Source organism: Pyrus communis, chromosome 3, assembly GCF_041283825.1.
Source record: "Pyrus communis isolate YQ-2024b chromosome 3, ASM4128382v1, whole genome shotgun sequence".
In the NCBI taxonomy this organism is placed as follows: domain Eukaryota; kingdom Viridiplantae; phylum Streptophyta; class Magnoliopsida; order Rosales; family Rosaceae; genus Pyrus; species Pyrus communis.
The window spans coordinates 10,388,052-10,458,724 of record NC_142567.1 but is presented as its reverse complement, the minus strand read 5'-3'; the positions used below and the strand labels follow the sequence as shown (position 1 = coordinate 10,458,724).

Genomic DNA, 70,673 nt, shown 5'->3' with positions numbered 1-70,673 from the left:
ACTTTTCTTCCTTACAACCGGTTATACCTAAGAATTACTCCAAAGATACCGAAGGCCCTGCTCATCCTAAATTTTGCCTTTGTTGGGAAGTTTTTCATACAATTCTGCATTTATCAGCCAAAAAAAGGACCTATGAGGAACAGATTATAAATTTTACAATTTGAACTTACCACTGTTATACCGGTATATGCAGGGAGAATATAAGAACGCACTGGTTGGCCGTGAATTTGATCCTATTGTACCAAATGGCCCGAAGCTGAAAGGCGAGTATATCCTCACAAACATTGCCGGCTTTAAACTGGATCACTCAAAGTGGTGGGACTTGGCTGCTGTTGTAGCCCTTCTTGTGTCTTTTAGAATCATCTTCTTCATCATCCTTAAGTTCAAAGAGAGAGCTTCGCCTTACTTCCAAACATATTATGCCAAGCATACTCTAAAGCATCTCAAGAAGCGGCCTTCATTCAGGAAGGAGATACCATTCCCTTCCAAGAGGCACCAACCTCTCCATCCCCTGGCTTTTCAAGAGGGTCTCAACTCTCCACTGCACTAGAACCAGCAACAGAAACGCCATCCGCGGTTTTTCATTTAGTAGCACTTGCAGGATAGCAACACCTTGCCTCAACCTTGTAGCTCATTTTATATTCAGTCTGCAGAATTATTACTGATAAGAATTTTGCATGTGAGAGAGAGAGAGAGAGAGAGAGAGAGAGAGAGAGAGAGCAAAATAAGAGCAGTAGCAATTTTCTGAGCAGAATCTCAATAGAAGATATGTGTGGCACGAGCAAAAGCATAATAATTGTTTTAGTTTTAATAAAATTTACTCACGTGACTTAGGACTTACAAAATACAAAGTTCCATGGGACAGGTTCACCGTGACTGGGGCAATCCAGTCACTAATACGAGATCATGTGTAAGGTTGGGATGCCACGGTGCCAGTGAGCCCGTTTCAACTCTTTATTCTTTTGCATGGTGCAAAAATGGAAAACAGAGTTGGAGGCCGTGTAGTGTAAGATTGTAACAGTAGAGCGTGATGGGGCGTGGTAATAAAAAACATGGGGCTCGCGGATTACGCGCATCTTCCACAATTGTCTCAGCACATAGAACATGTGTGTACAAGAGGCTAAAGGCAAACTCCACACTCAGGCCAACAGAAAGCAGCTTGTTTCCTGTAACTCCAAAAAATCAGGTTGGGGCCTAAGAAAACACAGAAACCAGAGGCAGAACCTCGACATGTCTCGGCATGTAACCAAGTCAGCGTCAAAGAATGCATAGTAAGCAGATCCTCTCTAAAGCAGAAAGCTGAATCCTTGCACACAAAGGAGCAGTACTTACTACTACATATTTTCATCACTCTGCCACAGAACTTTGACGAAGATCAACGGTTTACCGAGTATGGAATAGATGAAGACTAGGCTCAACGAAGACAACTCAAAGGCAGGACCGGAAATTTGAAAGGGTACAAGGAGTAGAGATTAATAAAGTAGAGAGCTGAGCGATATGCACTCAGAATAATATCGCCTGCAAACAGCAACAATACTGTTGTTTGATGGAAAACTATAGAAGTGATGAAACCACGCTCGGGGAGCCTTTGCGAGTTGGACATTATAAACGTCGTTGTTGACTCATCTGAGGTAATAGAACTCAGGATGTAGAATCAATTAAACTAATTACAACCAAGCTAGTTTCCTGTTGATCAATCAATCGTACGCAAAAGCAGCACAAACGGGAAACAGAAACATCTACTTACCTTGTTATGTTTTCCTTCCTCCAAGTTCTTCTTTCGAAAACCAAGTCAAAAATTTGCGGATCAACCGTGTTCTTTTCCTAATCTATAATTACAAGCAATCAGTTCTAACTCTTGATTAAAGAATTCGCTGATTAGCGGACTCGGCCTCAAACTGCAGCGTGAGACCTGCTTTCTGAAAATAGAGTTGAAAACATCTTCATGAGCTTCAAGAAAATTTTGACAGTAATATGATGAGACAAGATGAAGACAAGATCAGATAAGATCTGGTACAAGACCGAAGCAAGACAATAATCGATACATGATATGAGCAAGACATGAACAGACGACAATATTTCAGGATTATCAAAGACAATAACCGGCAAATCGTCCCTTTTCCCTTTGTGTGATCAAAGTAGAGCTACAGTAGCAAAGGGTTTAGGTCTCACAAGCTTATTAGACCGAACTAGACATCCCTGAATATAAACCTTGAATTAAGCCAACTGGCTGTGGATCAAGATCAACTTACCAAGCTCTAAACAGCCTCAACATGGGTAAATACTTCTCGACTAGCCTTGGACCGTCTATCGCAAAACTTAGGATGTGCTTCTCATAAACTGTTGTTAAAAAAAGGACAACCTTCAGCCCAAATCTTAGATTGAGAGAAGAAAAGCGTGAATCTTTCAATCTGTCATGTGCCCCAGGAGTAGCTAAGCAGAATAAATATGACCCTAATGTTGCAATTCTCATACCAGATTATCCTCCATAAACAAGTATCCCCCTGTTCTATAGCAAATGTGCAATTTCTTCGACATCCAGATTAAAAAACAATCATAGAACTACACCCACGATAGGTTTTGGTGAGCGGTTACCGAAAATTTGTTGCTCCAACATGACACTTGACTAAGATTGCTCAGGAAAAACTGCTTCGAGACTATGGATAGTTCCCAAAAATGAAATCAAACTCAACAACTCTTCAAGGTCCTAATGATGGTACCCAAGGTCAATGTTGTCTGACAGTAGCAAATCTCCTACCAAGCCCAAATCTAGCCCACAGTCAGGAAACTAAAACATGACCCCATCTCTAACTCTAACCTAGACTACCTGAAGAATACGATGAAGCAACGAAAATCTCAACGTATTGAATCTACCTCTAATTTTAAAGCTCTTGAGTCTTCAAAGGAATCAGTACTATACAAAGATGCCTTCGTTATTGCACCTTCTCAAATCTCCGAAGTCTTGATGTCTTCATTTAAGCATAAACACAATGTCATGAAATCTGCAAACCTAATATTCAAAAACAAAATGTTAGGTGCGATTGCTATTTTACCCCAAATCTCCAAATTCCTTCCACAAACATATTTAACATCTTAAATGTTTCACAATAAAGACATAAAAAGGGCCACCCCAAGCCAACAAGGTTCCCTGCTTTGCGAGGGTCTAGGGGAACATCTATAGTACGCAGCCTTACCCTTGCTTTTGCAAAGAGGCTGTTTCCATGGTTACGCCAAAAAAAAAAAAAAAAAAAAAAAACATCATATATTTAAACCCCCTACAGTTTAAAAGAAAGAATAATATAGTACAGACGATAATAATAATAGTGGAATATGAAGAAGTGCCTAAACACTGCATAGATTGGTTAAGTTTGTTTTGCAAGAGCCTATATTGAGTGGTCAAAATATTAGCAATAGATGCACAAAACAAGCAATAACCCTCAAGTTATTCCCAAATCACTAATCCTCTAGACATAACCCTTAATGTACCGTTGGCACTGCCACTGGTTATGCCAAGAGAAAGCACTGCAATCCTCATGTTACAAAGTGAAAGCTGTTAATCAACAACCTGAGAATCCACAACATCATGAGCGACTAGAAAATACAGCAAGACTTTCATTCTAAAAGAAATATGACTAAGCAGAGGTATAACAAAGAATGTAATCCATTATTTTAGTTGCCTCTATAATACAGTTGATGTAAGCGCTCAGTGCTCAACGAACGAACCTCCTGTCATAAGAGGAAACATCCAATTAGATCTAAAATAGCAAAAAGATAACACAATATAAGCATGACAGATATTCCATCTCATGCTAACCGTAAAGATCAATGTCTCGTACTAATCAGTTACCAATTTCAGAACCGAAGTAGAGAATCAGAGATGGAGCTTTTGCTAGGAACTATGTTAGGTACTGCAAAAGCACAGTTAAAGTTGAAAGAGAATGAACTTTCTAAAGATATACCAAATGAATAAATAAAACCATAGACAAAGGTATAATTACTGAAACAGCTACGTTTGAGCCTGTGATAATTTGGAAAGAAGTGTACTACTAAACCAATGCAAAAGGATCTAGAATCTGAAACATGACAACAGTACAGAGATATTATCAAATACACAAGCACGAAGATCAGAGATATTTATCAAACACGGCAAACGGGAAATTGTCCGGATATGCAATATCATTATGTTTTCCATTAGAACTTGTCAGACAAAGGTCAAGAATACAATGCTTATCATTCAGTTTAAGTTGTAATTTTAGCAGCAACTAAAATTACAAAGGAAAGTTGAACTCATATGCTATCCATGAAGGTTTTCCATTCCTGCGTTTTGGCTTCGGAAGCCTTCAGAACACACAAACAGGGTTGAATGGTGCTGGGTTCTGGTTATTGTTTCTTCTCATCAGACACTCCATTTTCAACTCGGTTTTCAAACCCACGATAAGGAACTTCAACCATGGGCAGGGGCACTGGGCGTCCATCAAAGTCTTCTGGAAAGAATTCAAAATCAGGGCCGAAATTGAACTTGACAACACAATTTGGTTGATGTGGAAGAGTATACATTGAAGCAGCAGGATAGTAACGTCCACCATATAGATCCTTAAAAGCAACTCCTTGGCATACCCCATTTTTGAAAAACGATATCTCACTTCCTGCAAAGAAAATCAATAATCACTCCAATGGTTACCCTTCCAAGAAAACAAACGCAGGTTATAACTTAGCAGAACAGAAACATTTCTGTAGTTGAACAGAAGTTCTAAAAAAAAAAATGCTCATAAACCCCAGAAAAAATTATTAAAGTGGCAAGTTGGTGGAAGAGGCAGCATTTTGAACCTATTCCAAACCCAGTGAGTTAAAGACACCCCCAAAATAATATGTACAATTGCATGCTTGGATGCTAACTTTCTATTGCAATGGGTTGAATACCAAACATGCGAACTGGTATTGGAATTGGATGAGAACACCAAAACAATGTTTCCTTTTAATCTCAGGAAAAAAGAACAATTAGGTAACAAGTTGGCGAGAAGGAAGCATTTTCACCCATGGAAAAGCCAAAAATCAAATGTTTCACTTAGATCAAAAGCAATTAAATTATTTACGAGATACAAATTTTTTACTTTAGGTCATTTGGAAAAGAAAATACAGATATCGTCAGGTTTAAATAGTTGAAGGTTTCCACTGCCATGTCACACAAATACTCAATTTCCTGTTTCATTGAAGTAGAAATAGAATAAATCTTTCACTATGCTAATTAGATTGTAACAGGACATCACATCCCAAGAGTCAATGCCTGCATGGCTTGTATCTTATGAATTTCAAATAATTCTCATGCCGTGCAATCTACCAACGCCTATATACCGTCTGAGTCAAAATCGGCCTCTATGGGGGGTAGACTCATGCATTACAGTTCAACCAGTCACTGCAGAGGCAGTTCTTCAAATTAATCAGTCTGATTCCTCATTCCCAAAATATTCTGATTACCTAATTTTATACCAAGCTTTTGTGCTATGACTTGTTGAACAAAGTGAAATATTTATATAGAAGCGATAATTCCATCCCCTGGAAACCATTTCAACCACTTCATAACTAGTTTGGCTAAAATGCACTAAGATCACTTCTCCCATCTCTCTTGTTCTTCTGCACAAGCACATGGTACAATCATATGTCTCAAACTTCACTATAAATCTTTATAGTCTCTCTCGCAAGTAAAAGAACTCAGAATTATAGTACGTTCTCTTGGCTAATGTTGTTCCCTGAAGTTAGTTAGCGGAGACAATAGGTCACAAGTGCAGTATAATGCTACAAACAACATTGTGCAATAGAGATAAATAAAGACTATAAGTCACAAGTTCAGTTGTCTTGATCATCTTTTAGTCTGAATAGGTGTTATTCGGTCAGTCTTCAAGCAAGGGGTGTTTTGTCTTATGCTGAGTTAAGGTTTATCTTCAATAAACTACTAAAGATGCACATTTTATATCCTATCATACCAACATCTGTTTGGTTCAACTCATTCATGATTTTGGTTACAATCACAGGGAAAGAGTGCCATAGCAGTTGAGCTGTGCAAGCATATTCGAATTCACATTCATAATACTAAACAAGAATGCCTATGCAAGAAACACAATGCTCTGCAATAAATTTCACACAAAAGGCAACCACGACAACAAAATCACATAAACAAACAATTGAAAACATCAACACTGCAAAAAACGTCACCCACCAGGCACTACTTTTGGAGGATCCTCCTTCGCGTCAGGGGCACAAGCATACCGCTGACCCTTATACCAAACCAAATGGGGCGGCTTCGGGGCGTACGACCCCCCATCTGGCAAGTTTATATAAAACCCAATAACATCACCTTCCTTATACCCTTCCTCCCCATACTTCTCCCTCAAAGCCTTATGCACCTTACTCCCATCAATGTCCCTGTACCCGAAACTATTTCCATCATACCCGACGGGCGCCTGCAAGTCCCCTTTCTCAGTGGACCAGCCAAGCCTTGTGTGGCCACTCTCTCCCAAATTCACCACCTTTATTTCAAAATACCAAGCCCCCTCCGCCGCTCCTCTGGTGGCCCTAACCATTCTGTACCCTTTCGCGCTACCCGCACTCATTCGGTCCTCACTCACCTCCACTTTCTCCGCCTTGTACACCTTCGAGAGGCAGATTGTCATGTCCGGCGTGTCGTCGGTTTTGTCCGGGAACCGCGTCACCGGAGTGATGAAGACGGTGTCGTCCCTGGAGGCATTGTGGTTGTTGTTATTGGCCTTGCTCTTCTTTTTCCCCTTGCGGGTCGATTTAGTGACCCACACATTGTTGTTCTTCTTCTTCGATTTCTTCGAATTGGGGGCCGTTGGAGCGGCGGCGGCGCTTCCGTTGGAGATGGGCAGGGGCGGTGGGGTCTGATCTTGGTCCGGAGAGGGCGCGGCGGTTAGGGAAGAGAGCTGCTTTTGCTTCTTGGGAGGCGGGTCGTCATCGTCGTTGTCGATCTCTTGGGATTTGATAGACTCGGAAAGAGATTCGGAGGCTTCGGTTTCGGTTTTACTGCCGTTTTGCTGGTCGGTGGAAGGTGGGTTTAGGGTATCAGTGTCGGGGTCGTCGGTGGTGGGTTCGGGTGGTTCGATGGGCTCAGCAGTTGAGATTGCGGCGGCGGCGGCGGTTGTGGGTTTCGATTGTTCGTCTTCTTCGTCGTCTTCGTCTCTGTAGGTGCGAAGGTTGTCCATGTCTTGGGAAAAAAACAGAGAGAGAGAGAAAGAATTCGAAAATTTGAAATGGGGAGAGAGAGAAAGAGAAGTGGGTTCTGTTGATAACACTCAGGTTTCTGTCTGCATAAACCTGGGATTTAAGGTGGGACTGAAATCTTAAGGAGTGTCTGAAAATTTTGAAGAATATGTCGAACTATTGGATTGGATTGGGCTATGTTCTCTTTTATTTTTGGAGGCAATCGAAGTTTGAAGGCCCGGTTCCAGTCGACCCACAAAAGGGGACCTATCAACCAACTCAAAGCCACACCATTACAGGCGGTTTAATAACTATTTCGTTTTAAAAAATTTTATTTAGACTCAAAATTCTCTCAATACACCTTTGGCTTATATTCTATTTTTTTTAATTTCAATTTTGGCCCCAGATAGAAAATAGGTTAAGAAAGAAAAAGAAAAAAAAAAAAACAGCCTATTAGTAGAAAATTGTAACGACCAATCCCCAAATATTTCGGTTTTTATAATTTTATAGGTGAATTTATGAAAATTCTCTTCGAGGTAAAAACGTTGACTTTTTTTTACCGCCTTGCTGTGTCACGTTTCCTTGGTGTTTCCTTATAGTACTCGTCGCTACGAGCGCGTGGGCACAAACAAAATGTAATTTGGAATTATAACGAAGAAGTTGTAGGTGAGCGAAGTTGAGGGCAAATCTAGAAGGCTCCAGATTTGCTGGAGCAGGGAGATGGAGCCACGTATGTGGAAGTGATGGAAAGATTAGGAGAGAAATGACGGGGTGCTGCCCAATTTGGAAATAGGAGAAGAGTGTGAAACAATGGGAGAGGAGAGAAATGAGAGAAAGGAGGAAGGAGGGGAACCCGATCCTTTCCCTTCGACCTGATTTCCGTCTACGACCTAACCCAACACCTATTTGTTCTCTGACTCTTTTTTATGCGGTTTTTCCGGCTATTCACAGCCATTCACCACCTAGAAAATATTCCATGATCTCCCCTCTTCCATTTTCATCCAATAATCGATGAATTTTGGCCAAGGTTTTGTGGATCTTGCGTCGATAGCTTCGAGGACACCACAGTGGCGATCCGCCACTCCGACAAACTTCATCGTTGATGACCACCACCAAAAGACTTCTCTTGAGGCCAAGAATAAACCCCAAACCAGTTTGGAGACCGTGGAGTAGCAGAGCAGGCGAATCGAAGTACACCCCTTTCTAAGGTTTCTGACGGGTTAAGGGTGTTTTCAGACGTTTTTTCGATCGAATTGGACTTCGGCTCAGGTATAAAGTTCTTCCCCTCGATGAGCTCTATATTCTTGTAAAATTTGGTGAATTTTGGAGTTGGGTGGAATTTGTGGTTTCCGTTCGTCGGAAACCGCCACATGCAGCGGCTCGTGGCTTTTGCCAGTAGTTGTCCCGTGGCGGCTCGTGTGGTGGTGCGTAGGGGGAATCTGAGGTCTCTCCTTAGGTTTTTCGACGTGCCGAATCCGAATTCGTTGTCCGTTTTCCCAAATTCTGTCGTTTTGGTAAAGTTTTTCTAAATGGCCCCTATATGTATTTAGGTGCGTCGATTGGAAGTGACCCCGTCCTCGCTAGCATGAACGACTCCTCAGCAATGGAATACTGTGAGTGGACCCCTTCTAAACTTGCATCTCTTTATAAAATATTAGGCTTGCATTCACGAAAAGCATGATTTCATGAATTTAACATTTTATGCATTAATTATGATTTATCGAATTTATGTTTTACGAAAGATTATGAATTATTGAATTTTCATATATAAAATTCTATGGCTTTCGAATATGATTTATTTTGCGGATTTACGAATATGGTATATTTATGGATTCATGAGATGAGACTTTGAGCTTTTGAGCTCCGGATTGATATGAGTTTTGAGGTATGTTTTCGGTGCTTATCTAGTGAGTTATCATACAACACATATACACAACCGAGTATGTAGACATCTATGACCATAGGACACAATGATGATATTTATGACATACCCCCAGCTTAACTAGCCCGGGGCTAGTGTTGGTGTGATATGTTATATGTATATGTTTCTTCTCTGGCGTAACCCGAAGTCGTACAGCTTCACCTTCTGGTGATGGACCCCCCCCCCCCAAATTTCTTCTCTAGCATAACCCAAAGTCGTATAGCTTCACCTTCGGGTGATGGACCCACTACATATACATTTATATGTTATATCATTTTCTCCAGCGTAACCCAGAATCGTACAACTTCACCTTCGGGTGATGGACCATGGTTTCTTCACTGGCATAACCCAGTGTCGTACAGCTTCACCTTTGATGATGGTTATGCCTTTAGGCCGCTATGATACCCTTAGTGAGTATCGTATTGATGAGATTTACGGATTTGCCTTCAGACGGCGATAACACCCTTATTGAGCATTGTTTTACACATACATATTTTATGAACATTTTCATGGCATGCTAGAGTTTTCAGAAAACCTACTATGTAGTATTATATATATATATATATATATATATATATATATATGTGTGTGTGTGTGTGTGTGTTTTTTCAAAAGAGGGGGTTAATATGTTCATAAAGAAAATGGTTTTCTCGTTATTAGTATTATTATTATTATTATTATTATTATAAACTTTGGTCCACTCACTCTTTTGGTTTTGCGCCCCCTCAGGAGTTAGAATGGAGGCATGCAATCCCGGCGCCAGGACACTTCCGCCTAGGTATCTTCGAGTCTCCTCTATGTAGGACTCGTTCCTTGGTTCATACCTTTTTATAATAATTCTTTTGCATTATTTTTATATAGTTGTATACTCTGAACACATTCCTTCATTAGTATATTCCTTTCTAATCACATATTTTAATTTGCATGCATGTTTAAAATGGCTTCGTCACCCTCGGGTGTCGGCTAGCACGTGCCTATCCTGGTATTTAGGGATATCAGGATTGGGGCATGTCAAAAATACCTCCGATCAACTTCGTCTTCACCCCTCCATGGAAATATTCTCTTTGTCATGCCTCATACCTCCGAAAGGCTTTCAAGCCACTCTTCCATAAGCCTAGTTGCTCCAACTAATAACATTTTATACTTTGCTTATGCTATAAGTTTGTTGGCATTCTTATGGAATGATCTAAACTCATGGAGTGTGAACCTCAAATTGGTTTAATTTACAAAAAAAGTTGAATTTGTGAGAAAAAGGTAAAATGAAGAATTAGGGCTCTGTACACAGATTCATTGAACTAATTTTCAATGATTGAGATTAAACAAATTGACTGGATTGGATGATGTATCTGAATGAATTTAGTCAGCACACACTCATCCCATCTCCAAACTGCAGGTAATCAAGCAATCAAATTATGAGCAAATGTGAGCAAGATGGCAAAACCCCTTCAGAAGAGAAAATGATCTTTGTTTGAGGATGCATGTTCAAAATGGAACAAAAGTCATGATGAACAGAGTCTTATTGTTGAATGTAGACCTAGCATTTGTGTTGTATTTCCCTTGTTCGTATCGTTTTCGTGACATATCCGATATCTTAATAGGTAATGTTGTGTAACACCCGTTAACGTAAACGGGTAATATGACCGACCCCGAAATTGACCCGTTAATATTTACGAGTAGTATGACTAGACCTATTACCTGTTAAAAAAATTAAAAATCAATAAATAATCAAATAAAAAACAGAATACTAAATTAGTATTTACATATCACATTGTGAAAATTTGAAATAACCAGGAATGATTTTATAAAGAGTAATCTCAATTAAATAGAGAGACTATTCAGGAGAGAATCTAGGATAAGATACCTAATCCTCATAGGATTATGATTACGTTGCCTAATCATCAAGGTAACCTAATTTGACTTGAATTAGGTGTCCATCAATTGGGAGATAAGTAGTATCTTTAATGGCTTAAGCCTAGTTTGTCTTACTATAATTATCTGACTTTGCTTGGAATTCTGACTTCGTCTGCCTAGTCTGATCTAACTAAGGCTAGTCCAATCTGACTAGGAAGGCTGGCTAGTCAGATCTGACTAATATGCCTATAAGATTAATTTATTCTGATCCACAACATGTCTCTCAACTTGTTTGCCTGAGCATCACGTGCTATGGACATTTTGGTTTTTCTTGCCATCCAAGGTGCCACATGTGCTTTGGCACAATTGTTGTACTTATGTTACGAAGCCCTTTTAATGCAATCTTTAATTGTATAATTGCAACTTAGGAATTCTTATTTGGCATATTAGTAGAGACTTCCATATAAGTACTCTCTATTTGGTTACATTTAACGAACTCACTCTCTATTGAGTACCTATATACTTGTCTTTGTGTTTTTTGCACCAGTGGCTCTAGACTAGTCATTCTCTAAAGTGAGATGTCATATTATGTACTGATTTTTGGAATCAAATTTCTACACGCCCTTGTGTGAAGAACGATATCTGAAAACCTACAAAACAAACAAAAAATCACAAAACAACCTAGCACTAGTATGGTATCGGTCAAGAACTCTTGAATGGTCAAGTTAGTAAAGGATTTTATAACTCGAAATGTAGGCTAGAGGGAGATAGTAAAGGATGCTTATAGTATGAACCATATGGGTGTATTTATTTATACTAGTTCATATAGAGTCCTTGTTAGGATAGTAATCTTCATTAAACTGGGATTATCCTAGAGGAAATAAAGTTTTTCTTCTTATTAGGATTGTGATTACTTATAAAGCATGCCAATCCTGTGAGGCTGTGATTATATAAATTTTCAAGATATATGGATACATCATCATTGGAACTTAATTAAGTTTCTCTTTTGAGAAACAAGTGGGTCTTTCTTGATAGGACGAATCATGCCCATTGCCTAGGGGTCGATTATAATTTGCTCCGATAGTCCGTTACAGTAGATTCAATAGGGACCTTACAACCTATTATGAAGCTTATACGTTGCTCTGGTCATTTTGGCCACCTCGATCTAGTAGTCCAAAAATTCATAGTCCCACACTGATATTAGTAAATTGTCAAGGATAATTGGTAATCTTATGATCATGAACATTCATGATATGTGTATGAGAGAAAGGCATCAAAAATTTAACTTCTTAATATCTTGTTGATGCACAAAATCAAGTTGACCTTGGATAACTTAAATCTCACCGTAAATTTCGTAAACACAAAATAACACAAGAATGTAACGAGGTTCAACCCAAATTTCCTACCTCTTTTGATAAATACAAAATTCCTTCATTTTGAAGTGGAAAGTTGTGAGTTCTGACCCGAATTTCTCACCTCCTTTGATAAATACAAAACTCATCCATTTAAGTGGAAAGTTGTAAAGTTCTGACTTGTGTGAATAATGTGTAGTATATCAAATTACCATCACTGATATAGAATTAAGAAATAAATAATTAAGAAGAAAGAGAACTTGGCACTCCATCTTTTTGGGCAAAAAATTTCCACGTCTGATGCGCCCGCCAGATTGAGAAGTTGGACCAAATGTCTCCCATCGCCTGGGCTGTGCGGTGCTTTACTTTTACCACACCTGTGTCTTATTTGGGTGGTTGGTTGACTAATAAGCCGTGTGTTGGGGTGGGGGAAGATGCAAAACTTTTTATTTTCAACGCAACCATTGAGCCAAAGCGCTTTCGGCCACGCGTTAACTGTGGGTCCCACCCCCGAAGTCCCACGAGAGAGAGAGAGAGCGAGAGAGCGAGAGAGAGAGAGTAGTGGGTGGGTCTTCGGTCTGATTATTTCTTCTGGGTTATGTGATGTTTGGGTTTGTGGGTGAGAGGATGAGGGATGTGTTGGCCTTGCAATTACCAATTCAATCTCCAACAATCCCATTTGCCTGAAAATATTTAATAAAATAAAATAAAATTGGAAAGTCTGAATCTTTGCGTGTAAATACCAAACATGGATTAACAATTCAGATTCCTCACTTGAGGGCTCTTCCTCTTGGAGAAGAAGAAGAAGAAGAAGGAGAAGAAAAGGAGGGATCTTGTTCAACTCACCCATGGCTCCCAGCAAGAATTCTACTGTAATCACCTCTATGTCTCTCAATTATGCTGTAATTGATTAATTAATCAATCATTTTCTTTTTTGCATTTGAAGCTCCTTGTTGGATTTTTAATTTTAGTGCTGTTTTGGGTGCATGTTGCATTTCTAGCAGAAACTAATGTGAAAGAACTTTTTGATTTACAGATTTAATTTTTTCAATATATGAGAGGAAATACACACACACACATATAATTCTGAATTTTGTGATTGCACTCAATGGCTACTGTTGGACTGATTCTGCTGTGTATTGGTATTTTGGCTTAATAAGTACTTTCTTTTTCTTAACTTTTCTCCTTTGCAAAAATTGAATCAAACAATGTATCCGAATCCCACTGCAATCCAGGGGTGCTTATATACTATATAGGTTAGCTGAAATCTGAAGAAACTTGATTTGAGTGTGTTTTGTAATCAATGAGCAGATGAGGACATAAAATGAATGGAGATATGGAAATTCGATTGACCCTACCCCAAACGGCTCTAACAGTTCCCTTCTGTAAGAAGTCCCAAGTATAGCAATAACATGATTCCTCAGCGTTGATTTATGACTTTACGCTGAAATTAGGGCATATTTGTTGTGAAATGAATCTGTTGGAATTAAATTTTATTTTATTTTATAATATTTATCAACTGATGCGCTCTTGTTCTTGTTCATCTATGTTTTATTGAACTCTACTTACCTCTGCATCATACAATCAACAACCGTGCTAGCTCTATCATGTTAACAAGATATCTCGGCTCAGATGAAGTTGCGCTTCTTATCTGATATGCTTCCTGTGGACAGGGCGAACCAAGTGTTTCATGCTCACAACCAGAGAACGGTTTTCTCAATTCGATTTCTCCTTTAAGTTCAGAGAAAGCAGTCCAGGAACTTCTCCAGCAATCCCCTGTTCAAAGCACAGATGACCACCTCATAGAGTTCTCAGACGCTATGAGAAGTATGGTCATTTTCTTTTCTTGAATGGTATACAGTAGTCAATGAAACGATTATCATTAATATAAATTGATTATGTTGCATTCAACTTTCTCTAGCTGTTGCAAAGGCCCTGAGACGGGCTGCTGAAGGAAAGGCTTCTGCACAAGCTGAGGCAGCTGAATGGAAGCGTAAATACGAACTGGAGAGGGCTCGCAATCTACATTTGGAACATAAAGGTTTTTTAATAATTGCTCAACATATTTTAATTGTCATGCAGCTTTTGTTCTTTCACATAGATATACACATATTTGATCATGCAATTTCTGCTCATGTAAAACATAGTTTTCAAATATTTGCTGATATTATTTTAGCACAATTAGAAGCCTTAAAAAAGATACTTGGGTTCATCTGAAAAAGTGCTTAGTTTCCTTCAGTTTCTGTCAAAGCCATTTCTTCATTAATTTGGATTTTAGCTTCTTGTAGGCCTTTTCATTGCTTTTGAACTTCTGTATTCGTATCAACCTCTGCATCTAGTGTAGCTTTTGTTTCATTAACTGAGATCAGAATCTGAAGTCCTAAAAGAAATGGCTTTCGGAATTGCTTTGTCGTTTGCAACTGACAAACTGTCTGAAAGCTTTTTTTTTTTTTTTGATATCTCTTTGTGTTGATACAAGATAACAAAACGGGTGATGCGCTGTGGAGAAACAAGATTACACCTAGTAATTGAAAGTTTGAGAGAGAGGTCATAGAATAATTCTGCATGTTAATGGCAAGAGTGATGCAGATTTTATGTATCTTGGTCCCATAACGAATTAATGCTTTTTACACTTTCAAGAATCATTGTAGTTCATATTGAAAAACTATCGGCTAGGTATACTCCACCCTAACCATTAATAGCACTACTTTCCATTGCCCTACATTTAGGAGCAAAGTTTGAAAATTATTTGGCATTCCGGTTATCACTCTAACTTTATTTTGTTTAGATGAGATTTAATTTATTAATTTTGAATAAAAATGAGATGAATTTAAAACCTCTCGATTCTAAAGCATACAGGTTTGCATTCTTGTGTCATTTTCTAGGATATGTTGTTAACTAGTGAGTAGTGACACATTGACGTGATGTGGCCTTACTCTCATATATTGTAGAAAGTCTTTATCAAACACCAAAATTTTGCTTCGGTTCTTTATTTCATGTTTCTAAAGAATTGTCCTAGGACACAAATTAGACTGTTCAAAGAAAAGTACCAAAGATTCAATGCTAGTATTTGAAGCCCTTGGGGCTAGTTAAAATGGGATAGGATTAGGATAGATCAAGGTTTTATCCACTCTAATTTAACGAAAACAAAGCACCAGAATCTAAAACCAACTCTTCTAAGAAAGACGCCTTTGTGAAAAAGGTTACTGAAATATTTCTTAACAAAATATCATCAACGCAATGTGATGAGATAAAAGTATAGCACTTGTGTCTCTCTTATCCATAAGAATCAACAACCTGAACTTTTCTTTGAAAGTTCAAGGCCAAAGTTTCTTGTTGAAACAAACGACAAAAGGAGAAACGCTCCAAAACTAAAGTGTCTTTTCCACTCTTATGGCCCCTATCTTGTGGTCGCATGGAAGAAGACATCTTTAAATGTTAAAGGGGGTTTCATGATCTCAAAATATTGCAAATGAGTGTCGTAACCAATTTGTTGAGTGAACTGGTTTGGATAATTCGATATTTGATGGTTTTCATTTTTCCCAAACCAAGTTGCTTCTATGTCCCTCACTTCGTATACCATCAAGCCTGAAGCCTTAAGCTATAAGGGCACCTTAGATGTACACATGTGTACATACGTGCAAACTATATATATATATATATATAGTTGATGTTATATATTTGGAAATGAAACAGCATTTTGATTACTTGTAATTTAGTTCAATTAAATTCCTGCATATACATTCTACTTTTATATTTTCTCGAAACACAATTTATATGAGAGGAATGTTGAAATAATGAGTTGTGTATGTGAGGTGGAATGATGCACCGGAAATGGTATTCGAAGGGAACATGGTTAGCACCTGTTCAGATAGTAGAAACACTTGCATCTAAGGGCAAGCAAATGAGATTATAAAACCCTGTTTTGCCAGAAAAATACGCTAAAATATTTCTAAAGTGCCAAGGGTGCTCCACCACTGCATACACCTTATCCAATGGGGTCATATTAATTCATTTCTTCGCCCATCGTTTTTCTCTGCCTTTTGTAAATAGGAAGCTTTTGTGAAGCTTTTTGAAAAGATCTTGCCTTAGAGGGTCTTTTATATCATCATATATTTTCATTTTTCAATTTTCACAAACCTCTTGTCTTTTCTTCTCTAGCCTTCTGGACGGGTTCTCCATTTATTGTTTTTGCATATCCATTTACTAATTTATCCTAGAAATACTTTTTACTTCTCTCTGAATGCTTCTTGTGGTTGACGATCTTATAGCCCATAGTTTTGAGTTGACTTCTTCGTGATACCTCTGCAAACGGTTAAAACTTAGATCAATTGTTTGGTGTTGCTGGTCTTTCTAAATCATATTTGGACTCATTATCATCAGATTGTGGGTATTCCACTATCATCAGGCTACAACTTTTATGAAAAGCTACAAGGTTCGTGGATTCCAAGTTCTCTATGTAATGCAATGGGAATGATAGGATTTATGCTTCCATGTGTTTTCTTCTTGGAAATTTTCAAGCAACGGGGCAGGGAAGTTTCTGAAGGTACTTGCTTTGTCTTATACAAAATAAAGTCATTCCGGTGCTCCCACAAAAGAAAACTGCACATTTCTAAGAGAAGGGAATTTCCCTTTCTAGCTTTTTTGGGGTCAATATAAAAAATTAAATAAATAGAGATATATAAATACCTCTTTCCTTGAGAGACCAGGATAGGAGAACGTTGTTTAAGCTTTGAGGTCATTTGGTCTTGTACACCAATACAAATTACTAACTGCGAACTAAGGGGTGGTTGTTATTTTGAGTTGATGATGCTACAAGGATCAGGACTGGCTATGCACCAAAGTATAAGCAACTGTCCCAGAGTAATTTCTATTAAGCCTTTAGGGGTTGAAAAGACGACAATAAAGTTTTACTTGCGTAAACTTTTCTAACAGTATATTAATGTGATTCATTTTTCTTTGTTACAGCATAATGTGTATGAATGTTATAACACATTTTTTTTTAACAGCCTTCAAAACTACTACGTTTTTCCTTATGTTAAAAGTTTTCCCTTCCATAATAGGAGAGTCAAAATTGTAAGAGGCTTGGAGTTAGTGATGTTGGCTTATATATTGTGAATTCATTTGGGGTTTCGTTATGCTTAGACTCATGAATTTTTTGGTTAAAATTATGTAGTTCTTGGTAATTGATTTATTGCATTTTCTCCGAGATTACTAAGGTTTAGATGCCTAAGGTGGTGTTTGATGTGGAGATTTCCCCTGATTACTGCGCTTGTTTCTCAATTGCACCACTGTTGCGGTTATCATTCTACTTTTGTCCTTTTGTGCGTGGTACTTTGTGTTGTGAGCTCATTCGCATAATGCGATGTATACTTTGGTTCACCTTAAACTAGCATAGGTGATGTTGTCCTGAGTTTCTTTGTTTCACCTTATTCATTCCTTAATAGAAGGAATTTTCTGGCTTATGTTACAGAGCAATCAAGTAAAGAGGCTAACAGCATTGGAGAGAGGACAGAGAACTTGTCCAGCCAATCAAATGAGCAATCTGAACAGTGTTGTGGGATGAATGGGATATGCTCCCATGAAGTTCTTCGGGATGATGAAAGCTGCTCCGATTCCAAGGTGTTCCCCAATAAATTTACCAGAAAGGTACCCTTATTTATTTGTGCCCTTACCCTCCTGTCCAGCTAAGCTCTGGCGTGCTCTGTACACTGTGATTCATTGTAACTATTTAATTTCTAGTTAAAGTATCACTGCATTTGGATTTGGATGGAGTGAAAAGTTTTAGGTTGGAAAAAGATATTTCTGATCATCATTCTGCTTCCAACGTGAAGTATTTAAACCATATGGAACCACAGTAACAGGAAAGTACAAGAAAAGGAAAGTAATAATCCTAGTTTTTACTGGAAATTAAAGTTAAACAAAAGCTTTCCCAAACTATTTAGTCAAGTATACCGCTCTACTGTCTACCATGCCAACAGATAGTAACCCCATGACTTTTGTTTTTTATCATTTATTACCATTTGATTACGAACACAACTTAGCGTATAGATAATGAGCCTTAACAATTCTTGCAACTTAGCGTATGGTTAGAAGTTAAGATTTACAAATGTTCTTTAGCCTAATATCAAATTTTTTTTTTTTAGTAGGATGTTCTTGGTTATCATAAATTTTTTCGTACATATATTGTATTTACCCACTGCATGCAATTTTCTTTGGCTTTCATAATGCAGTGTTCATGTTAAACGTGTTGAAACATTATGACTGCAACAAATTTCACTGGTTATATCATGACATCCATATTTGCTGAGACAGGCATCATTTAAACTTTCATGGTGGTGCAATGGTGACGAGAGTGACCAGCACAAGCATGACATTGTCTCTTTTGAAAGGGGAAACATTACAACTGCAGAGCGTAGCAGTAAACAGGTATAACCTATTCTGTCTGTGCATGTTGCTTATTTTTTCCCACTGTTTTTGTGTCTTTTGAATTCAGTTTATTGGTGGCTCCCATCTATTGTCTATTTAAGATCTCGATTTCATTTCAGATTGCGTTGAAGTGGGAATCTCAGCCACAGACTGTGATTATATTGACGAAACCAAATTCAATTTCTGTTCGAATTCTGTGTGCAGAGATGGTCAGGTGTGGATCTTAAGATTTCCTTGGTGTGTCATCTCTGATACCAGATTTTATTTCCTGCATTAGCTGCTTTTCATATTATTGTAGGCTTAAGTTCTGTGACCTCAAGATATTATAGGGTTCAAGAAATGACGACTCGTCATTAAATCTTAAGTATGACAATGCTGCAATATTTTCATTATTACAACTACGAAAAAAAAAAAAAAAAAAAAAAAGAACAGATATGCTTGACATTATGGTAAGGTTGGTTGGGTAAAAGAATATTTTATATAAGAAGGATTGTCCCTGAAGAAACGTAGAGCAATATCAATTCATTACCAATGGCAAGAGATTTCTGCACTCCTTTTTGTTACCCTACCAATTGGATTGAATAAATCAAAGGAGAATCAAGGGCACAATTAAGAGGAGTGCAGGAGTGCAGGAGGTAAAGGGGGAGTGCTGATATCACTCGCCTTGCCAATGGTCTCTCATATGCTTATTTAAAATACCTTCCGTTCATGCACTGAAAAAAAAAAAAAAAAAAAAAAAAAAACGCCCTGACACAATTTCAAAGAAAAAAAAAGAAGTCATCCACATTCTTGTGAAGTCCCTCGTGCCAAAGTTCAATTAAGGACCTTATAGACGATGCCTTTTGTTTGCATTCTTGCATGCATATGTAACTTTATACTTGAATGTCCACATGTGTTTTTCCTTTCCTCAGTCTTGAATTTAATTTCCAGATGGTTGAGAGAGCAGAAAAAGTTAAATATTTATGTGGAACCACGCGTAAGAGCTGAACTTCTTACGGAGTCATCTTACTTCAACTTTGTCCGTACATGGAAGGATGGTGAGAACTACAGAAGATTGTTTCTTTTCGATTATACATTGGAAGAGACTTCTCTCCAATTGAGACTTGTTTTCATGATGCTCTTTACAAAAGATTTGTTTACAGAATTTTTCGCTACTTGCATATTCTTGTGTATGTACTTCTGTTGTTGTTTCTTTTTTCTAAATAAGAATTAAGTCTTCAAATTCTATTGATAGTAGAGGCGAGTACAGAACAAGGAAAGTTCCAGTAGACTATTCTAGGCTAGAAGAAGAACGTTAAACAAAACAATTGAAATCATTAGGAAGATACTACAAGATCATGGATGAAAGGCATTAGCATTACACCACATATCTTCCAAAAATCTAATCCTTTCATTATCACCCAACCAAACTGGCGTTTCATCAAGTGTTTGGGAAATAGCCTTCTAGGGATGCTTGGAAGTCATTCTACCAGCATCTATAGGATCCCGATTGTTATTGTTTTTGTGCAATTAATATATGCTCCATAATTACATAACCCACAAAGATCTTTTGTTAATCCACATCGCGTTGATTTTTTCATGTTGGACAGAGTTATGTGTATGCAACCGCACATGTGTCTGTTTTGTTTTTCAGTTGAGTAATGAACTTATGAAATGTCCAGCCACAAATAAAGTGGAGCGCTTGATGCATGCATACGTTCTTTCCTTTAATTCCCAGTTATGGTTGAAGTGATAACAAATTTGGCTTACATGTAATACTTTTGCATAATAATGATCTCAGGTGGTTGTTTGTAACTTGTAAATTAATAAATTTTTATTTATATAATATGTTGCTTGCTAATTGTGCTCGGGATTTGCTATTTACTGTTTAGAGTTTCATTTTTTGCTTGACAGAGAGCGAAATAATGCTGCTGCACACAAAAGTAGACCTTGTCGTAACTCTTGGTGGGGATGGAACTGTCCTCTGGGTATGTGCATATATTTCTAAGCTTTAACTTGATTACTTCAGAATGTTACAGTGCATTAAACTATTTGGGTTGAGGGAATTTAAAGTGATCCTATACTTCTACTAGGACATGTGTTGTACCACCTTTTGGTTCATTCTAGTGCTTGTGTGTTCACGTCAATAGCAAATATCTGAGTTCTGATTCATCTCTGTTATCCCTTGTTCCTAAGTGGTAACAATAAACATGACGCAATTGTGGAACGGAGGGGTTGGAATTAAACACGATCATATTACTTTTTTCGTTTATACAGTTCAGAAGAATTTATTGTCACAAGTATACATGAATCGCTATGCCATGGTTGAATATGTTAGACGTAATTAGAATGTTGTGTAAGAGAGATCAATTGATTAACAGAAAGAGATACATGTGGTTAACTAGCATTCTGGTAATTCGTTACGGGCATTTCACCTTGAGAGTATGAATCCAACATTAAGGAAGGAGGGACCTATGTGCTTATAAATAGTTGGGCTACTCTCCGTATTGCCTATTGGTTTTAGGGTGGAACCCCAACTTCCTTCATGGTATCAGAGCAGGTTGTCCTATGTGTGAAGGTTGGGAAGCCCAACGGCCACACGTGCTCCACATCACTCGATTTGTGTTGTCACATCGAGGAAAGAGGGATCTTACATGTGCTTTTAAGTAATTAGGCTGCTCTTTATACTGCCAATTGGTTTTATGGTGGAACTATAACTTTCTTCATGGTATCAGAGCCTAGTTGTCCCATGTGTGAAACCCAACGGCCATATGTGCTCCACGTCACCTGATTTGTGTTGTCCATGTGTTGAGCTTGAAAATTTGCCCCATGTGAGGGGTCGTGTTGAGAGTATGAATCCCACATCGGGGAAAGGAGGGACCTTGCATGTGCTTATAAGTAGGTGGGCTACTGTCCATATTGCCAATTGGTTTTATTGGTGGAATCGCAACTTCCTTCACTCACATCATTATTAACAACACTGCATGTAAATAACCCCAAGAGGACCTGGGATAAGGGAAAGAAACTGATAAAAACAGACAGAAAATTGGAAACATCACCTATCTCGTCATGTGAGAGGGTATATCTTAAGCCTAACTCTTTGTCATTTTGTTTTAGCTGGATGATTTATTTTTGTTGGGCTCACCAATCCTTATTTAATATTTGTGAGACTAAGAAAAATGAAACCAGAAAGTTTTAAATCTTTTTAACATGAATTGCAACTCTAATTTTGACAACCGTCCATTTCAAGTGTGACTAGAAGTACTAGATGTTACTTTTCTGTGTCGCTACTTTTGATGTAGCCATGTTCTTTGGAGTATCTTGTTCTGTTGAAAAAGGCTCATTTGCAGTGTCTTATGGAGGGTTCTGGCTTAATGTATATTTATATAATACTTTCGCTTATTCATTGGACTTTATCTGGTCATTGCTCATGTTGTTGGACCACTGTAAAGTCATGGTGTTTTTCGTGCTGTTATTAGAGGAAGATGACATTTATTCCTGGGTAATGAACTCTTGAAACTTTGAAACTAAATCGCAGTTCTGTAGTTGATGGTTTTTATTAATATTTTGTAGCACTTATATTGTTGGTGGTTACGACTATTTTATTTTAATTTGCAGGCAGCATCTATGTTCAAAGGACCAGTTCCTCCTGTTGTGCCGTTTTCTTTAGGGTCACTGGGATTTATGACTCCTTTTCGTATCCTTTTGTCATCTCTTTTAGAAGAGTTCCTTTTTAAATAAAATTGAGTTTCTAAAGTTACTCTAAATGTTTACTTGTCCTTTATGGATCTTTTTGTGTTACTTTTTACCGTTCCTGTATCTCATTCAAAAGTGATCTTTAACATGCTTCAGAAAGTGAGCGCTACCAAGACTATCTTGATTTAATTTTAAAAGGTCCCATTAATATCACATTGCGACACCGGTTGCAGTGCCACGTTATTAGAGAAGCAGCCAAAAATGAGTACGAAACTGAAGGACCAATGCTTGTACTAAATGAGGTTACAATTGACCGTGGGATATCATCATACCTCACAAATTTGGAATGTTATTGTGACAATTCTTTTGTCACAAGCGTCCAAGGAGATGGGCTAATATTATCAACAACATCTGGCAGTACCGCGTATTCATTAGCAGCTGGAGGTTCAATGGTCCACCCCCAGGTTTGTTTTCATACCGTGATCTATCAGTTCTTGTTTACCAGCTATCAAAGATATTGTATGGTAGTTATGTACTTTATGGCGCTGCCGTGAAGCCACAGCAAATATGTGTCAAATATTGGTTTTAATGTTATACTACTGCGTATTGATACCTCTTAGCACACACTCTGCATATTGCAGGGTTATCTGATTGATCTTATCAGATAATAAAATGCTACTCACCAATGGTTATCTGATTGATCTTATCATAAATAAGAAACAAGTAATAAACGATATTTAGAACTTTGATAGACAGATTTGCAATAAATCCTTTAAAGCTATTATCTGTAGCTGTTTGATGTCTTGCAACTACAACATTGTTCTTATGATTTGTTCTTCATAATTGCAGGTTCCTGGAATTCTTTTTACACCTATCTGTCCACATTCCTTATCGTTTCGGCCTCTGATATTACCTGAGCACGTGACTCTGCGAGTACAAGTACCTTTCAACAGCAGAAGCCATGCATGGGCGTCATTTGATGGAAAGGACAGGAAACGGTTGGCTCCTGGTGATGCACTTGTGTGCAGCATGGCGCCTTGGCCTGTCCCCACTGCATGTCAAGTTGATTCCACCAGTGACTTCTTGAACAGCATCCATGACGGGCTTCACTGGAATCTGAGAAAGACTCAGTCTTTCGATGGCCCTCGGGAAGCATAGTGCGCAGTTTTTCTTTTGTATATTATTTTTGCTAGTTTGCAGATCCCGATCGAGTCTAAATCTAACTTGTGTTGTTAAAAAGGTAAGAAAGGGGAGGTGGGTGGGGGTGGAAGGTGAAGAGAAAATCTAAAAGTCGTAATTATTTATTTTACATGTCTCCGGTTCCCCCCTCAACAAGGAGATATACGTTTTCTTGTCCAATAAGTAAAAGGCTTGAAGCAGAAAGCATGCTAAACGGATGCCAAAAGATTAATGTTACTTTTTCCGTGTGAACTTGTAAACTGGATCTTGATCATTGCACGAATATATACAAAAAATTTAGAAATTGTTCAGTCTACGAAATTGTTTACAACGCTTCTGTGCACTTATGTTGTTAAGTGTTTTTTTTTTTTTTTTAATATCATTTTTGTATGTGAAATGTCGAAACTGTCCTACAAAATATGTAGTCATTATTTGATCGATAATGCCCTTCTACAAATACTCACATAGCTTGCACATATGTTGATATATGTTAGTACTTGATCAGTAGGTCGTCAGTACTTAATATGTCGTCATTATTGTGAGGGACCATTCTTGCGATGATGCACCACAATCTCATCGAAATATTGTTAATATTCGCATAAACAAGCTCAAATAAGTTAAAGGGTGAACTAAAGACAAGCTCAAACTCGAATACTGATATATCGATCCGATTATGACAATACATTTCATTTGATAATCATAACCTAACTATCGATGATGACACTAAATCATGCGCAATTGCACAATATATAGGTCATATATCGACAACATAACAATTAATGATGGCATATCAATCAATAATGATTCTTATTTATGAAGTTTTAGTATTTTTTTACATGCTGCTTTAAATGCCTTCTTTCACTCCTAAAATACAAATGAACAATGATTGTGCAGCCCATGCACACGAATGTGCACAACCACCCATTGAGGCAATTTGTGAAACATTTGGAAAGCAAACGGTTACATAAAAATTCAAAGTGACAACTCTTTAATTTTAAGGCTCTTTTAAGGTCTTCAACAGAAGTTTCAATCTATAATTGAGACATGTCATGAGAAAACTGTAGACCAATTTATGTAAATAATTATATAGTTCGGTTTCGATTGTTGTAAAGCGAATTTGTGTTAAGATTTAGTAGACCAATTAAGGTAGGTATTTAGAATGATCGTAATAATCATATAAAAAAATTGTCCAAATATACCAATTTCAATTGGAAAGCTCAAGAGGAGTAGAAAAGCTTGAAGCTTTAGCCTATAGAGAGAAAGAGAGAGAGATGGGTGGATATATAGAGGGAGTAAGGAAGAGAAATATATTATCCAATTTCATAAAGGGAGAGGGTCGTTGGAATCGTTGTTATGGACAATTTCGTCATTGAGCATAAAAAATGGCCAAATAGAAGTTTTTTACAATGTAAATCATTTCAACAACCAAATGACAAAAATGGATCAATTCAGAAAATTTCCCTTTTTTGATTTATTTGAAACATGTCTTAACATTTTTATTTTTTTTTGCTAGTGTGCTTCTTAGAAAATCGCTCCATAGCAGTCTAATTAACAATGACACTTCATAGGCACACAAAACTAATCGCACTGTCAACCACCTCTCTAATGTAGGGGGCGAGACTCACATACAATAATATGAGACACACCTCTACTGAAGACGTGGTCAACAATACAATCAGTTTTGTGTATTTAATCGGCGTTATTATTTTACTCGAAGATTGTTGTACAAACTAACATGTGTATTACATCACAGCTCAAGCGTTACTGTAATTTTATCTGCAAGCTAATGCAAAGTCTGTTGTGGACCTGTTGTTTGAGGTGGTTTTGTTTGAAGAGAGAAACAGTTTCTTATCCATGTCCTGCTTCCACACATAGACCACGCCAACTCTGTATAACTTGCCATTCTCATGCATATTTGCTTGATTTTTGTTAATTAAAATGTCTAATTCATGTGAATTACCAAATGGGGGTTTAAAATTAAATTAAAACCCTCTCAAGGAAAGGTTTGTGATCACCCTATGTTTTAACTTTAAGAACATGAATTATGGGATTTACGTTACTCCAATCCTATTCTAATCCCTATACAACTCCAACATACTGTTTGGATGATGGGAGAATAGTGTAAAAAACGGAAGTTCAATGTCCTACTGGAAGAAATGATTGTGTGTGACTATTACATCACGTAACATGCCAATGTGGTGTTATTAATTTACAGAGTAATATTGATTGCTAACTCAACCCATCATATATAAGTTTTTGCATCATGTATTTTTGAGTTAATATTCTAGGCAAATTATGGGCATCTCATGCTATTTGCATGGACTTGTCCCATAGATCCTGGGAGTATTCCAAGTGACGTTGAACTAACATTTTACATACATTTGAACTTGATCGTGCATGGTTTTCTATCACGTAATGCACCAGAAGAAAAAAATTAAAATAAACGAAAGCACAACAGCTTCACATGTATCAGCAAAATTAAACAAGAATCATGGACTTGAACTACCCTTTAAAACCCTAAAAACCAATAGATCCATGGCTTGGTTAATTTGCAGGACCAAAAGAATAATTTGGGGAAATTAATCTCTTTGCCATCATCCTTCAAAATGTGTTCCCCATCTAGCGCAACCTCTAGCACAAAACAGAAACCTTTACCTCTTGGAGCTTTATGCAAAGCCGTAGCTATTTCAGGAGTAACCCTGTTGTTTCTCTACATATTTTTGTTTGATAAATCATCAGTAAACTACCAATTACCTTCAAATCTCTTCAAAACCTTGAAAGAAAGCTTTCCAGTGGCTACGAGTCCCCTCAGAAGTTCCCCTCCTACCAATCTAAGCCACATTGTTTTCGGAATCGTGGGCTCCATGAACACATGGAAGGCGAAAAAGCCATACATCGAAGTGTGGTGGCGATCTAATGTCACCCGAGGATACCTCTTTTTAGACAGAGCTCCTACGCCGGAGTTTCTACCTTGGCCTTCATCTTCTCCTCCTTTTCGAGTTAATGAGGACTTCACTAGATTGAAAGGTTACCCGCAAGTTCGAAAGCCAGTCCAAGTACGCATAGTACGTACAATCTTGGAGACATTTAGAGAGGGTGACAAAGATGTGAGATGGTATGTCATGGCGGATGACGATACTGTCCTCTTGGTTGATAATTTAGTTGAGGTTCTAGAAAATTACGACCATGAAAAGTACCACTACATTGGTATGAATTCGGAATGTGTCAAGTCTAACTTCGATTTTTCGTTCAATATGGCATTTGGCGGCGCTGGTTATGCTTTAAGTTACCCGTTAATGGCAGCAGTGGCAACAAAGTTGGACGGGTGTATTGAGAGATATCCATACATCTGGGTCAGTGATTTTATGTTGCAGTCATGTTTAGCTGACTTAGGAGTCGCTCTAACTCAGGAAAAAGGGTTTCATCAGGTAATCAATCACCTTTCTACGATCATTATATAACTGGTTATTGCAGTTGAGTGACAAATCTTTGAGAGAACAACTAGGCTACTTGCACACAAGTATTTTATTAACTATAAAAAGTTTGATGAACGAGGGCTAATATTTGGACCACGTTTACTGAATATGTTGATAATCACCTTTCTAATACAAGTGAGTCTCACATACATAGTGGAATCGGCTACCATTAGAGAGGTTGTTTGGTGGCCTATATTTTAGTCATGGGCTTTATTGTTGATTGAAACATAGGCCGCCAATCCAAAGTATTCTTTTAGGCTTACAGATATGAAATTTGAGATTTCGAACCCAAGGATTTAACGTTAATGTTTGTAATTACAGATTGATCTCCATGGTGATATATCAGGTCTTTTGTCATCTCATCCAGAGTCTCCTTTCCTCTCCCTCCACCACCTTGACACCATAAACCCAATCTTCCCCTCCATGAACCGCTCCGAGTCCATTAACCACCTCATGAAGTCAGCAAAAGTTGACCACTCTCGTCTGCTACAACAAACCATATGCTACCGTAGACCAAGCAATTGGTCTTTCTCAATCTCATGGGGATATTCTGCTCACATTTACGAAACCATAATCCCTCGGAGCATTCTACGGAGACCCCTCGAAACATTTAGGCCTTGGGTGCATAATGCAAGAGCACCTCTCTACATGTTCAACACCCGGTGGCCATCCAACAATCCATGTGAAGCTCCTCATGTGTTTTTCTTTGATTCCATTTATCAGAACAATACTATTGAAGGAAGACAAACTGTAACAACAACTTATTCTAGAGCATCTCAGCGCGGTTCACCTCCTTGTTCTTCGAGTGGCAACCATTCGGCAGATTTCATCAGCAAAATTCAGGTCCAGTCATTGCCTGCAAAACGTTTGGAGGTCAGCTTTTTCGACAGTCTCTACTGCCTCTCATTTAGCGTGCGTGCATGTCTGAGTTATATACACCTATATATATTGTCTCTCATATTTTTCTTCTCTACTGTTTGTATTTTAACAGGCTAGAGGGATAGACTGCTGTGATATAGTATATGAACCTGACATTAACACTGCTCAAGTCATATACAGGGCTTGCATGGAAGGAGAAATTATCGCTTGATTTTACAAAATATTATATTATGATCCAAATCAAAACAATTGAAGGAAATTTTTTGACGTGTATCTTCATTAAGACTGAATTCTTGAATGAAAATTAGTTTCTGTTAAGTGTATAAATTAATTAAGCTAATCCTTAGTCACTTCTTATGGATATATTCTAACCATTCATTTGATGAGGATGCATGAGTGAGGAATGTGATTATTCTCCAATCTTTTGGATATGATAATATTTTCGATATCCACAAGGCTTATGAAACTTCAAGAATTTGTAAGAATTACATTATGTTTTGATGAGGAAAATAAACTTGGGTTGTAAGATTGTCTCTGCATCTGAGTTCAAACCAAATCTTCCAATACTAGGACTTGCAATGGACGGACTTAAGAGTAACCATCGTCAACATGGTGATTGGCGATTTTAGGTTTGTCGTTTGATGAGTACAAACTAGAGTCATTAGACCCATTCAACCAGGATTTAGTTCGAGTGACATTTACCATCCAATAATTGTTTGCTACGTATTCAAAAAGTGCATTATCCATTCCACAGACAATTCACACACAGTAAATTGGTGACGTGAGAGGCTCTCAGAAGTCGGACCCATTCAGGAGTGAATTGTTTTATTTTGATAACTAGTTGCTTCTTGAGATTTCAGAAGAGTTTCCAAAAGTCAACATTGAGTTTATAGCTTGTAGAGCAAAATGCCCCCACATGGAGAAACATGGAATTGTAAAAATACCATAGAAAGTTAGCTCAACCATGAGCGGTATAAATATATAAAGAAGTAAAACTAAGCAACCTAGCAATTTTAACTCACATTACCTAGCAATTTTAACTCACATTACTTCAATTATTTCAGGCAAATTTTAACTCACATTACTTCAATCATCTCGGTTTTGCCTGATTTATGCAACAAATTGAAATTCAGCAAACCAACAATGGCGCCTTCAAGAAACTCAATCAAATATGAAAATGATCCCATTGGTAAACTAATGAGCCTTCTGGATTCCTATTAAACGAGCATAGTCCACCCACCTGCAAAAAAAAAAGTGGTAAGACATGGCGTACGAGGGGGGATGATAATCCATTGCAGTGGAAAAGTTTAAAGGGAAAAGGTCTTACAATAATGAACCCAAGAATGTGTTTCCAGTCCGAATGGCAAAGCAAATTGCGCTTAGCATGAGCTTGTTTTGATGTAGTAGCGGTTCCAAACACCTTTGTTCGATAACACCAGCCAATACTTGGTACCTGCCAAAGAATTTTTCATTTTATTATAAGCTTGTGTTGGTAAAAAACCACAAGTTATTGTTCCCATTTCCTCAAGCGTTGTTATTATAAACTTATATGCCCGATATACTTGACAAACTAATACAGATAAAATTGAAGTACCTGAGATTGCTAGAAACTGCCATGTAGACACCATATGCAACGCTAGTGGATAATATCGGCACATTCTCAAGTTCACCGGCTTTGTCCTTATCAACAGCCTTCCTTGCGTTGATCAAGGCATTTGTCACAGCTGTGCCAACCTAATGAAAGACGAGGTTCATTATACCACCAGTCAAACTTAGCGCTACTGGGTCACATAAATTAGCATAGAATATGGAAAAACTTCCAACAAAGATTTGAATGAACCATTAAGAAACTCAAAATTGCTATATTGGTCAACCAGTATCATTGAGAAAGCTAGTACAAGCACACAAAAATATTTTAAAAAATCCATTTCCAATTATAAAAAAAAAGAGGGAATCTTAATGAAACACTTTTGGTACTCTGTTCACTTTTAACGTTAAGGACATTTTAACCTTGAAAAGTCACTCCTCATACTATTCACTTACACCTTTATTTTGTCCTTTTGATTAAAACTAAAGTTTTTGAGGACTTTTCGTTAGTTTTCCTAAAAAATAATTCAAAGAATTAGGTAACCATGTCATATGGCATCTACTCCATTACGCTTTGGGTTAATACGCAACTACAGAAAAATGGGCCAAAAGTAGTAAAGCAAACAAAACACCTTGCACATCTACCCATGCCAGTATGGGAACCGTGCAGATGTCATAGAGGTTAGCGTAAGGCATTTAAATTCATTCCAGAAAGGCACTGAATACATCGCTCTTCTCTCTCTCTTCGTGGAGAGGGTAAAATTAGGTTTCTCTAAAAAAATGTTGGGTCTTCTTAGAGGTTTTCTAGGTTTGAATAGAACACCACCAACAAGAAATGCTCTCCTTAAGGTTTGGTTGCCTTAACTATGTCCTGTCCACCGTCCTCTCAGAACTCTAAAGATGCCACAATAGTTGGTATAAGATAGGTGCATTAAAAAGCAAGAAGACAATTATTCAGCTGTAGCAAGGACAAATCCATTATATTCCCAACCTAATCTAAGCTTGGGGTCCAGGACGAAACTGAAAAAAGAAGAAAGAAACCTAAAATTGGGTCAAATGGTCAAATACAATGCATGTTCGGTGTCATCACCTTGTGGACAGCCAAAGTAGCCTTCGTAGTTCGAAAGGTCACCACTGATTCAACCCAATCCGCAAAACACTTAGCCCTCAATTTACATGCTGTTAGGAGCAATACTATTATTGTATTGAGGTTTAAGAAAGACAGAAATTCAACTGCACTTTCATACAGAAGGAAAAAAGTAAAGAGTCTTTTCTGCCATTCAGCTCTACCTTCGGTGCTTCACCACATTTTTATCAATTATGATGCTTTATCACCACTTCCAGCACAAGGCAGAATAACTGACTCAACATATCAACTAAATATTTCGCTCCTTTATTTTGTCTTAGTGAATGTGAAGTTCCGAAAAAATGTGCAATATGATAAACTCCTTGTGAACTTCACTTTACCAGCTTTACAAGATAACGACATTTACAGGATACGTCTATGATGCATGAGAGTTGCTGACAATTTTAAGTTGAAACATACATAAATACACACATGAACATGAAAACACACCAATTCCAGGGAGTTAGAGAAGTACTAACCAGGGATGAAGCAGTACCAACAGCAAAGAGCTTGGCCCCATTTCTCTGCCAAAACAATTTAAAATGTTATTCCATTCTTACCTTCAAACTTCAGATGAAATAAAAGCAAGTTACCAAAGTGTCTTACCACTACTCCACCAATCCTCTGTAATAATGAGTATGATGTTCCCGACATGGCGATCTGTAGAGAGAATTTCATAATCATTTAAGTAACTGCATCTGGCTTTTGATTTGATCTAACGAAACAGACTGTCAGTACAAAGTCAGGAATTCGTAGAAAAGAAACCTGGAAGGCATTTTCGGGGCAGCCATGGAAAAACCTAGTGATTGCTCCTGCATTGACCCCAAGTGGAGGTCGAAGAGAAACGGTTGGGGCAGGAAGATAAACAAGCATGAAATCTGCAATTATGGCCATTACCTAAGAGAAATACATTGCAAACATAAATGACAGAAACTAAACATATTCATTTAAATTCATCACTAAGCAAGTCCAGTACCCACATATGGATTTAAAATCATCAAAATATCCCACCGTAGCTTAAAGAAATAATGTACATTATTCATCTATGAATTTAGCAAGAAATTGGAAGAAAACAGATTGCTTATGACCTCCAGCCGATGCATTTATACTCATAACTTGAGGAGTAATAAGATTGACGAAAACTTTTATTTGGATCATGTGTTACACCTTCAGTTACCATGTTGAATAGAAGGCTACGGACTTAAAACATGCCTACTGGAAAGATATAATACAAGCAAAGCAGCCAACTCGACCCGAAACACCCCATCGCTAAGCAAGCACTATAAAACTACAAAATCCATTTGCATAAATTAGAATGTGTAGCTTCAAGCACACCAATGCCAATTCTCTCTATAATCAACAAAACTGCCAATCAAAAATAACAACCCGGTCAATGTCGATCATCGCTCATTGCTATTCGCTATGCATATAAAATAAATACGAATCAATAACGTAAGTCTACCAAAGCAATGTGATTGACAGAAAGCAAAGTTCATACCACATCTGCAAAAACAACTTCCAGCTCATTGAAAAAGTTCTCTCTCCGCCGCTCGTACTCTGCAGCAGTCTACGAAAACCGAAACAAAACCGATTAAAATCGAAAAAAATGAAGGCTTTTATCAAATTTTAATGAAAAAAAGCAGCGGAAACAGAGAGGGGACCTTAGTGAAGAGACCAACGCCGCATTCCATGAAAACCTTAGCAAAAAAAAGATCATCAGCGAGCAACCTCTCTCTAAACCCAGCGAATTGCATCAGCCACCTGAACAGACCCGACTTCTCCAGCTCAAAGTACCGTCCCACAACCGACCCGGGAATCCGACCCGCCTGGATCGCAGCCGCCAAGTCCTTGGGCAAGCTCTCCAACCCCCGCTTAGACTCCGCCAACACCATCAATGCCTCCCCCCTGTTCTTTCCGCCGGCATTGTCGGACCCTCCGTCGCTGTCACCTTCATCTCCGCCGCCGCCGCCTCCCGAGGAATCACGTCCATTAATCCCCCCGTCGTCGCCGCCGGCGGAGAAAAGGATGCGGCGGAACTGGCGGTGGCGGTGGGTGAGGGAGGGAGGGTTGGCGGTGAGGCGGAGGAGGGGCGAGGAGGCGGAGGCGGAGAGAGATGGGCGGTAAGGGTTGAGTTTGGAGAGGGAGGAAGAGGAGGCGGCGGCGGCGGAGGAGGGAAGGAAGCAGAAGGCGATCGCCATTGTTGGTTGGAGTTTGTTGGAGGGATTGGGGTGGGCGGAGATTTTTATGCGTGAGGGTGCGTGGGTTGGCGGTGGGCTGTTGCACTCTCTCTCGCTCTCTGTCTCTTTGTTTGGTGGGTTGTGGGGAAGGGGGGCGTGAGTTCAGAGGCAGAGAGCAGAGAGAGACCAAGGGAGACGGGGAGAGGGAGGGAACAAGGAAAGAGGTTTAATATAGTTATTTAAGAGTAGGGGTTTTTGGCATGCCACCTGGTCTTACTCTTCAAAGACTCCAAACGACCGTTGCAGGGTTGGAGCGCGTTGAGTTCACTCACGCTTGCATTATATTATATTTTAGAAAAGGGGAAATTTGAGTATCAGATTTTCTACTATAAAAAGTTATAAACAAGGTTTCTCAATTCAATTTCGGTAACGTTATCTGTACATTTTTTTTACATCTCACACATCTTTTATTAATTTATATTTGATTGATTTTCTTTAATTCAGTCGATCTGACGGTCACAAATTAAGAAGTTGTGTATGAAGTGAAAAGGGATATGTAGATGACACACCCCATCAATTTTCAATTTTTTTTTTTTACTGAAAAACCTAAAACTCATTCGGCAACTATTTTTCCTTGTATGAAAAATACTTGGTCGAGTTTTCAAAATTTAATTTTTAATTTTTTTTAATATAAGTAGATACCAATTGAATTTTTTGTTCTTTTAGTTTTTCAATAGAAGCTAAAAGTTAAAAACTAATTGCTAAAATAAAATGGTAATTAAACGGATCCAAAGAAAAGTATTGTAATTCTATGAGATTCAAAAAGTGGTCCACCAACTTACTGAAATTATTCCTAATTTATTATGAGAGGAAAAATAATGAAGCCAAGATTCAAAAAGTGGTCCACGAACTTACTGCAATTATCCCTAATTTATTATGAGAGGAAAAATAATGAAGCCAAGATTCAAAAAGTGGTCCACGAACTTACTGCAATTATCCCTAATTTATTATGAGAGGAAAAATAATGAAGCCAACTAGATTTGATTTTGATTCAAATGGATTCTCGCAACCGCATCCACCATCTGATCCGGTTTTGGAAGTTACAAAGTCAAGTCGATCGCTGATTAAAATTAGATTGGCTTGAATTGGATTTGTCAGTTTGGGTGAATTAGATTAATTGGATATTTAACATCCTTAAACTGAGTGTTGAGAGCATAATCCCACATTTAGGAAATGCTTATAGACAGTTAGGCTACTTCTCATATTATCAATTGATTTTATAGTTCAATCTCAACTTTCTCCATAATATTAGTGCAAGTTGTCATGCATATGAAGCTCTGCGGCCAAACGTGCTCCATGTCTCTTTATTTGTGTTATCCACGTGCTAAACTTGAAAATTCGCCACAAGTGAAGAGGTGTGTGGAGAGTATCAATTCTACACCGAAGAAAGAAGGGATCTTGCATACGTTTATAACTACTTAAGCTACTCTCCATATTGTCAATTGGGAATAGAGAGAGATTTGGTGGGCTTGAAAATCAAAGTGGAAATGGGGCGCATTTGTGGTTTTTTGTGTTTATGAAAGTTATGATATTCATTGAAATAAAAGGTAATACGTACAAAATAAAGATTAGATGTTTTATGGGTCTCAATAAAAACATTATTAGATATTTCAATTTGGGCAAAGAAAAAAACAGTGTCCCACACAATACAACTTAAAGCTAACTATCCTCACATGAGCAAAGAGCAATACATTGTGCTTGAAGATTGTTTCCATTTAAATGAATTGTGTTTTGGTTGTAGGGTTGAAGTGGACTGGGCAACCCACGTAAGAATTCCTCTCTCATCACCCCATTCTAACAGAGATGAGAAATGCCGAAAAAAAAAAAAAAAAAAAGATTATTACAGATAAAATATTATATCCACACTAGCAAGGTTCCGAAAGACGCTAGATATTAGTCGGGCGACAGGATGGGGCCTAGCGCCTAGGCGGCCACGTGGGGTCTAGGTGGGCGCCTAGGCGGACTAGACGGATTTAATTAAATCTATTATATTTCGTGTAAATAAAGTGTTTGTTTATACTTAAAATATAAATGATTTCATCATAAACTACAAAATGGAATGACACATATATTATGAGTTACTGGAACATAATGAAAACATGGAGAACACGTATATAATGTGTGTTCCTTTAAATATTCAACGAGTCTCTTACAATTTATTGAAAAAAATAAAATGTAAAATGAAAGTTATTTATTTTCTGTCTAAGTGAGTCGTAACCTATGCAGGTGTCTAGGCGGGTCTGGGTGGCCTCAGTAGGTCTAGGTGCCATTTCTTAATTTTCAAACGTCTAGGCATTAATCGGGGCAATGGCTAACCGCTAGGCGTGTATTTTTAGAACAATGCTCACTAGCATCCGCCAAAACTTAAAACCAAGTTGTTTTGGGTTCGATTCTCGCTAAAGACGAATTTGAACCACATTATTTGCTAGCTAATTGTGAGACTACATAGTGTATATAATATCGTTTGTTAAAAAAAAACCAAGTTGTCTTAAGCCAACGCAGTGGTTTTTAAGGTACACTCTTTCCTCTTTTCCATTTACATCTTCTTATAACAGGGAAAAATCGTTTTTACTTTCAAACAAGAATAAAGGAGGAAGCCATTTCTGAGCAGATGACAAAGAAGACTTGTAATTTTATAAGAAAAGAGAAAAAGACTTTGAGCCCACGCAAAATTCGAAATCCTCCCAAATGAAAAACAGACAGATTCTGTTTTGGTCTAAATTAATTTAGAAAGAGGTCCTTCAGATTGGCGCGTGTATTCAAAACGCCATTATGCTCGCGTGAAAAATTGTTGGAGTAGGTGGATTGTTGCAGTTGCCAGGAATGAAAGACTAAACAAGCATGTCCAACGTGGGCTCGGTTAAGGTTTATTGTTATTTTCGATGCCAAAGGACTCCTCTTTTATACGTATACCACCCTATACTATATATAACCTAGTATGGAATCTTACGTGATGCATTTATGCTCATAAACGTTTTTACTAGTAGTACCTTGTTCGTGTAAGTAGCCTCTTATTTATAAGAGCTTATTCGATAGGTTTGCTATCTCAGCCCATTTGGCTACTTTATTGTAAACATAAAAAAAAATTGCTTCTAAGAACCTAGCTATTTTATATGATATGCTACATTAGCAGAATGACTCGTTAAATCTAGCCTAAATAAAAAGAAGAAAGCAAAATTTAAACTTAAAATACTATTATTGCACTATTTATGGAGAGAGAAAGTGAGGATGAAAAACACAGACAGAGATGAGATCGCTCGACATTCATTCACGTAAGAGAGGTTGACAGAAACCTAAAATGGTTAAAAATCTGGTAAAATCACAAATGCAACCACATCATACTATGAGTGAAGAAGTTCGCACACTCGTCTTGTGATTTTGCTTGTAGTTCTCATAAATAATGAAGAGTTGGGAAAGAAAAGAAAAACAAAAAAATATAGATTTAAAAAACAGTTCGAAAACATTGGAAGAAAGAAACATACGTACATATACGAGTTGACAGAGTTGATTGGCATAAGAAAATAATGTATTTATAAACTGAAGGACAATATGCCAAAATATGGGTGTGTGGAAACCATCAATCAAATGCGACTTTGGACTTTGGAGTTGGACGGACCCGCCCGTTCCTCAAACATTGGAAGTCGTTCTTCGTAGTTAAACTAATCCCTTGCGTTTTGCTTTTTCTTTGTCGTTTTGAGATTTTTGAGCTTTGAAATTGGAACCGAGCCAGAAGTACCACCGCCCAAGCCGACAGCACCGTACTTGGATGATTTTAATGCTGGGACTTCCTTGCCTGCGTCGCCCATCCTTCCCGTTGCCATCACATAATTTGTTATTTTACTACCAACCTTTAGTTTTCTTTCTTTTCTTTTTCAATATCCTTCTAATTATAATAAGGCTTAATTGGATTATTAGTCTTTATGGTGATATGATAATTTTTTTATTTTTTTTATTTTTCGAACTAAGATTCAAATTTGTGGTGAAGTTTGTTACGATTTAGGTCCATTTAAAGTTTTTATCAATTCCTTGTTAATTATTAGTACATGAGGCTCACATGTGAGACTAAAAATATAAAGTTAGCCTCACATGTCTTATATGCTAACAATTAACGGAAAATTCTATTTAGTCTCATATGTGTGGTTCATATGCTAATAATTAATGGAGAGATGACTAAATATTTAATTTTGGGCCTAAATGCTAACAGACTTCACCAAACTGACTTAAATCCTAGTTTTTTTTTGCCACATGAGCTATCTTTCGATTACTCTATCACCACGTGAACTAATAATCCAATTAGGCCTAATAATAAAGTTACGGGGTGTGACTTTATTACCACGTAATACTCACTCACATGTGTTACGAGTGTTTTAGTTGTTAGATTTGATTTCCAAAACTGTTAGATAAATCTATTTTCATTCACAATCATCATTTTTTCGTACCACTCAATTTTACATACCAGTGTACAAAAGCTAAAAGTTATGCACATTCTTCAAATAGCTATTTGATAATGCATTTCAATTAACACAATTGTCTGTATGTTAAGTCATCACTAAAAGAATTACCCAAATTCGAATTGCTAGGGCATAAAAATGTACAAAAAAAAACACGTTTTCTGGATAAAGCTGAAGTGAAAATGCGAATCTATATGTTGACAGGGAAAGTCAATATCCAATCCTCACAAGAGGATTCAAATTTCAAAGTAGGGTTAGAGATCTATTCCTTGTGCCATAAAAAATAGTGACACCCGATGATAATTATTATTGGCTTCTGAGCTTGTACAATTCTTGTACAAGGAAGGACTTCATGACTTTGTTAGTGAGTAGGATTGAGGTGTCTTACCTATAAAGGCTCGAGGTACCTCAACACACAGGTTGAGCTATGATTAGAAGTATAAGGAGGCCAAAAGATTGTAAATTAAAACTACAAAAATATAACATGGTCACTCGCATTTGGATTTGATATTACGAGAAAAAAATAATAGACGTGTTTTTAATAGTAACCCTAATACCAAATTCAACGGTAAATGATCATCAATTCTTAGATTTACCGTTGTGTGAAAGTATAGGCAAGGGTCCTAAAAAGTAAAGAACTTCAAATGCAAAAATAAATTATTATTTTAATTGACTGAGCTGCAGGCCAGATGTTGAAAATAGGTGGGTTGAAATAACCCACCCAGACCCAAATACCAGGTAAGAAAGGAAAACGACGAACAAATCCCGATAAATAGGGTTAGCATTTCATACGGGTCAAACTAAATAGAAAAAAAGTTAATTAAGTGGGCTGCAACCCAAAAAAAATTAAGAGCCCAAACTGGGCTGAAGTTTTTTCTGAAAAAAGGCTCAAACAGGGGCCCAAAATTCAAGGCCGAAGCTGGGCTTGATTTGACTCGGCTAGGTGGCAGCTCACTCAGTGGCTTGGCGGCTCGGCTTGCACGACTTCTGGGCGTGAGGAGGGGCGCTTAGGGGTTTTAATTCTTCGAGTTTTTGTTTTTCCTTTGCTTATTCATACAAATGCAATTCACCACAATTATAAAATTGCGAACAGTAATTTGAGTAGAATATATGATTCAGTAATCGAGGGTTTATGGTGAATGTCTCATGCAATTAGGTTGAAAAGATATTAATATTTAGATTGTGTTTTAGAAGAGCTTAGATTGTGATGATGAATCTTGTGAACGGGCCTTGGTGATGTACTTATAACATGTTCTAGTAGGCCTATTTTACTGAGAGAAGAAAGAGGGAGATTAGCCAGAGAGAAGAGACAGGAGAGAAGGACGGCCGAAAAGAGGAAAAGATCTAAGGGAATTCTGTACATGTATGTTATTTCTCATGCTCTGTGCCTTTTTTATACTAAAAGGAAGAGATAAATTTACTCTCTAATCAATTAATATAAGTTGTACAAGAAAAGATCCTCGAGATCTCATAGGAGTCCTATACGTAATCTCATACTCCAAATAAAATTAGGAATGCAACATAAATTAGTTTTTATTTATTTATTGATTTTTTAATTTTAAACAAACGATATTATCTATATTAAGGGAGAAATGATGGGTTTAACTTTACAATATATTAACAATAATGTGATTCAAATTTACTTTTGACGATAGTCAAACTTAACACATCTCATTTACAAAAGAGAAAAAATACTACTAGACTATACTAGTAAGTGGCGTTGTTGAAGATATTGTAATAGATTAGATCATCAGCTACGTGCCTACGAATGTCATTACGCAACAATTCCGTTCGGAAACAGACAAAAATCAATTTACGTAAAAGGAGCTTCGAAACTTCAAAACGTAAAATCTGCAGAGTGAACACACTCACATAGAGAGAGGGATGAGCAGCGGAGCGGGGAAGGTCGTGTGCGTCACCGGTGCGTCCGGTTACATTGCTTCATGGCTCGTCAAGCTTCTTCTCCAGCGCGGCTACACCGTCAAGGCCTCCATTCGCGACCCAAGTACGTACATTTCTCCCTCTCTTTGCTCTCATTAAGTTTCGGGTTTTCTTGTTCGTTTTGGCGTGTGATCGTTTAAATTCTTGTGATTTAGATTTATGCATGCAGAATTGGAGCATACCCATGTTTCAGATTATTGTAGTATTTTACTCTTATTTTAATTGAAGATTTTGATGGTTTTCTGGGATATTGAGAACCTGTTTGTGGGTTTCGGTTTAGATTTGATGGGTCAGATTCTTCATTCCTTGAGGTGTGGAAGTGAGGGAATTGCAGCATAGAGATTTGTCCTTAGCTTTTATGAGTTTTATTTTTATTAAATTGATTATTTTATTAACTGCATCAAGAGTTAATGGAAAATTGGAGACATGGAAATGGCTCGTTGGGTTTTTCTCTTCATGCAAAAAACTGTGCTTGTTTGTGCTTACACAATTTTCAGTTCGACCTTGGACGAAGGATTTGCTTTTATGTGTTTGCCTTCGTGGTTATACAGATTTCGATTTGATATGAAAAAACACGTTTGGTTACTTTAATATGTGAAATACTCTAGTACTGGAAAGCTGGATTAGCATGGGTTTAAATGCATTCGAGGTGACTGATTTTAAGAATGGGAGGTGATGCTAGCATTGATATAGTTGTTTAGTTTGTATGTGGTTTTTCATCGATTCCTGTTATCTGCAGTCTAAGAGCTCTTGAGCATCCTTACCTTGTAAACTAGTTTTCCAGTGCCAAGTTCTACGCATGGGCTGTGACATATTTCCGTTGCTATGGTTTCATTGGTTTGGATAGGATTGGTACAGGTTGCTGTGATTATTTAATTGGGTGCTTAACCAATTCCATGTGGATTGGTTTCAAGTAAGATAACACTAATTGGGTCATTCATCTAAATGACATGCACAACTAGATTCTAATTTCTGATTTGTGGGTGGTTAATGGTTTTCATTTTTCAAGTTTACATTTGTTTCTTCAGGTCACATTTATTCTCCTTTTCTGGGATCTTTTCTGCCCCTGGTCATATGATCACGGCCATCAATTTTTTTCACTCGTCTGTCACTCAATTTTTCAGTATGGATATAAATGATTTAATATTCGTTTTACTCCTAATGGTGCTACCATGTTAAACATATCATTTAAGTTTGATATGAAAATAGTGCATGTATAACTACGTATATACATGACATGTCCATTAGTAGGAATGCATATGTGTGTGGATTTAGCTCCCAGCATAACTTGTATGTCATAGATTGTTGAGTCTTGCATTTGTTTTGTTTCTGTCAATGAGTTTGTAGATAGGACATCTTTCATGGCTCAACTTTGTAATTTAATAAATACGGCTAGTATTAAACAAATTAATTTACCGAGTTCCTTTTGTATTTTCACGTAGATGATCCAACTAAGACAGAGCACTTGCATGCGCTTGATGGAGCTCAAGACAGACTTCAACTTTTCAAAGCAAATCTATTGGAAGAAGGCTCCTTTGACTCTGCTGTTGAGGGTTGTGAAGGGGTATTCCATACCGCATCCCCCTTTTATCATGATGTCACAGACCCAAAGGTTCATCCACTTGTACTTTTTCTAATGAATTATTAATTTTTTTTCTGTGCTTTTTTTCTGCTCTGTTCATGAAGGTATTTAGCTTCTTTCTTAAAAGTTATATAATCTGTGGTATAAAAATTTAAGTTACCAATGAGCTACGTAACTTACAATTCTTCATAAATTGAGGGACCAGAGCTGTCTAATAAAAATGGATACTTGTAATAGTACCAATTGATCATATATTAATGCAATTGACTGTTTGCTGGATAGTCAATCAAATATATATATTTTTCTTCAATTTTAGATGATCAAGTTGTTTTTTATCCATTGATCATCGAGTCTACAACTAATAGATGTAGCCTATTCATTTTCGTGTCAATCATTTTTTCTGTAAAATTAAGATTATAAATCTTTCAATCTATAAAAGTAACTAGCAAAGCCCATTTCAACAGTATAAGTATTAAGTTCATCATCATGCATCTACTTGTTGAAATCATAAACAATAGGAATTCGACATGCACTGAAGAAGCCAAAAGATTTTTAAAAAGAGCAATTCAGGTCATCAAATATTATAAATGACCAAAATATTTGCTGGGAGCGGCATCTGCCCCATAGCCTATCGTGTGGTATAGCACCTGCAATGTCTTCTTTTAATTATCGTGTGGTACACAATGAACCATTCTTCAAATCTTCTGGCACAGCGAATTAAATATCACAAGAGCCAAGAGGTTATAAATTAAAGGGTGATATAAGGCATACATAAGAGGGAAAGGATAACTTCTCCAGCAACATAGTAAAGATATATTTTCTCTTCCTTATTGTGTGTTTCAATATGGAGTTAATCTATCCAGCTGTTCTTTTTACTTTTTCACCCTTTAGAAGTACATATGAACTTTTCCGTTGTTGGAAGACGCCCTTTTTTGTCCTTCTAACTAGAGAATGTGAACACTTTTTAATTGAAACATACAAGTATTTAAGTATTTACTTAGTTGTGTTCCCGTTTTTTGATTTTGAGGATTTTCCGCGTCCAACATCCTGTGCGCTCAACTCACTTGTGACTTGTACATGTCCACAGATGGTAGCTAAAAAGATGCATATGCTAAACGTAAATAACATAGGTGTCCTTGTAGGACCCCATTTGTCATGAGTTTATATTAGAATCTTGTAGGTAATAGAGATGTTAACATTGATTTGAGGATACATATGAGAAATGTTAGAAACAATCACGACTGCCCAATATTTGCTGTCTCTGAATTTAATTCCATGAGTTAAGTGGTAATTTCTTATAGGGTTTTCAATTCATTACTATCCTTCCGCTTTTGCATGCTAATAAGAAGCTGGGTTATATAGTTTCTAGCTGTTACATAGTTGTTGCCTCATTTCAGGCAGAACTACTTGAACCTGCAGTAAAGGGAACCCTTAACGTTCTTAATTCGTGTGCAAAATCACCATCAATCAAACGGGTGGTTTTGACATCTTCTATAGCCGCAGTTGCATATAATGGAAAGCCTCGAACGCCTGATGTAGTAATTGATGAGACTTGGTTTACAGATCCAGATGTTTGTAAGGAATCGAAGGTATGGATGTGCTGTCATTCTTAATGCTCTTGTGAAAACAAAATATGGCGATACATTTTGATTCATTATGTTGCAATTTTACAGTGGTAAATTAGTACCAGTTGTTAAATTTGGTTTCTATTCGCCCAAGAGTTAACCAAAAGTCAGAATAATATGATTGCAAGTCTGCATGTTCTTGAACGACAACATATTTGTTTGTAATAAGCAAGTCTTCTTGTTCTATAATGAGTGATGAAAGTGTGTGGTATAGAAGAGGATGGGACATTTTTAGAAGCGAGTGGAGAAACCGGTTCCTTGTCACATGGACATTCTTTAAGACGAAAGTCCAGTTGACTTATCCATTTTCTAATATATATAACCTACTGAAATATGTATGTATATATATGGGTGAGTACGTATATGTACAATATATGTCTGTCCACGGAACATGAAATCACTAATAAGATGGTTTACAAGAGAAATGTAGTTCTCCTCCTTATCAAATAGGTTTCAGTTTAGATCACTTTGTGGGAGAAGCTTCCCTGAGAGTTAACTTCCAATTTCCTTGTTGTAAGTTGAAAAAGCACATATGTTGGCCTGACCATGATAGTTGTTTCTTACGTTGTAATGTCTTGTCATCTTAATCTCTCATTCTGATGTTATGTTTTGCTATGTGGTCAAATGCACTCAATCTACGAACTCTGATACCTTAGAATCTGGTGCAATACTTGTGTTTCCTTGTTGAATTTAAGAAATGAGATTTCTTTAATGCTTAATGGTTAGTACTCAAGATTTCATACTATTCCATTACGTGGCCGGAACCAGTTTTTCATAATTGGGGCCTCCCATGCCCATAAGTATAATGTAGTCACTAAACATGTGGGTATATTGTTGTGTTCTCAATGCCATACATTTGCTTCATGTTGATGATGTTGTGCATAAGGCAATGTTATGCCAGGCCTCTAAGGCTTCTTTACTATTCCTCATTAATATTTTGGTGAATATTTCATTTATTTGTAAAAAAACATATTTAATTTCCGTTTACCCCTTAATTACATCCAGCTATGGTATGTGCTTTCAAAGACTTTGGCTGAGGATGCTGCCTGGAAATTTGTGAAGGAGAAGGGTATTGACTTGGTTACAATTAACCCTGCAATGGTGATAGGTCCTCTGTTACAGCCAACACTTAATACAAGTGCTGCAGCAGTTTTGAATGTTATTAAGGGTAACGTTTCTTTATTGGTGCATCGAATACTTCTTCATTTCAACAAGTAAGACGTTTTCTGCTCAAGAAGCTGGAAGAAAGACTAAATGTCTTAAATAGTACATGAGATGATAATATAAAATGGACGTTTCTTCATGTTGAGCCAATGTAATGCTCTATGGTGGCCTTTTGTGCCCCATCTTCGTCTACTGTATATATTTCAAAATAGCATCAAGTTTTGTCAGTTATCTCTCTCTTATTAGCGTCCCGACCAGAGGTGTTTTATATTTGTATCTGCAGTATCTTAACTGGATAGCGTTTAATATATTAATAAAAAAGTTCCAACTATTAGTCTAACACTTGGTGTGCTCATTCTCCATGAAGTACCTGATTATTTCTTCACTTCTTTGTGTGATGCAGGAGCTCGAACATTTCCAAATGCAAGTTTTGGATGGATTAATGTTAAAGATGTTGCCAATGCACATATTCAAGCATTTGAGAGTCCTACCGCTAGTGGCAGATATTGTTTGGTGGAGACAGTTGCCCACTTCTCAGAAGTTGTGAGAATTTTACGTGAGCTGTACCCTACTTTGCAACTTCCAGAGAAGTAAGTTTTTGTGTCCCAGCCAATTTAAATTTGCTGGTAACAGTCACTTCATTTCCACACTAACACTGTCTCATGACTCGGATAATAATTGGTTTTATTTTATTTGTTTTCTTTTATACTGAATTGTATTTTACGACAAAAATCAGCATTGCCGTATTTCGAACTTATATGGTAGTTTTGGTTTTACAGGTTATTTTACATTCACAATGAGTATAGTGTTTCAAATACTACAATATGATCCTCTTTCCCATCCTTCTAACTTTTCAATCACGCTGAAGTTGAAGTTGCTGCACTTTTAATGCCTATAGATGCTCTTCATTTAGTATTGCATACCTTGTGTCGAAAAAGTTTGATTAAAGCACATGGAATTGTTGCTAAATTTTTTCACCATATCATGGGGCTCAAAGCAATAGAAATTTTCACAATCCTTCATTTTCTCGCGATCTGCAGGCTCACGTCTTCGTTTTATGAAAATTAGAAGTAAAAACATAAATTCCTAGCATGACCGGCATTGTTCTTGACAGTGCGTGTTGATTCCTACATTCTTCGTTTCATATGCTTTCAGAAACTATCTTAGCCCCCCTCATTTTCCAGGTGGTTTTAGTGCGGTGGTTTCGTGGAAATTAATTGTGTTATTTCCCCTTTTCAACTGCCATTTCCAGGTGTGCGGACGACAAGCCTTTTGTGCCAACATATCAGGTCTCCAAGGAGAAGGCGAAAAGCTTGGGTGTCGAATTTATTCCACTAGATGTTAGCCTCAAGGAAACAGTTGAAAGCTTGAAGGAAAAAGGGTTTGTCAGTTTCTGAGTCATTTCAGTACAGTGAAGATCTTTGCAATAAATTCAGTCGCGGTGAAACATATTCGCTGCTTCCGGCCAGACGAGAAGGAACCATAGAGTCCTGTCTATGTTTCACTTTGTGTTTCCGGTGTAGTGACTTGCACTCCAGCTTCGTCTTTTGGTTTGAGACTTACTCTCCAGCTTGTTGGTTCCTATATATATCACCAATGTGTCTGCAGAATACAGGAAATGGAGTATTGAATAAGAAAACCCCAAGTTAATTGTTTTGGTAATTAATGTTTATTGGATTTATTATTTTAGGGTTGAATGTTTCTTAGTGACGAATCTGTCATTTTAGATGAATAAGAAATACATTTTTTTTTTTGTTAAAAAAATATGCATTATTTGATCAATTTGTACATTTTGTTGAAGGAAAAATTTAGATGATACTTTACGAACATTTCACATATCAAACTAATTTACTTTAATCTAAGGGTTAAAATTGTTGTTTAAAGCCGTCTCATTAAATGTTATATGTCTAATAATATATCCAAGGAACCACCACAGGTTGACCCAATGGTTAAGGATGAATTTCAAGCCCGTATTCCACACGGCATGTCTTGGGGTTCGATTCCTAGCGCTAGTGAATCACACGATTGTGGGCAAGGAGAGGCTGAAATGCTTTGTCAATTCTCCTGGCCCCCATAAGGGTGGACTTTCGTGGCGAAGCCATGAGCTGATCCCTTTCTCTATTACATATTCCTTAGGCATTGTTTTTTTTTTTTTTTTTTTTTTTTAACAATGTCTAAGGAATAAGGAATATGTAATAGAGAGAATGTAATCTAAAGAAGTTAGGTTCAAGAGACATTTCATTTTCATGCACATATCCTAAAACATTCTTGATCATTGACAATCTGGTAAGATTAATACATATTATGTCTTCTATCAGATAAAGAATGATTAGCTTGAGTCATTGCTGTGAAAGACACCAAAGCAAGTTTGTAGGTGCTCAATATAGAGTCAGTTCACTGAACACAATCAATCAGGAATTCTCATACTCATGTAATATGAGAACTCATTAGTTAGGATAATACAAAGTAGTCATTCAACCTGAGACACCAAGGTTTTCTTGTATATATGTTTTTTAACATTTGATGATGCGTCTTAACCACATGGTTTGCTTAGTGCATTGTTGGATCGCTGATTTATTCACAGAGGCAGGTGAGTGTACAATAAAGGATCTCTAACCTTCAAATTGTTAAAGGGAGAGTACTCTATGATATGATTCAAGAGTCTTTGGGTAGAGTACATGAATGTGATATGTGATTAAGAATATTGAAATAAAGAAGGACCATATTGCATTGCAATTCCAATTGAATAGATTCTCCGTCTCCTTAGCTCAGCTTAAGTATCCATGACATATTGCCAAGTGTCACTCATGGCTTGTGGAAGCCTTAAAGATTTGCAATCACTAATCTTCATTAAAGGTAGAATTGAAAGGTAGTTTCAATTCACAATCGATTAATAAGAGTTTTAATCTCCCACCATCTCGCTAATTGAACCGAATGTATCGTATACAATGTAAGGTAGAGATTGAATAATACAATGGAGTTAAGTAAGTACAATTAAATGGATTAATTGTTTATGTCTAGGATCAACTAATAAGTTAATTAATTAAACAAATAAATTCGTATTCAAGTTGTCAAGCCTATTAACTTAAGTTATATGACAACTTAAAATCAAATGGCCCAAAAGTTTTGTCAGACCATAAATTTATGGGCCCATCCAAGTCTGGTTACGTTAGGTGGACTATGGACATTGGAACATGGGCTCCGTTGTTAGGAAGCTTCAAGTATACCATCTGGGTTTCGGAAAATTTATGCAACCTAGGAAGTATGCATGGTTCACGTGTCCTATTTTACTGTGTTTGTATCAGACCAAAAAAGAAAGAAAATACAGTATAGTTTTTGTACAGCTGTATTTTACGATGCAATTCGAAACTAGAAGAAGTGTGCATGCTTCACAAGTCCTATTTCTTCGTTGCTTTTTTTTTCCCTCGTTTAAGGACTAGTAAAAACTTTAATTAAAGATTACTACTACCCAAACAAAAAAAATTCAAATACATTGTGATAACCCATCTAAAATTCCCATCTGGATAATTTAGATAAGTATTTAGCAATACAAGGGGCCGGTAATCTCATTTGTGTGATATCTATCATACGACGACCAATTAAAACACCATCAATTAAAAATTATTATACAAGTGATAATTATCATTAAAATTCATTTTCATAAGTATATTCTCCAATAACCAACCAAAACTGTTATACACACACTGACAAGTATCATAACAATTCAATTTCGAAATATATTCTCCAATGATCAATCAGAGCTATAGCTAGGGTTTCATCTCAAAATATCTAGAAAGCCGGAGTCTGTTATATAAATTAGTTTCCGTGTACAACTCTTCCACAAAAGAAAATTTTCTCCACGAGAAAAATTAAAAGAGAGAATTTGTCAGTCATACTTGCGTCTCTGTCAATGTCTTCTCCCTCAGAGAGTCCAACTATGGAGCTTGTTGAGCAAAGTCATCCGGATCACAAGGCTTCTGTTACTATTATTACTCAACAGGTGGCTTCGTACAGCCTTAGCCCTAACAAGCAATCACCTGCACAAGGTGGTCAAGGTCAATTCACGCCGACGAGCGAGACTGGTGTTTCTTTGACAACCAACGTGTCAGCCGCCGCTGGCGGCACAGATCATGAGCTTTCGGAAGATGAGGCAAACAGTTTGCATAACAACCTGATAAGGGATCAAGATGATTTTTTCAATTCCTTCCCACCTGGCTATAGGTTCAACCCATTTGATGGCGAACTTATTGTGCATTATCTCATGAAAAAGGTCTTGGATCAGCCCTTGCCGCCAAACCGGATCTTTGAAGTTAACCTATACCGCTACAATCCCGAAGTGCTTGCTGGTATTGTATATGTTCATAAGTATATATGGTTCAATTATATTTTGCATTGATAATCTTTTGAATAATACTATATATGTGTGAGAGATATTTTATGAACAAATTTTGCCTAGATCGATGTTATTTAGCACTGCTTTGTTATCCTTTACTTGTTTTAGCAAAGGTTTGATACATAATTGATTAAAGGTCCTTATATTACCACTTTAGTTAAAGTAAAGATTAATTACCATCTTCATGTTATTTTTACTTAATTTGTTTCTTTTGTTATACACTATTTTTATTAACACATCAAAATTGTTATATATATATATTCTTGTTTGTTGGTGAAACTTTTAGATGATCAGAATTGATTACCATATAATAAATCTGTAACTGTTTGTGTAAAACAGAAAAATATGAGAAATATGGGGACAAATGGTATTTTTTTACTCCAAGGGACAGGAAGTATCGCAATGGAAGTCGCCCAAAGAGGGCAGCTGGGGATGGATATTGGAAGGCGACCGGAGCTGACAGAGAAGTGAAGTCATTTGATGGAGCCGTTGTTGGATCGAGAAAGGCTCTGGTTTTCTATAGGGGCAAACCCCCAAGGGGTGACAAAACCAACTGGATCATGCATGAGTTTAAAGTCAAGGATTCTCCTGTTCGAAGCAGAAGGGGTGAGAATGACATGAGGGTACGTAAATTCTTATTCTTCTATATTAGGTGGGTCGACACATGAACCCTCGGTTCCGTCTTAATAATTAACTAATAAATTGTCAAATTTTCATTTTAGCATTTTAATATGGTACAGTTCACTATTTTGAATATATAAACATCGTACAATTTTAGACCTGCATTGCATGTATATTTTCAAATGCATGTGCCCAATAAAGGACTCATATCTAAAGTCAGAATAGTGAAGAAACATGGATTCCTTACATAAAATTTGGGGTGCTTACTTTAATTATATTTGTTTTCTTGCAGTTGGATAATTGGGTACTCTGTAGAATTTATAAGAAGGATGGTAACAATGGCAAAAGATGTGAAAGTCGAAATCATGCTGAAATACATTCTCCATTTCCGCATAGAATAAATGACGAAAGCATGGAGATTGAGATGAGTGGAGATATTGTTGATCCTTTACCTGAGTATGATCCTGCACTGGAGTACCATAAATACTCATATAAACCATATCCTCTTATGACATCTCAGACAAATATTTCCGGTGGGCTCCCAGTTAACATGATTAGCAATAATCGAATTCAGTCTGTTGAAGCAGCCTCTGTGAATGCTGGGAGCTGCTATGCAAATATGGGGTACTCGCAACCAATATGCGTTAGACCTCCATTGATGTCTTCTGAGAGTGTTCTCGGGCCTTACAGATATATAGATGAATCAACTATTCTTCAAGATGACATGATGTTCGGCATGAAGGGGTTCGAACATAGCCTTTACAGTACAAATAATTATGCAGGGCAATTCTCAGCTTTGGATCATGTTTTTCCTTATACGGAATAACATCCCATCATTGATCGATGGAACTCATCAACTTTTGTTGCTATCATCTGCTTTTGCTATGAATTTTAGGGTTTAGGTCGGATTTAGCTAGTCAGTTAGTTTTTGGAACGTGTTTGTTAGTAGCTCTTAATCATCTAACGGAAGTTTATTAAGGTTTATATTGCTCTACTTGGATTTATCTATGATTAAAGTACTTTATTTGTTTTTATAGTACTAGCTAGTAACTGATTATTTGCTATGAATTATGAATTCCGAATGTAAAAACAAATTTTATGTAAAAAATATCAAAGGAAGTAGCCCGTCCTTTGTTGTGTAATTGGTTTACATATTGATCACCAGAATGCAATAATTGTATGGGCGGAAATTATATTCATAAATAATTTTTTGCCATTGTGTCTCATAGTCGTTGAGACGGGCGAAAGTCACCTATATGAATTTTCTGCCCATGTTCGGCACTTAATGTTCACCATCAGGGAGCTAGCCTTCTCGACACCTACTATTATTCTAGCTTCTGTTTGGTTGCTAAGACAAATGGAAAAGAAAAAGTGTACATATGAAGTTTGAATTTCACCGTTTCGCTCTGTCAGTTTGCTCTAAGGGTTTCGAAAGTTGAGGTATTAATTTTTTATTTTCTTTGGCGATGTCTTCTTGCATGAATTCTATATCATTAATTATCTGCTCTTTAATTTCTTGTTTTTAGTTTTCTAGTTATTTGTTTGCTTGGTGGGCAAATGAAGGTGAAAATGTAGCTGCCTATATAATTGGCATTCAACTCCGTTATACGGTGATTTTTCTCTTTAAAAAATTTATTCGATTTGAAAACTGTTTAGTTATTCATATTATCTAAAATAAACCGACAGCAAATAACAAACCGTCAATTTCATTTGATTCATAATAGAGAATAACTATGTTTTTTTTTTCAACCCAAGAAAATGTCCTTTTCCCCTACGTAGAATGTAGAAATGCTATCAATGCTCATAAACTAAGACTCAACAGAGGTTTTATATACTTCTAATTAGACATGGCATTCATATATATCGTGTTTTTTATGTTCGAGTCATATCCGATATTTTAACGGATCGTGTTGTGTAACACTCGTTAAAATAAATGAGTACTATGACTCGACCTGAAATCGACCCGTGAATATTATCAGGTAATATGACCCGACCTATTACCGGTTAAAAAAATATATTTTAAATCAATAAATAATGAAAATGAAAAATATAATGATAATACTAAGTTAGTATATACATACCACATTGTCACATAAATATTACTACAAAACATAAAATTTAAAAAAAAAAATATTTGTCTTTCAAGTATTATATACCCCAAAATAAGAGCCTCAAGAAAAAACATTAGTTCATGCTACAAAATATTTGTCTTTCAAGTATTATGTACCCATCCTCAAATCGTAGAGAATGTGATCACGAGCGTTTGCATATATTTTTTTTTCTTCACATTTTTCTCACTTGTAAATTAATTATTATAACCTTTTTAATGTGTTCGGTATTTTTAAATTCATTGATATTTTTTTAATGTGTTTTATAATTTTTTAATCTCACACTTTGTCTATAGTATACTGTAAAGATAAACAAATAAATTAAACTTAAAATTTTAAAATTTATACAGAATAATAATACAACAATACATATTTAATATGCAATATTTACATATTCACAATAGCTATTGTATTCTATAGTAAGTTTTTTTTTAGTAGTTTAAAAAATTAAATCATCAAAATAACCTTTTTCTTATCGTGTCGAAACATGTTACCTGTGTGTCACTCTTGTGTAAACCTGTTAAGGACCCGTTATTAACGGATTCTTATTGTGTGATCCGATTAATTATCGTGTTAACTTGAAACCTTTTATTTTTCTTGTCATTTACGTATCGTGTTAATAGGTCATGTAAGAAATTGTCAGGTCTACTTCTATCGGTAACATACATGGAAAAACTACCGTACGATGGCAGATAAATGCAATATAAGTAAGATAAATCCATCCTAGTCCACATCAAAATTATGAGTCCGTCATTGACCACCTATGTTAAAGAAATGGCCAATGTGGTCAACAAAAAATAGAATAAATAAAGTTAACGCAAGTTATTCACTTATTTCATACTCATCCCACACTCATCTGAATTATGAGGAAAGGTCAATAAGCTTCACGTTGTACTAAAAATATGTGCGGTATTGAAAGTCAATTCTGATGAGAATTTAACTCAAACACATCTTTTGGCGAGAGAGAGAGGAACAATTTTATTAACAAGTTGATAGCTTGTCGATGAAATCCTTCACCTCCTTAATAAAAAAGGAAGACTCCTTTAGCTCAGGAAAAACATAAAATCCATGAAACGAATTTGGGTACTCGATCAAGTAAGCTTGTATCCCCTTTTTCTTCAATCCCTGGTAGTACATCTTTTGCCAGTCTTGTAACGGATCGAAACCTCCCATGAAAACAATCGTGGCCGGGAACTTGACCCCCAAGATACCGCTTGACTCTGGCCCAAACACGTTCACCACCGCGTGGTCCCTATTCGATCCCTCCGGCAGAAACGCCTTCCAATACCAGTCAGTCTGCTCCAAAGTGATCGCCAAGCCCTCTTTTGCAAGCCTTGTTTCCGACTCGGTCCTTTCTTTCCCGCCAAAAAATGGCTGTATCGCTATTAGTCCCATCACCCTCATCTGGCAAAACTCATGGTCGCTCGTCTTGATTACCACGTGGTGGGCCAGGTTGCCGCCGGCGCTGTCTCCGGCGAGGAAACACCGGGTGATGTCAACGTTGTTGAGATCAAGACCCACAATTCTTGTTGTGTCAATGAATTTGAGGACGTCCATGCCGTCTTCGTATTGGGAAGGATACCGATGCTCCGGCGCATGGCGGTAGTTGACGGAGATGATGACGGCAGGGAGTTTGGCGGCGAGACGTTTGCAGAGGTCGTTGTAGGGTTTTGAGTTGGCAGAAAAGAACACGAATCCACCACCGTGGAAGTAGATAACAAGTGGAAGCTTGGAGGCAGGGTCGGTGGTGGTGGGGACGTAGAGGCGGAACCAGAGGTTGCGGGAAGGGTCCACCATTACGTCGGAGGTTTTGACCGCGTTGTTCGGTTTGTTCGAAGGGGAGGCTTTGAAGTCGAATAGGCTCATAAGACGGCGGTTAACAGTGCCATTGGAGCGGCGAGTGGCGTCGATGACGGTGGTCAGGGTAGAGATTAAGAGACGGACCTTGCATGGAAGGTTCGGCGATATGGGGTTGTTTTGGGCCATCTTGCTCTTTCTGTCGGTGTATGCATGCATGTATGTTTTTCCCGTTGGTTCTAAACTTAATTTATTCAAAGGACATGGGGGTGTTTTGGGCCATCTTGCTCTCTTTAAGTTGAAAAGAACAATGATAATTAGGGATTAAAGATTCGCATGCATCAAATTACATCACATTTGATAGTTGTAGTAGAAACGAACCTGGCGGTTGTCTTGTTATTTTAGGTGTTTTTGGTCGATGTAATCAAAGGTTTCTTGCGATGAAAGCCTCAGTTGTACCGTTATCCAAAATGCCGTCCAAAATCACCTTGTGAATGACGCAATTTTCTGCACCTTTTCATATCGATCAAAATACATTTACTGATATTCCTTTTTACTAATAAGTGAGAGATTTTAAGCTCGAATATTTGTATCCACAAACTCACAATTTATTCTCCCACTCTCTTAGTGTGAAATATACCATGATATAAAAAAAATAGAAAACTTCATTCCTTGGCAAAGATGATTTAAGATCAAAATCTAATTTTAATTCCTCATACATTAATCACCTCATTTATTATTATATTTTGATGTTTTAATTATTTCTCTTTTTCTTCCTAATTTTAATGTACTAATTTTATTTCATTATAATTATAATTTTCATTTCATTCATCATAATCTATTTTGTTGTAAACATTTAGATAAACTAACTTTTGTTTTACAATATATTTCGATATACTTTGTCTTCTTCATTTAGGTACATTACATTCATTATAATATATTTCGGTACATAAATTTAGGTACACACATTTCAGTACATACATTTCGATACAAAGACTAGGTACATTAATTCAATATAATACATTTCGGTACACACATTTAGGTATATTAGTTTAATATAATAAATTTCGGTGCATACATTTGGGTACATACATTTCGGTACACACAATTAGGTATATTAGTTTAATATAATACATTTCGGTGCATACATTTGGGTATATATACATTTCGGTACATTAATTGAGTTTTTCAAGTTTGAAGAATGTTATATCAAATTAATAAATTAAAAAAAAACTTTTGTTTGGTCAAAAAATAAATTAAAATGTGTATATTAATAAATTTAAATATTTAATGGGAGACATTGAATGATATACAATGTGGTGGACTGCTTCAGTGCTAGCATCTATCACATGGAAATAAGCATGCACCAGCACGAGGAAGGTAGTAGTTGATCCACAAAAGCATCAAGGCATTGTCATTCTTTGAACCTTCTTCCTCGAGTGAGACAGACGAGATTGAAGAAGGAGTTTCTGCTCCTATACCAATGCTGAATGGCGGTACTACTTTCTAAAGTTGAGTTTTTACAGTACGACAGACATTAAAACATGAGTTTCTTGCTTTTTTTTTTCTCTCTCTCTCTCTCTCTCTCCCCCCTTCCAAGACTTGGATTTCTTGAAGTTTGTTGCAGAGGCGGTTGACTGTTACAAGCTCTGTCTTTGAGAACCCTACACCAGTTGAGATCCTTTCATGCCCATGGCATACCGACAACCATTAGCAACTTTGTGACGGGGGTGACTATGGCATGGATTAACTTTAAGTTGTTGGAGCATTCATTTTAGCCACTTAGTACTACAGTCTAGTAGTATTCCTCTTCACTTATAAGTGAGAGGTCTTAGGTTCAATTCTCGTCAAATGTGAATTTAAACCACATTATTGCTAGCTCATTGTGAGGCTAAGTCTGCACCTTTCCCTTAGAGGGGTGTTGAGAGACTTTAATGGATTTATAAATCCATGGATTTTTGCGGAGTTTAATTGATTTGTAGAGATTCTATATAAATTTTTTATACAATTCCCTCGCAATCTCATGGGGAGAGGTGAGATTTGTGGATGCTTAAATACACTATGAAATCTCTCCAATTCCCTCTAATTCCTCAACTTTCTCAAATTGTTTAAAATCAATTTCTAATTGAATACACTTGGAATGTTATAAACTTCTTTAAAATCGTAATTGAATACACCTGGATTTCTAAGGATTTTAATAAACTATCTTAAATTTCTAATTGAATACACCTTGAATTTCAGAGAATCACTTAAAATCCTGATTGAATACCCCTAGATTCATTAAAAGAATTAAAATCCCTCAAAATCCCAATTGAATACACCTCCTTAGTGTAGATAATATCGTTTGTTAAAAAAACATTGATTCCTCTTACATGCTTTTGCTGCACAAAGAATTTGAAGCCATGGTTCACCAGCCTCCAAGTAAATTACTGTTCCCCTCATTCCATTCATGGTAAAAAAAAAAAATTAATTCTCAAACTGTATATTTATTCAGAAGTCGGTTTATAACCATTTAGTATTTAGTTTTATTTTTTTATTTTTAACAAACGGTATTTTCTACTCTAAGGGTGGGGTGGTGGACTAAGTATTACAAAAGACTAGCAATAATATGGTTCAAGTTTGTCTTTGACGAGAATCAAATCTTAAGACCTCTTACTTACAAGTGAAGAAAAATATCACTATACCATAGTACTAAGTTGCAGTTTTCATTTGTTTGGAAAATTAAAAATTTATTTGGTAACTATTTTCAATTTTTTGAAAAACAAAACTGAAAATTAATATGTAATAATACTATTATATATTCATTTAATACACTAATTTCAAAAGCAATATTTGATTAGGGTCGGTTTTGAGTTTTTGTGGTGTCCAAAGCGAACATTTAAATGTGTCCTTTTTCAATACACGAACATATTAAAAAAAATGTATATATATATTATCATCCCAACTCTTTGTACCAGGACTAGATAACAATTTTTTTTTTTTTTTTTTTTTTTTTTTGGGTTGAGAGGGGGGAGAGAGAAAAGGGGGGGGGGTTGGTGTGGGGTGGTGGTTGTGGAATTACCTATCAATTAAAGCAAGTTCAATAGAATCCCCGCGCAAGGAGTCCCCAAACTCATACTTTAAGCTTGAGGCTTGGTCTTAGAAACAATTGAAACTTTTTCAATGAATGACTCTTTCTTCTCGGTATCGAAGGAGAGCCAAGCCGAAGGGTAAAAGGCCGAAGACAGCTAGAAGTTGCAGTCTTGCTATGCTATCCTTGATTTGTAAAATATAATTTCCTTTGTGTAACAAAATTAAGGTGAAAAAAATGAGAAATTTGAAATAGAAAAGAGGGTGGAACCGTGGAGGCGCTGCGACCTGAGAGCAAGAGTATCGAACGGCAGAACGGCGGTCGGTGTAGCCGTGTAGGTATATGTCACTGTGAGTCTATGACTCTGGTCCCTATAATTTGCTGGACTCTGACGGATGTTGTTGATACGGGACGGTTGGGTATGGGTTTTGCCGTCTTGGCAACGGGGTCTGTGACTCTCTGGTCACGAAGAAACGAAGACGATTTAGACTTGGAAGACGAAGAGAAAAACGAGGGTGAACTGGCGAAGACGCGGGGCGCAGCACAGGGGCACTGTAGCAACTTAAATATTTTTTTATTTTTATTTTTTTTGGTAATATACGTATATTTTAAAGGAAAACTAATGATAAGGGCTTGAAAATTTTGACTGTTAACTAAAAACCATTTACTGACTTTATTTAATGGTTAGGACAAAACCCAATATTAAACTAGCCCAGTTAAAATGGTCCAAACTATAAATTTCCGATTTTACCCCGACGTCAATTCTTTGTTCGTTTATCCTCTCTTCCGATTTTACCCCGACATCGGAACCACCTATTATGGTCTGTATGATAGGCTGGCACCAAACTTGGATCCAAGGTGAGTGTGTGGTGCGAGAGGTGAACAATCATGTGTAGGCTGGCCTTAGCCCGGGCGGGAGCACTAATACCGGGGTGCATCCATGATGAGCTCTAAATAATGTGTGCATACCAATGCAATACAACCCATTCAATCACATAATACTCACTTGAAGCTTACCTGAGTCTCTGCAACATCACACAATACAATTCACAAGTGTAACAATGCAATATTTAAAATGTAACTTATTTACGACATGGTAAGCAAAGCATAGTTCCATATAAAAAACGTTTATGGAAACCGTAAAGTTTTAATATATATACACACACACACACACACACTATAAAAAGGAAAAAAAACCCACTTACCTAAGGTCCGCACTACAACTCCCTAGCACGAATATTGAGGCATCACAAACGATCGTTGCCTAGAACAAATATTCAGTCACGTCTCATAATTCTTATCGATAGAACACATAACTTACATAAAACACATCCCCAAGGATGTTCTAGAATGATTTGAGACCCATTGACCAAAAGTCAACCATCAGTCAAAGATCGACAGTAGGGTCCACAACACTACGTAACTCGATCCAGAATATCCGCATAATAGATTTCCAATCTGTAACTTCCAAAGATCCACATTATGCTTCTAAAACATCATATTGAAGTTTCATTACGATCCAATGGTCGGATCTTTGCCAATTGTAAATTCAAGTGGCGGTCAACGTTTTATTTGACTAACTTAGGAATCCAATTCAGGAAGATCCGCATGCCAGATTCCTGATCTGTCAGTTCTTATTGTCCTTAAATATTATGAATAATAATCTACTAAAGTTTGGTGACGATCCAACGGTTGGATCGTCGATTCAAATAAGGATTAAGTGGCAGACCTTAGCGAAATTGTACACAAACAATGGAATTTTGTTAATCGGACTTTACCTATGCAATTGGAGTATCAAATTTAGCTTAGGAAGGTTAGGTGGGGTCTTGACTCACGCGCTGCCACACACGGCAGTCAGCCTCCCCAACTCGCTGGAAAAATCAACTATTTCTAAAAATTCTCAAATTTCATGAAAATGAAGATCTCAATGAGTAGAGCAAGTTTCATACCTGCGGTCAAGTCCAATTTGATAGGAAAAGGCCTCAAATCGCCACGAACCAGTCGGAAACCCTAGAAATGGGTGGTTTTGATTCGATTCCAAACAAGCTTCAACGCCCCAACCCATACATGGGCTTTGTTCTAGAGGTTGAGGAGAGTCTATTGGTGGTGGTGGTTGGCTGAGTTTGCTTCAAGAATGGCGTATCGTTGCCATGAGACTCGTTGCACCCACCTGTGCTATCCTCCACAGAATGAAACCAAATCTTATTGAGTTTGGGGTGGACTTTGTAGCGAGGATGTCGTAGTGATTTTTATGAATTGATGGTTGGCCGTGAAAAGCTAGGAAAACGCCGTGAAAACAGTTGAAAAAGCCGCGGAACACCAGGTCGGAGACTGGGTCGAGACATGGAAACTGGTCGGGGGTTCGATCAGCTACTCCTTCAACTCTCTCCTTTCCTTTCCTTTTTCTCCTCTCCCATTGGTTCTCTCATTTTCTCCCTTTCCTAATTGGTCTGGTTCCCCCCTCCTTTCTCTCCTTTATCTTTCATCTCCACCGCCTATCCTTTCTTTCCTTTAATCTAGGCCACAAACGTGGCTTTCCAGATTTTGCTCCAAAAATCTGGAGCATTCTAGAAAATAATAAATTTACAGGTTTGCCCTTGACTTCATTCGTTAATAACTCCTTTGTTATAACACCAAATTACGTTCCGTTTGCGGCCACGCGTTTGTAGCGACGAGTAATAAGAGGATACGCCAAGCAAATCGATCTTACGTGACTCGACAAGGGGGTCAACAAAAGTCAATACATTTGCCTCGAAGGGCATTTTCAAAATTTCACATTTTAAAATTATAAAAACCGTAGTTTTTGGGAACAGGTCGTTACATTTTTTCTTTGATACGTTATAAGAAATCAAACTTAGCCCTATCATAATCCTAATTCCTAAGTCGTTACCGCACACTTCCTCACCACTTCAATTAGCCACTATGACTTAATTACCATCTAATTCAACCTGACAGTCAAATAATTCTTACAGTAATAAACAAAATAATGTCACTAACCAGTTTGATTTTGTGAATCAAATGGATGGTGATGATCTCATTTATTATTATTATTATTATTATTATTTGTTTTTTAAAACATTTTGCTTCATTTTCTTGTAGCTCTTCCTCCCCCAGACAATATACGTGCGGCAATCATTTACAACATATTCATCAAAGGTCAAATGAGGATTGAACCAATGGCAAACGACCTAGAGACCTCAAAATTATATCCTGATTATAACTACACTTCCATTGATAACTTCCTTTATATTTGCTTGGTTGATCCTCCCAAGCCAAAATTAGCAACATTGTAAGTAGCTTCCTTGATATTCCCTTGTTTAAAGTACCATTGTAAATTAGTTTTAGTTAATAGATTTTTGTGATATGCTATGATAATATAATAATTACATATTATATGCTATTACATTGAGCTTATATAGTCTATAGAAGTGATTCACTCACACTGATTTTCTCTTTATGTCCACTTGTGTTTATTTTTATACTTTGATTCTCTGTTGCTTTTATTCAATCCAACAATCGGAAATAAATAGAGTTGTACACATAAAAAAAAAAAAAAAAAAAACTAGTGAACGGAAATCACTTCCTTGTAGTTATGTTTAGTTCTCTCAGTTTGGCAGCTATTGATATTCAAAATGATTTTGACTAGATAAATGATAATGATCCACTCACACTTTATTTATTTATTTATTTTTATTTTTTTGCCCTTTAGGACCTAGTGAGCACAAGGTGAATTCTGATGATGAGTGGGCTTGGTAGTAGTGCTAACTTTCTACTGTGTAGGGTGACTCCCTTTTGCCATGTTTATCTGGTTTTTGTAACAACACATGATAGTACTGTTGATTATGCTTGGCACAACACATACTTTGTGATTTTCTTGAGTGAAACGGGCAACACAAAGAAGATTTTGGTGGAGGTTAGAATGAGAAAATATTACGAAGATGGAATTTAATAGGACAAAGAGTTAGTGGAATTATACTAGTGTGGGTAATATTCATCAAATCATCGTTACTCAAATAAGCATTGCGCGGATCGGGATCAGGTTGAGGAGTAGAAAATGCAGAGGATTGGCCCATCATAGAATGAGTTGCATCGGTATCAAAATAATAGTTCACATCGTATAGAGGAGTAAATTGGACTTCGGTGAAAGGATGAGCGGTATTCGAGCCCATGGTACTTTTGAGGACATGTTGCGTGGGTGCGTTGAGAAGTGAAGGCCAACAGTAGTAGGTCAGGTTGCCCTATGTCAAGCACTCTTGGGCCAAGCACCAGGTTAATGCATCTGGGCCGCTGCAGCAGACTTTAGGGCTGGGGCGTAGGCCAGCCATAGTGCTGGGTCTGTTGCTGAAAATGGAGGAAGGAAATGGTGTTTGGGCCAAGAAAAGAATAAGAGGATGACACCATTATAAAAGAAAAACCTTGAAGAAACTAAAGGACAAAGGAGAAAGCAGCAGGAAATACTAAGCCTATTTCCAACTGAAGGAATATGTTTAACCCTTGTTCAAATTATAACCTTACAAGAAATTATTTTTTAATGAACAGTACCAGACCATATCTATATACAATCTCCAATCAAAAGAACTATTTTTTAGCCCCCTCAATAATTTATTATTTTAAGTTTGTTCTTTAATTTTATCGGTTAATTGAATTAAACTACCATATTAAAATAAGGTTTCCAGACATATTCTGAGAGCTACTTGTTGCTAAATGATAGGAGCATATTTATGCGCCTTAGTTTGCTTGTTTTCTTGCATTTATGTTGCTAGTACTTAGTAATTTTAGTACTTTAAGCTATTTTCATGTGTTTGTAGGTCCAAAGGGCTAAAGGAGCAAGAAAGTGCATTTTGGTGCATTTTGGAGTAGTTTGGGGCATTAAATGGATTGCATATGCTTTAAGCCAAGTAGATGGACGAAATTGAAGACCAAAGGAGGCTAGGAATAAATAAAGAGATGAAGAAATGAAAATGAAGAACAAAGAGTTCACATTCATCACCAACACAACCATGTTGCCACCCATTCATTCTCCCTAATAACCCTAGTTCCACATCTAGCCGTACCCTCTATTTTTCACCCTAGAATTTCATTCGTTCATTCTATTCATCCAGCCACCCTCAACCTAATTCTCTAAGCCGTCACTCCCATAACCCAAGAACCTAATTCATTCAGCCAAAACTCTTCACCATTCTCTCCCATTCTCTCCCAAAACCGTGCATACCATTCACCCTATTCTTCTCATCAGCCACATTCACATATCTTTCCCACCATAGCTGTAATCCACATGCATTCATCATCATAACCTAGCTGCACTCCCACTCTTTAATTCATTGCAGCCACATGCACTCCCATCCATTTCATCATTGCAACCATTGCAGAAAATACCCATCATTGCCGTGCATACACACTTCATTCCAGCCACTCCACATGCATTTCCAACCCACATGCCCCTTTAATCATTCAACCATGCAACCACACATTCACCCACATGCATTTTCACCCACATACTCTCCCATTTCAGATTGCATTTTCATTCACACACCAACAACACTACCCATGCCGTGCATCCCCTCACCAAGAAATCATTCAACACATGCATTCACTCTTTAATCCACATGCATTTATCATCATTCACCCTAGCTTTAATTCACATGCAAACACATTCATTCCAGCCATGCACATTCAATCATTCATTCCCATCTCTGCCGTGCACACTCCCATCCCATTTCCAGATTTCCACAACTTTTCCTAGCTGTTTTGCACATGCATTCCCTTCATAAATCAGCCACATGCACATTCCCTTGCATTTCCAGCTTTCCCCCTTCAATAAACAACCAACCTAGCTGTCATTGCACATGCATTCTTCATCATTGCACCACATTCAGCCATTCACACCAACACATCCCTTTGTGCCGTGCATTACTCATTCATTTCAGCCATTCCACATGCTATTGCAGCCACATGCATTCCCTTTTTACATTTCCAGCTTTCCACCAAGTTCCTAGCTGTCATATTCCATCTTTTTCACCTATAAATAAACATCCATTGCAGCCACAAGGGGGGATTCAATTCAGAAAATCATCACACAACACACCATCACAATCACACAACCAATGCCGTGTAAATCCATTCCATTTTTTGCATCTTTTCTCTCCATTGCCGTGCCTATCACTCCACACAAATCCTTAGACCTTGTGCTACAACAAAGAGGAAGAGAAGCGGGCCTAAACGTTCATACAATTCAAGTTTGAGTTGTTGGAATGTTTAGGTGTTTCTTTTCCTTTGATTTCAATGTTTAATTTCAATTCTCTTTGTTTTATACGTATGAGGAACTAAACCCCCCCTTGGCTAGGGGGGGATTTGAAATACATGTTTATGCTTGCATTATAATTTGATTACTTCTAATTGCGTTTCATAAGTCGTGAATTCAGTTTGTTTAACTATTTGATTGATAACTTATTTATGTATGTTTATTGAGAGTGCACGCTTAATTTTCATGCATGAATATGACGCTAGAATATAAGTGAGTTTCACCTAATAGTTATGAACTTATATTCACAAGTAGTAAAAGTTGATGATCTCAATTGCGTTAAATAAATTCTTGGCATAAGTTTCATGCAGTTCATAGTAACGAGTGCTTCGTCAATGCTTATGGTTTTCAAAGAACTTAATGATTCTTGCTTGTTTCTCTATTATGCAGTTCATATAGGGAACTTGTGGGGAATGTTTTGGGTTTTCGTATGCAATCATCCAATTCAATAACGTTAGGAAAATCTGAGGGTTAATTAGTGCAATTCACGGTTGATCTGGGGCGTTGAGAATTAATGGTTTATTGAAAAGCAATTGGAAATCGTTTTATATGCAAGTGTAACATGTGTGGAGATGAACCCCTTAGCTAGCCTTCCCATCCATTCAATTCCATCAAATTCATCTTTACAATCTGCAACTTTTGGAGTTCTTTCTTCTTTTGTTTCTGTTTTCATGTTTAATTTAACTTGTTGTTCAATTATGTTAAACATGTGGAACTAATTTCTTTTTAGTTAGAGGCGAATTTGAAGCCATGGACATATGTTGGTTATGATTTGATTTACTCCAGTTATGAATTCATGAACTTTAGATGTGGTTTACTTTTCTGTTTTGATTAAGAACTTGTTTATGTATGTGGGTTGAGGGTCGACACTTAATTTGCATGCCTAAACTTGATGCTAGGATATAAGGGAATTTCACCTAATCGTTATGAACTTATATTCATGAGTAGTAAAAATCGCTAGTCACGATTGTGTTTAGTAAACCCTAGGCTGGATTAACATGTGTATTCCATAGTTATGAATGCCTAGTCGATGTTTATAATTTCCGTTGAACTTAATGATCTTTGTTGAATGTCTCTATCATGCGTATTCCATAGTTAGGGACTTTGATTAGGAATAATTTGGTTGTAATGTGTATCCCATTCAATCAAATGAATCTAGGGAAATCTGAAAGTTAATTTAAGCGGACCTAATTAACTTGGAGCTTTGTCATTCATCGTTTGTTGAAGTCATAACTGGGAATCAAATTATATGCATATGTTCATGTGTGGATAAGGAACCCTCTAACTAGTTTCTCATCATTCTATTTCATCACATTCATATTTACATTCTGCTTTAATTTACAATCTATGCATTTAATTTAATTTCGTCCAAAACTCAATCCCCCTTTACTTTATTGTTCAATTTAGTTAGAAATCAATTTAGTTTGTGTTTTTAAAGCATTTTGAATCTTTGGTTTGTCTTAGTGTTTTAAAGCTTAGTTTTGCATTCTTTGAGTCTAGTATAGTGTTTTATATTGTGTTTTTACGTTTTTGAGTCAAATCCAAGTGATTAACAATCCCTCCTAATCCCCGGTCCAGAACGATCCCTACTTACATACTTACTAAAATTTGACAAAAAGAGGGTTTAATTTTTGCACGTATAATTCTCGCATCACTAAATATTGTTTTAAGTTTCATGTTGTGTAAGTTTCATGTTATTAAATATTTTAATTTTACTTGCATTTAACAACTTAGACATTAAAATGAGGTAAGATAGCATGGAAGGGTGAAAATGATGTAAGAAATGGTGTAGAAATGACTTATACGTATAGGGAAAAAATTAGAATTTTTAAATTTCATCTTAAAAAAAAAAAAAAGTAAAAAGGCTACATGACGTCAGCTAGTAGCACAGTTGGGCCCAACTTTCAAGGTTAGTTTGACTATGTTTGCCCAACCCTTCATTGGAGATGAGTTTTGTGTCAAAACGGGCTATGTTTTGGCTTATAGCCCTTTGGGCGACTCGGTTGGAAATGGCCTAAAGAGACCAAAAAGACAAAGGGTTTGACTTTGTAAAGCCAAAAGAGACCAAAAGGATGAGAGGTTTGACCGGGAAAAGAGAAAAAGCAAAGCACCCAAGCTATATTGAAAAATGATGGACGATAATAAACTTGGTTTTGTTTTTGTATTGTATTGAACAAGAAGAGAAGAAAGAAAACCTAAGGACCAAGGAGAGAAACCTACACAAATGATACAATGTAACGTATGACCCCCTGTATTAATATGTGAGAAATATTACAATTTATAGGGTTATATTAATCCCTATTAAGGTAGGAATCCTGCAATAATTACAATTGAAAAATACATTCCTATAATACATGCAAAAATTGTGCAAAACGTTCGGATTAATTAAATCCAGTCTAATAGCAAGGAAGAAGAAAAAGATACCAAAACTTGCTACGCTTCAAAATTAATGATTCATTGACGATAAATTAGAAATATGTTACATACCTATTTAACTAAGGGAAAAAAGTAGCAAAAAGTCGGCGGCAAAGAGAAAAGGGAGAAGGGCTTGAGGAATTCTATGCGTGATATTTCTCATGTCTTTATACTAATAAGGGAGAGAGAAGCTTGCCCTCCATGTAATACAAGTTGTGCAAGGAAAGATCATCTCGATCTCATAGGATTTTCCTATACATAATCTACTAGGATTTACACAAGGACACTCCTAATGGAATTAGGAAGGCAAGACTCTCCTTGAGTGTGTAAATACTTAACAAATGGTGCATTGGGTTTTCGTGTGATGATGTCTAAATAGTTGATGAGGCCATCTCAGCTAGTTTGCATAATGAGTGAATGCAAGTCTAAAAAATAAACAGAAGAAAGCCTACATAGTAAAACACACAAAAGCTCGCTGTGGTAAAACCCAAGGTAGGTAAAAAAACTCATAGTCTAAGGAGACAAGTGAGAAGTTGCATTAAGTCAGAACTAAAAACCTTCAAAATGCAAGTAGAACACACACACACACACGTGCGCGCGCACACACACACAAAGGTATGACCAGCCGAAGATAGGCGCCTCGTTAAAACCTCATTAGATAGCAAAAATTCAAAGGAAAAAATGCTCCTAATTGTAGGAAAAAAGAGTACATTAAGGTCAAGTGAGTATAGTTTTGGATACTCCCCCTAACTTTGACAAAACTTCCAAATGAGAACTACAAGCATTGCAAATAAGATAGTTTCGCTTACCGAATCCTTAGACAAGGTTCTTGGAGGTTGACTTTGGTAATGGCTTTGTGAAGAGGTTGGCAAGGTTGTCTTAGGATCATATCTACTTGCCTTCAATCTTCTGATGCTTTGCTTATGTGATCAGGGCATAATATGCTTGGTGTTGACTTTGTTGATGTATCATATCTTGGTATGGTCGATACATGCAACATTGTCTTCATGGATCGTCTTTGTGACCAACGGTGGATGAAAAACTACAAATACTTTTAAATATGATCAATAGAAGCTCTCAACCCTTTTTCTCACATGTAGCACAGTAAGGCGTATTGAGCTTGGGAATGATTTGAAGACTTCACAATTAAGGTTTATTTATAGACCTCCAAGATTTTGCGATATCCCTAATGGTAAAGACATAATTGTAAGGAATGTGCCTTGTGCTGGTTTGATAAGTAACCAACATCAGCATAACAAACAAGGCAAGCATAATTTCGAGGAACAGGGGGTTGGATCCGCTCGGATGCGTAGGGATAAGCCCAAATCCGTAGTACCTTCAGCATAGAAGAAAAACGTCTTTAACGCCAATTTAGTGGTTGTGTGTAGGCCCAGTAATGTATCTTGTCAATATATCAACAACGAAGGATATCATGTCTAATGCAATGAGCTAGGTATAACGAAACACAAAGTTGAACTTAGATATGGAACTTTGGGTTCCACAACCTCTTCAAGGTCTCATTTGCATTTATCGTATGGATGATCATGGGTATACTCAAAAGGTAACACCTTCATGGTGTAGTTCGATTGATAGACCAGAATACTGTGAGAACAATGCTTGAACTTTAGGTCAAGACATAATGAATTTTTGTAAGATCCTTTATTTCAAATCCGTCTTCAGGTGCAAGGCAGTTTTCTCAAACTCTTCCAGAGTCTAAGTGATATTTATGTAATCGACGAAAACTACAACTTTAGTAATTCGGAAAACTTCTTAGTTAACATGCAAGGGCATAGTTTATTCTCATATCCCTGATTGATCAAATAATTTCTTAGACGAGTATACCACATCTGCCTGGATTGTTTTAATCCATAAAGTGAAAGCCTTGTTTGAATTGAAAGGGTGTTATGTGGTCTAGAACTATTTGAACCAATCAATGTAATTCTTCAAGAACATACATGTAGATTTGCATGTTAATATCTCTATGGAGAAACACTAACCACATTCATAATGCTGCAATCAATAACGGAACATTATGAGAGAAACCTTGCGCCATAAGAAATGCATCATATTTCACTATTTCATTCCTCTCATTACGCTTCCTTTTGCACTTGGAGCACAACATGGTTACCTTGAGCAGTGTAAGAACAACAGGCTCAAACACACTTTGGTAAGGAATTTAATTTGACCTAGATTATTTATATCCAGTTAGCCAATTAGTTCTACGTTGTCATTAATAAACGGAACGTGGTTCAATATCATAATTTTTCATTTATGTCGATAAATACCATATAATTGAAACAGTACCAGATACAAGGGGCAGACAATTACGTCCTCACTTGTAAACAGAAAGGAAACATTATATCTCAGCTGGATTTGATTTCTTGTTGGGAGAAGAAGACATGACGGATTCTCAGAAGGATTCATATCCCATAACAAGAAATCCTCAATCACTCTGAGAGTAAGAATATTTCTAATCTGTATACAACTGCATATAAGAAAGTAAAGATTACACATTCATGCATTATACCGATTATGTTTCTAATATGCAGACAATTGCATATAAGAAAGTAAATATTTCTAATCTGCATGCAAATGCATATAAGAATATTTCTAATATGCATTCAACTGCATATAAGAAAGTAAAGATTACACATTTATGCATACAACTGCATACTCAGATTATGTTTCTTGCACTTTTTCTGTGTTACATTATAAGAAATCAAACTTAGCTCTATCTTAATCCTAATTCCTAACTCGTTACCGCACCCTTTCTCGCCACTTCAATTAGCCACAATGACTTAATTACCATCTAATTCAACCTGATAATCAAACAATTCTTACAGTAATAAACAAAATAATATCATTAACTAGTTGTTTGATTTTTTGATTCAAATGGATTGTGATGAACTCATTTATTCTTCTTCTTCTTCTTCTTCTTCTTCTTCTTCTTCTTCTTCTTCTTCTTCTTCTTCTTCTTCTTCTTCTTATTATTATTATTTTAAAGCATTTTGCTTAAATTTCTTGTAGCCCTTCCTCCCCCAGACAACGTACGTGCGGCAACCATTTACAGCATATTCATCAAAGGTCAAATGAGGATTGAACTCACAGCAAACGACATAGAGCACTCAGAATTATAACCTAATTACAACTACACTTCCATTGAGCCCTCAGAATTATATTGTTGAAGACTTGTTTGGGCTTCATTTGGAATTAGCATTTGAATACTTTATTGGGGTTAACTTATATATTTACACGGAAGAAATTGTAAGAAATGTTGGTTTCCCCTTGAAATTTCCTTGAATCCAATGCACCGTAGGTAATTAAGAATTATATAGAAAACTTGCAGAAGCTGTGATCTTTAAAGCTAATCTTATACTCACTATTAAATTCTCAATGCTAAGACATTAGGTTTTAGTTCAATAATGAGCAGGTTGATTTTTGTGAGCATATGCCATATTTATGTAGATAAATGATGGCTACGCTTCTCCTATTAAATCCTTGTAGAAAATCAATATCGTCTTCCAATTTTAATACAAGTAAGTAATTCAGGATTCATTTTTAGTCTCAATCTTTTGTAAACTTGAAGACAACCAAAACATCTTTCAATAAGATTTTTTGAAACCAATATCTAGCCAAAATACTCATACACTTGTGTTCATATTGTAACACTACATTTATCTCACCACCAAAATTACTCGAGTGTAACTAACTAGAATATGTATATTCTATAATATAATTAGTATAAACAAGTAAACACTAAGGCCATCAACATTATAGTTGAGAAGTATTAATATTTTGTATCTATTTTATTTAGCTTTAGTAATTATTGTGATTTAATTTATTTGTATGCACATATTTTTGTACATCAAGTACAAAATTGTTTGTGTTGTATGAAGTTAATACTACTTAACTTCGTACACTTTTTTCAAGAAAAGCTTAGTTTCCCATTTGAGAATTAGTTGGATTTCGTGCATGGATGAGAAAGCATGACTGTGGTTGAAATAATTTTTGAATTGTCCCATTTTTTGGACAGTTTGGGAATGCATAGTTATGTGTTGTAGTTTGCGGTTAACGGATTAGGTTTCGATATTGGAAATTTTGGTAACATTTCTTGATGTTCTTCGAGTACATGGTGGATATTATGTATTTACGGTGTGCACTTGAAGAACTGTAAGGAGATCCTGCAAAATTTGCCCACGTCGAAATTTTAATCTATTGGAATCGTAAATTACGGCACATAACTGTGCATTCCTAAATGTGATAGGGCCCTTATTGGAGGACTAAGGTGACTAGACAATAGTTGAAGTTGTTGTAATTCTTGTACTTTTGGGATTGCAGACAAAATACAGAATCTTAATAGATGTGTTGTTGAGTACTTGGATGGAATAGATGAGTTCATTGAATTCGTAACTAGGCATAGCCTAGCTTCAACTTATATCCAGTGTCCATATAGGAGGTGTAACAACTCAATGAGGGAGACATTCGAAAATGTTCGATTTCATTTAGTACGAAATGAGATGATGGAGACTTATACTACTTGGCATCATCATGGAGAACGATTAAACCAAGCCTCGTCTTCATACATGACACGAGTGGAGACTATTAAATCTAATATGGATCCTAATGAACAAGTTATGGATATTTTAAATGACGTTTATCCATACACCTCGACCAATACCAATCAAGAAGGGGGAGATGATGTCCGTCCAACCATGGATAGTGAGGCATTCAAAAACTATGAAAAGCTATTGAAAAATGCCAAGCAAGAATTATATCCGGGTTGCGAGAACTTTTTACTGCTCATGGCAACTGTGGAGTTGATGCATGGCAAGATCAAGTTTTGTTTGTCAAACAAGTGTTTTGATTACTTTTTGGGAGTTATCAAGAGAATGCTTCCAAAGGACAATTGTTTACCTGAAAATCATAAAAGTGCCCAAAAAATGTTGAAGGGTCTCGGATTGGGGTATGAAAAAATTCACGCATGTGTAAATAATTGTATATTGTTCTATAAGAAGAATAAAGAGTTGGATAAATGCCTTGTATGCAATGAGTCGAGGTTTAAAATGACATTACAGAACATAAAGACCAAGATTCCACAAAAAGTAATGCGGTATCTTCGATTGAAGTCTAGGTTGTAGCAATTGTACATGTCGATGCATACCGCAACTGACATGAGATGACATAAAGAAGGATGGGTAAATGACGATGTTATGAGGCATCCTACAGACGGAAAGGTATGGAAATAATTTGATCAGATGTACTCTGATTTTGCAACTGACCCGCATATCGTCAGATTGGGACTTACCACTGACAGATTTAATTCGTTCGAGGTTCTAAACCAAATCCACAGCACTTGGCTGGTCATCGTGTTTCCTTATAATCAGCCCCCTTGGAAGTGCATGAAAAAAGAATACATGATGTTGACTCTATTAATTACTGAAGATCCAGGAAAGTTCATTGATGTTTATTTGCGGTCGTTGGTTGATGAGCTAAAAGATTTATGGGAAAACAATGTTCGTATATATGATAAGTATACTGGGCAGATGTTCATCATGCGAGCAGCAGTGATGTGGACAATAACTGATTTTCCTGCGTATGTAATGATGTGTAAAAAACTAGCACACAAATTAAACCCTATAATTTAGACAATTGTAATATGAGCAAGTAGGGATCGTTCTAGGCCGGGGATTAGGAAGGATGCTAATCAACACAAATTAAACTTAAAAACTGAAAACTAAACTAGACTAACACAAAATAAGAACTGAGGGGGATTTTTGGACGAATTTAAAAGAAAAAAAAGTAAATTGCAGCAAACGAATTAGGTCTTGTACGAGATATAGGTGAGAGGCTAGCTAGAGGATTGTTCTCCACACATGAAACATATGCATACAAATCGATTTTCAGTTATTATTTCTATAAACCATGAATAACAATACCCCAAATTAACTGTGAACTACACAAATTAACTCTAAGATTTTCCTAGGTTCATTGAATTGGACTCAGTGATGCAACCAAATTATTCTTCTCAAGTTCCCTAACTATGAAAAACATGATAGAGATACATCTCAAAGATCATTAAGTTTTGTGAAAATCATAAGCATTGATAAAGCATTCGTAACTATGAAAAACATGATACTCTTGCCAAGAATTTACTTAACTCAATCATGGCTAGTGACTTTTACTACTTGCAAATATAAGTTCATAATGATTAGGTAAAATTCCCTTATATTCTAGCATTAAATCCTTGCATGCAAACTAAGTATGCATCCTTAACAAAC

At 36.8% G+C, this 70,673-nt stretch overlaps 7 protein-coding genes, 1 long non-coding RNA gene and 1 pseudogene across 9 annotated transcripts in view; 6 read left to right on the top strand and 3 right to left on the bottom strand.

Annotated features, from left to right (window-relative positions):
* Nucleotides 1-845, top strand: part of LOC137716063 (ABC transporter G family member 15) — a 7,492-nt gene extending 6,647 nt beyond the window's left edge. The window contains exon 9 of the mRNA XM_068455456.2: nt 194-845. Coding sequence (XP_068311557.2) covers nt 194-550 — 357 coding nt within the window. The 3' untranslated portion in view covers nt 551-845. The remainder of the gene's footprint in view (nt 1-193) is intronic.
* Nucleotides 846-4,158: 3,313 nt separating this feature from the next.
* LOC137715718 (protein TRAUCO) lies at nt 4,159-7,494 on the bottom strand. The gene is made up of 2 exons (XM_068455058.2): nt 6,215-7,494; nt 4,159-4,646 (listed from the first exon to the last, which is right to left on the bottom strand). Exons 1-2 carry the CDS (start codon nt 7,215-7,217, stop codon nt 4,381-4,383), a joined length of 1,269 nt encoding a protein of 422 aa, XP_068311159.2. The 5' UTR covers nt 7,218-7,494; the 3' UTR covers nt 4,159-4,380.
* A 635-nt stretch (nt 7,495-8,129) lies between these two features.
* LOC148697923 (uncharacterized) lies at nt 8,130-10,687 on the top strand. The gene is made up of 4 exons (XR_015960311.1): nt 8,130-8,484; nt 8,766-8,828; nt 9,866-9,914; nt 10,530-10,687. It is a non-coding gene; the product is annotated as an uncharacterized LOC148697923 (long non-coding RNA).
* Nucleotides 10,688-12,595: 1,908 nt separating this feature from the next.
* LOC137715285 (NAD(H) kinase 1) lies at nt 12,596-23,935 on the top strand. 2 transcript variants are annotated; one of them, XM_068454556.2, is made up of 12 exons: nt 12,898-13,211; nt 14,013-14,166; nt 14,261-14,380; nt 16,748-16,885; nt 17,813-17,988; nt 18,655-18,768; nt 18,888-18,982; nt 19,699-19,805; nt 20,662-20,735; nt 22,366-22,444; nt 22,600-22,907; nt 23,293-23,935. In XM_068454556.2, the coding sequence occupies exons 1-12, from the start codon at nt 13,188-13,190 to the stop codon at nt 23,599-23,601; spliced, it is 1,698 nt and encodes a 565-aa protein (XP_068310657.2). In that variant the 5' UTR covers nt 12,898-13,187; the 3' UTR covers nt 23,602-23,935. The 2 variants fall into 2 exon arrangements, with proteins under 2 accessions (XP_068310658.1, XP_068310657.2); XM_068454557.2 differs by lacking the exon at nt 16,748-16,885 and having other exon boundaries at nt 12,596-13,211.
* Nucleotides 23,936-26,228: 2,293 nt separating this feature from the next.
* LOC137714413 (fringe-like protein (DUF604)) lies at nt 26,229-28,188 on the top strand. Its single transcript, XM_068453638.2, has 3 exons — nt 26,229-27,050; nt 27,420-27,971; nt 28,090-28,188. Exons 1-3 carry the CDS (start codon nt 26,229-26,231, stop codon nt 28,186-28,188), a joined length of 1,473 nt encoding a protein of 490 aa, XP_068309739.2.
* Nucleotides 28,189-28,842: 654 nt separating this feature from the next.
* Nucleotides 28,843-33,119, bottom strand: LOC137716058 (protein RETICULATA-RELATED 4, chloroplastic). Its single transcript, XM_068455452.2, has 8 exons — nt 32,352-33,119; nt 32,189-32,257; nt 31,456-31,587; nt 31,297-31,350; nt 31,170-31,214; nt 29,572-29,711; nt 29,305-29,430; nt 28,843-29,217 (listed from the first exon to the last, which is right to left on the bottom strand). The coding sequence occupies exons 1-8, from the start codon at nt 32,886-32,888 to the stop codon at nt 29,172-29,174; spliced, it is 1,149 nt and encodes a 382-aa protein (XP_068311553.2). The 5' UTR covers nt 32,889-33,119; the 3' UTR covers nt 28,843-29,171.
* A 5,993-nt stretch (nt 33,120-39,112) lies between these two features.
* LOC137716011 (phenylacetaldehyde reductase) lies at nt 39,113-45,352 on the top strand. The gene is made up of 6 exons (XM_068455400.2): nt 39,113-39,383; nt 40,762-40,931; nt 42,299-42,490; nt 43,532-43,694; nt 44,094-44,280; nt 44,943-45,352. Exons 1-6 carry the CDS (start codon nt 39,263-39,265, stop codon nt 45,085-45,087), a joined length of 978 nt encoding a protein of 325 aa, XP_068311501.1. The 5' UTR covers nt 39,113-39,262; the 3' UTR covers nt 45,088-45,352.
* A 2,149-nt stretch (nt 45,353-47,501) lies between these two features.
* LOC137716586 (NAC domain-containing protein 1) lies at nt 47,502-50,079 on the top strand. Its single transcript, XM_068456034.2, has 3 exons — nt 47,502-48,036; nt 48,423-48,706; nt 48,997-50,079. The coding sequence occupies exons 1-3, from the start codon at nt 47,601-47,603 to the stop codon at nt 49,528-49,530; spliced, it is 1,254 nt and encodes a 417-aa protein (XP_068312135.2). The 5' UTR covers nt 47,502-47,600; the 3' UTR covers nt 49,531-50,079.
* A 1,694-nt stretch (nt 50,080-51,773) lies between these two features.
* On the bottom strand, nt 51,774-52,912 carry LOC137714950 (putative carboxylesterase 18 pseudogene; annotated as a pseudogene).
* Nucleotides 52,913-70,673: the final 17,761 nt, after the last annotated feature.

Coding starts and splice junctions, on each gene's coding strand:
- LOC137715718 (XM_068455058.2), bottom strand. CDS start 7,217: ATGGACAACCTTCGCACCTACAGAGACGAAGACGACGAAGAAGACGAA. Junction 4,647..6,214: donor TCCTCCAAAAGTAGTGCCTG/GTGGGTGACGTT, acceptor TTTTCTTTGCAG/GAAGTGAGATATCGTTTTTC.
- LOC137715285 (XM_068454556.2), top strand. CDS start 13,188: ATGGCTCCCAGCAAGAATTCTACT. Junction 14,167..14,260: donor GTTCTCAGACGCTATGAGAA/GTATGGTCATTT, acceptor AACTTTCTCTAG/CTGTTGCAAAGGCCCTGAGA. Junction 18,769..18,887: donor CAGAGCGTAGCAGTAAACAG/GTATAACCTATT, acceptor ATTTCATTTCAG/ATTGCGTTGAAGTGGGAATC.
- LOC137714413 (XM_068453638.2), top strand. CDS start 26,229: ATGTGTTCCCCATCTAGCGCAACCTCTAGCACAAAACAGAAACCTTTA. Junction 27,051..27,419: donor AGGAAAAAGGGTTTCATCAG/GTAATCAATCAC, acceptor TTGTAATTACAG/ATTGATCTCCATGGTGATAT. Junction 27,972..28,089: donor TGCCTGCAAAACGTTTGGAG/GTCAGCTTTTTC, acceptor GTATTTTAACAG/GCTAGAGGGATAGACTGCTG.
- LOC137716058 (XM_068455452.2), bottom strand. CDS start 32,888: ATGGCGATCGCCTTCTGCTTCCTTCCCTCCTCCGCCGCCGCCGCCTCC. Junction 31,351..31,455: donor GCCCCGAAAATGCCTTCCAG/GTTTCTTTTCTA, acceptor TTCTCTCTACAG/ATCGCCATGTCGGGAACATC. Junction 29,712..31,169: donor TTGGTACTGCTTCATCCCTG/GTTAGTACTTCT, acceptor GTCTTTCATTAG/GTTGGCACAGCTGTGACAAA.
- LOC137716011 (XM_068455400.2), top strand. CDS start 39,263: ATGAGCAGCGGAGCGGGGAAGGTCGTGTGCGTCACCGGTGCGTCCGGT. Junction 40,932..42,298: donor ATGATGTCACAGACCCAAAG/GTTCATCCACTT, acceptor GCCTCATTTCAG/GCAGAACTACTTGAACCTGC. Junction 43,695..44,093: donor AGTTTTGAATGTTATTAAGG/GTAACGTTTCTT, acceptor TGTGTGATGCAG/GAGCTCGAACATTTCCAAAT.
- LOC137716586 (XM_068456034.2), top strand. CDS start 47,601: ATGTCTTCTCCCTCAGAGAGTCCAACTATGGAGCTTGTTGAGCAAAGT. Junction 48,037..48,422: donor CAATCCCGAAGTGCTTGCTG/GTATTGTATATG, acceptor TGTGTAAAACAG/AAAAATATGAGAAATATGGG. Junction 48,707..48,996: donor GGGGTGAGAATGACATGAGG/GTACGTAAATTC, acceptor GTTTTCTTGCAG/TTGGATAATTGGGTACTCTG.